Source organism: Sesamum indicum, linkage group LG1, assembly GCF_000512975.1.
Source record: "Sesamum indicum cultivar Zhongzhi No. 13 linkage group LG1, S_indicum_v1.0, whole genome shotgun sequence".
Taxonomy (NCBI): domain Eukaryota; kingdom Viridiplantae; phylum Streptophyta; class Magnoliopsida; order Lamiales; family Pedaliaceae; genus Sesamum; species Sesamum indicum.
In genome coordinates this window covers 6,489,130-6,561,218 of record NC_026145.1, presented here as the reverse complement: position 1 = coordinate 6,561,218, position 72,089 = coordinate 6,489,130, and the positions used below count along the sequence as shown (strand labels likewise).

The following is a 72,089-nucleotide window of genomic DNA, read 5'->3' as shown; positions in this document are numbered from 1 at the left end:
CCCCCTCCTTCGGTAATGGGCTTAGGTTTCTCTACGACCCAATTAAGAGAAAAAGGGCAGGAACGGCCTTGAGGTGGGCGAACAAAGATGTACTTTTTCTTCCAGGGACCAACGTTTGAAGTAAGAGGACCAAGGAACCTACAATCCTTACGAGCAGATAAATAGAAAAAAACCCGCATCTGCTGACCTTTTGGAGGTCGTAAACGAATATAGCGACCACAAATTGTCGAAGCTAGACTCAAAACGATGGACTCGCATGATTATGATAAAAAGGATAATATGACGAATAGAATTAGGAGATAATTGCATGGGACACAACTTAAGATGATGGAGGATGTGGGATACGGATGGTGCTAAAGGTAACCGCAAACCGACTTCAAAATGATGAAGTGAAAAGGAACAGCAACCAGGAGGGGGCTGATGCATACGATCGAAGGGACGAGGTATGATAACTTCATAACTAGAAGGAATGAAAAACCTATCTTTTATGTCTTGAAGATGTTGTCGCACAGTACTTACAATACCCATCCAAGGACTAGGCTCTACCATGGACTGGATGTATGGGCCTCATCAGGGTCAGACTCTTCTATTTAACGGCCCTTATCAGGTCTAATCCTAGGAGCTAATGCATGAATGGGCGTATTTAATGGAGTAGAAGTAGATGCAGATTGGGAACCAATATTAGAAGTTTGAGAAGAAGACATTGTACCTGGAAATGGTTTGAAAACGGTTATGAAGAAAACCCCTGATTGAATGCTCGAAGATGTCGACCTCAGAAAGGCGTAAAAACTAGAAAGTGAAGAATAGTAAGTTTTCAAATTCAAGATGTTTATATATATAAGCAGAAGGCGGGAGAACTCACTAATAGGAGAAAGGCACGTGGACAGGTACTGCCGCACACAAGTCGATGCGCATTAATAGCCTGCCAAGTGTCCTCTCTAGCTTGATAGTCTATCAGATAGATAGAGTAGACTTTTCGACTTCTGCAGTAATTAACTTCACAGCAGAAGTGGGGGAGTAATGATGAGGATTGAATTTCTAAAAGACATAAATGCCCTTGAAGGAGGGTATTAATGACATTTTGCACTTCAACGGTCCTTTTTATTCCATATAGAGCAAGAAATCTCACGGCGTGATTAAGGCAACCAGATCCCGAGAATATAGCTAATTAGGCGACCCAGATGCATGATCCCATATTGGCCGCCTAATTAAGTGGTGGAGAAGGCTCAAGATTAAGACGCGTGGCAGTCGTACAAGGAAAGTCGGGATTGTATAAATATGATCAGAGTTATACTGCGGAAGGTAATTACAAAATTTATGAGAATTCTATCACTAAAAGATTAATCATTCGATCTCACTTTTCTGACTTGAGCGTCGGAGTCTTATAGTCGGGCAACGACCCGACTAGTTTGACGTGTTTTCTGTCCTACAGGTACTTCGTTGGATTGGGAGAAGAAAGTGGACAAATTACTTGCGTATCATCTCCATTTCTAGCCCGATGGTCCAGTACGCCTGTCCTGTTGCGCTGCTTCTATTGGGAGGGATGATGTGCCCAGATTTATCAGGTAACCTGGTATCATCACTATATCTTTCAAAATTAGAAGATATAGAAACGGCCAGGAACAATAGTTGGGAGAGTGTTGTGCTGATATTTTTATTTGTGAATTATGCAATGCCAGCACAAAAGGCAAAGCTGCAATTGTTGCAGGTAAAATTTACTTAATAATACTTACACAATATGTTTTTGTTATGAATATTAATTATTAACATATTTGTATTATTCGAACAGATTAGGGCATGGTCATAGATCACTCCACTTTGCCCTGGACTTGGTGCGAAACGACTATTTATGAGTTAAGTCCAAATGGACAACAATCGTTGGCTCCCAACAGCATCATATGGTGCTACTTGGAATTGCGAGCACATGTTCACCCAAACAGTACGAGCTATTATCCGGGGGATAAGAGACATATTGGATGAGATGCGGGCGGATCAGGTAACTTATTTTAATATTATACATACATTTATAGCGTGAATTAAATGCGAATTAATTTACATCTTTTTATTTATTACAGTTCATCTAGCAGCCGTATGATATGGACTTGGATGTCATTATGACTTACGTCGCTGATTTGAACCCCCAATTGTGGAGATCATCATATCCATTGGTATTCTATGCAATAGTTGAAATGCATCATCCCGAACGGGTTCTTCGCTAATTCAAGATGAGGCATAATATTCCAAAAGCGACGGATACTCGGGATATGAGCCTCCATAAGATCTCCTGTAAAAATCACACGGGCACAGATTGACACCTGCAACACATAAAATACATCACCAGACGACAAAGAAAATATGATACGATTGCGAAGAGGCCACCTATTTCCAATAGAAGAGAAACATAACGAGATTATTGGAGTACTACAATATAACAAGAAATTTCGTGTCCTCATCTAAAGATAAACGTGTGGAAAGCGGGTACCAACCTAGAGAAGCACCTATGTTGCAAGTTGTGTTACGTTGTTACATAATATCACATACTTTATTTTGGATATTTTTTTTTCAAACACAAGGCTCATTATTTTTCTACAATTTTCAGGCAGACGAGGTGAATGCCCTTGAAACTTTGTATCGATCTAGACCACTAAACGCTCCCCGACAACTACTGGTAGCTGTGTATGTGCCAAAAGTAAACGCTCCCCGACAGCCACCGACCACTGTTCGGGAAAAGGATAGAAGACCACAGGGTCTGGATTGTGAGGTTGTTAAGGTATCGAGACCTGAAGAGAGCGATGTCCCTATTGAACGCAATGTCTCCAATCATAATGATAGGGGTATGGCAGTGGTCACCTATAATGCCTTTGATGCTTTACGTTTACTTGATGACATAGATGAGCCTACTAGGGGTCCTAATACATGCAACCCCGTTAGTAGTGATCCATGTTGAATGCCGTTGTATGGAATGTGCGTGGGCTGAATAAACGGGACCATCAACTTGCATTAAAGGACCTTGTTTCGGAATACAGATTACATTTTCTGGGCATTTTAGAAACTCGCGTTCGTATTATGCATATACAGTCTTTTCTGTTACCTCAATGGAAATGATTTGTCGATTATGCTACTGTTGGAAATCGTATATGGCTTGCATGGGATGATAATGTTATTGATGTCTATGTACTCGATTTGGGAGAACAATTTATGCACTATCTTGTGACTACTAGGGCTATCAGTGAATCCATTATTTTTACTTTTGTTTATGGTGCATCTGAGGTGGTTGACCGTCGGGCTCTTTGGAATAATATGGGGACATTGGCTCGCCAGTGTATGGACGTTCCGTGGTTGGTGGGGGGAGATTTCAATGCAGTCCGAGATCTTAATGAGGTATGTGGGCATATCTAGAGATATAAGGATGGCCATGGAAGAATTTAATGCTGGTATTCAGGAGGCCGGATTGATGCCATTGCCTATGCAAAGTGAATGGTACACATGGTATAATTGCAGCTTGAGCCCGCGGAGTTTATGAAAGCGGTTGGATCGGGTTCTCATAAATGATAGATGGTTGGCATGGTTTCCTACTCCATCTTATTACAGCCTTACGCTACAAACTTCTGATCACTCTCCGTTAGTCTAATATGGGGATAGACAGCAGCAACTCGGAGGTATGTTTCGCTTTGATAACTACCTAACCCTTTTGCCTGATTTCATCCCCAGTGTGCAGAATATTTGGCAACATGAGGTGGTTGGCGTGTTTATGTATGCGGTCACACGTAAACTCAAGGCCCTGAAACTTGTATTCCGACAGCAGAGGAGGAATAAGGGGGATTTGACGCTCAATGTCCAATTGGCCAAAGGATTTCTTAAAGAAATGCAAAACCTGTTGAGCTCTGACAGACAGAATGAGCTCCACTTGTGCCTGGAACATTGCTGTCGCCTAGTGTATGCCAAAGCGGCCAAACTTGAACAAATTATGCTGCAACAGAGAGCCAAGATACAGTAGATAAAGGGAGGTGACCAATGCTCCGGTGTTTTCTTCCGCAAGATTGCTTAGAGACGGGTGGTAAGGAGAATCTTGCAGATTAATGATGAGCATGGTACCGTCCACATGGAGCCAGGGGAGATTATCCATAAGTTTGTCTCATACTATTAGAACCTTTGAGGCAATACCAGACGGTGAGTACCGGTGGATATCAGATTTATTAGACCGTGGGTGAGACATGTACTTACAGATGATGAGACTCGCCAATTACTACTGTCCTTCACTCTGGATGATGTGAAGCAGGCAGTGTTTGACATAGCCGAGGACAAGGCTCTCGGACCTGATGGGTTCTCGTTAGGGTTCTTTAAAGCAGCCTGGCCAGTGGTGGGGCAAGATGTAACAAGGGCGGTACTGGATTTCTTTGTCACGGGGAGAATTCTTAAGCAAGTCAACTCCACATTATTGGCTCTGATTCTCAAGGTACACACTCCTATGTCAGTTGGTGATTTTGGACCTATATCATGTTGCAATATTTTATATAAGATTGTTGCTAAACTACTTATCCAACATTTGAGTGTGGTTTTGGACAAGTTAATTAGCCCTTGTCAGGCAGCACTCGTCCTAGGATGAAGCATTGGAGATAATATTATGCTAGCGCAGGACTTATTCACGGGCTACAATCAGGCCGCCTTCCTCCGAGATGCGCTCTGAAAGTGGATATTAGGAAAGCTTATGACACAGTGGAGTGGGACTTCCTCTTAACGGTTTTGCAGCTTTTTTGGTTCCCACCAATGTTCACTAGGTGGATTCAGGAGTGTGTCACGACGGCCTCATTCTCGATATGCCTCAATGGAAAACCCCACCGGTTCTTTGTTGGAGCGAGAGGGCTACGACAAGAGACCTTTTATCGCCTTACCTTTTTGTGCTTGTCATGGAAGTTATGCACTTGGGATTTTTGCAACTGATTGAGCATGACATGCAATTTACCTATCATTGGAAATGTGAGACAACGAGGGTTTTCCAGTTGGGATTTGCAAATGATTTACTACTCTTCTGCAAAGCTGATATTGATTCCATCAAGGTTCTTAAGGAGGGGCTGGACCACTTTGCGAAGTGGTCAGGATTTCGACTGAATGTACAAAAAAGCCACCTCATCATCTCACGATATGCACAAGGGATAAAAGATTAGATGTTAGCGGTTTTGGATTTCCAGGAGGGGTATCTCTCGATGAGGTACTTGGGTCTTCCTTTACTTTCATGTAGATTGTCTTTCTCTGATTGTCAGCCACTTTTATCAAAAATTGATGCGCGTATTAATGGATGGGGGGGAATGTCGTTATCATATGCGGGGAGGGTCCAAATTATTAAATCAGTCCTTATGGATCTCAGTGTTTATTGGACATCCGCATTCATTTTGCCAAAAGGGGTCATTAAAGAGATCGAGAAGCGTCTGAGGGATTTTCTTTGGAAAGGCACGTTAACGAGTTGCTACTTAAAAGTAGCGTGGCAGGAGGTATATAAGCCGAAGGAGGAGGGTGGGCTAAGGCTTAGAGATACTGGTACTCTTAATCGTGCCCTGATATGCAAAAAATTGTGACATCATCTGGTGTGATAGGACTTTTATTTGGGTGGAGTGGCTTTACCATGGGAGGTTACGGGATACCTCTGTTTGGATTGTTATTGATCGTGGGGGTTCGTGGGGCTGGAGGAAGATGCTATGACTACGCAGTGTACTTCGACCTATGGCAGACTACCAGATTGGCGATGGACAGAGCTACTATTTTTGGCAGGATACATGGCACCACCTCGGCCCCCTCATTGATACCTTCCCACATGGACCGGATCTTCTTGAGCTACCGGACGAAGCGAAACTTAGCAGTGTGATCAGGGAGGGGCAATGGCACTGGCCCATCATCATTGACATTGAGTGCTTAGAGATTACACAGGTACTGCCGCCGATCCTTGGAGGGAATGATCGTATCACTTGGCGTTTTGAGAAGGGCCGACCCACAGTACAAGCACTTTACAGACTGTGGAAGCCGCTGGGGACGAGAGTAGCTTGGGCTGCACTACTTTCGGGCTCTTTGAAGATCCCTCGCCACTTATTTATCTTGTGGATGTCAATCCTTGACAAACTGCCCACGACGGTAAACCTTGGCTTTCCCATCTTAGTGACTGTGTGTTATGTGACAAGGGGGCGACGGACACCCACACTCACCTGTTCTTCCGGTGTCGCTTTAGCAGGAGATGCCTTACGGAGGTACGAAGATTGGTTCGATTTATATGGCCTAATCGGGATTGGGGGACAGACATTGAGTGGGCTTCACAAAAATGGAGAGGTAAGCATATCATCAACATAGCGGTTCGGGCCTTACTTGCCTCATGCGTTTACCACATTTGGAGGGAAAGGAACATCCGACGATTTGAGCATGTAGAGAGAACGCCCGTTACACTTGCTATCTTGATCGTGGATGATGCCAGACAGAGGATTCTCAGCATTAATCTTGCCAGTTTTGTTAGTACAAGTGTTTTATATAGATTATGGCGTATCCCTTAGCCTATCAAGGGAGAAATCAACTGATGAACACCTTGTTATACAACTATTTTTACTTAATGAAAATTACGTTTATCCAAAAAAAAAAATTGAAGGATATAGTCAATTGGTGGATAGATTCGAACACGGGTTACATATTATCAAGGAAGTTATAATCTATCAGCCACAACAAATTGCTTCTCCATCCGAAGATGCTCTCAGAACATCCCACAGGCAAAGAAGAAGTTCTAGCCGAATGTCAACTGATTCAGTTGAACGTCATGATGTTGGGGCGGATATAGCTGGTCGTTCTACAATATATACACCTCATGATTATTACGTGCGTCAATCGCCTCAAGATGATTGATTTCAATCGACTCTATATATGTCAAACCAAACACAAGATTATTCTTCACAAGTACATTTTGACCTTAGTCTTGGTATTAATTAGCCATATCCACCAAGATACAATATTTTACTAATTCTATTTCCATCGTTTAGTGCGTATCGTGATAATGTGGAGTCTAATTCTGTAACAACATCAAGTCAGTTCGGTGGTGATGATAATGAGGCGCAAAATGAGCCAATGCAAAATGTGGACGAGGAAATACAAAGACCTCGGTGTCAACTCCACATACACAATTGTGGAACGGGTGGATATTTTTGACATTTAAAATTGTATACTTCATTGTATTTTTTACAATTATACAAGAAATATACACTATTACATTTGTACACTTAATTGTAATTTTTTAAATTAATACAATTTTAATATTATAATTTTTTGGACTTTAATATATTATTGAAAATTAATTTTATATAATTAATTTATAAAAAAATAATTAAAAAATATTTTTTAACTCACGAGGCGCCGCATATTATACTATTTAAAAAATTATATTAATATATTTTTTTTATTTTTTTGTAATAAATAAAATAATTAACTCACGAGGCGCCGCATATCCAGATCAATTGTCCCCAATCTCATCTCTGGTCGTCAATCAACAATAGCGCCGCGTGCTAGCCTGTGTGCTTGGCCCACTAAGTCCCGTCCGCCGCCCGCGTCGTCGATGTCGTCCGTCGCCTGTTGCCTGGAGTTTCACCTCACGTCTTCTGCCGCCGACTCTTGCGTGGAAGACAGCCACCGAACTCCCTTCGTCGCTGGTCACCCGGCAGCCCTGTTCCACGCACCGCCCGTTTCCACGGTGTATGCGCCTCACGTGCCCCCCCCCCCCCCCTCGGGCACTAAAAGTCCAATAACATCAAAAAATTCGGGTTTCACAATTAATTTTCAGAAAAAAATTTACATTGTTTTGGTTTAATTTGGATTGGAAAATTTTCGAATTAATGTTAAATTTATTTTGATTTAATTTAGAAGTGGGATTACTATTAATTACAATTTTTTTCAGCTTAAATTATTTAAAATTTTTGGACTCAAAATTTTTTCTATTTCAATGAAATACTGGAAAATTTTAAAAATTAAGGACAATATACCAATAATACATTCTTAATTCAAAAAATTTATTATTTGAGTTATTATATTTTTTCAGTCTAAATATAAAGTCTAATGAAATCAATTTGGACACAATACTACATTACATTTAATTATTCATTCTGATCTGTAATTATTATTTAAAATATAAAAACAAATCATCAACAAAGAAAATTACTTAACATAAATACTTGTACTATATTTCAATCACAAACAAAATATTATATATATACACATTTTTATATACAAATATATATAAAATAAATATGATTTGACAAAATATTAATTTTTATCCTCAAATCTCAACATTAAACTTACACCACTCATTATAAATTATTTTATATTACCTCAAGATACAAAACTACACATATCATTTATCTCCAATGCATATTTATCTATTTTTTTTTTCTCTTTTTATCTTCAAAGCACCAAAGTGAAACACTCCAATGTCTGTTTTTGTGTTTTTACATCTTATCTGTGTGTTTTTTTTTATTTTTTAACTTTTTAAGTAATATATATATATATATAATATAAAAGAGACATGATTTGATAATAAATAGTGACTTTTATCTCTCAAATTCCAACATCAAATCTATACCACTTATTTTGAAATATTTTAAATTACCTCAATATACAAATCCAAATATACCACCTATTTTTAACACATACTTATCTTTATTTTTTCCTCTCTATCTTTAAAGCACAAAACAAACCATTTAAAATACAAATCCAAACATAAAAAAACACTGTGATATATATATTTTGACATTTCCATTATTTCCATCTGTCACACTTATTATCCAATAAAGTAGACAATATTTTGACTTTTTTCACTTTTTCATCCATTAATTACACTATTGAAGTAAACACAATATTACTTTGATTAATTTATCATATCCTACAAAAAAAATGCATTTGGAGGATTGAATTATCATTAGTTATATGTATTAAGTCACAATAATTTTTATTTTGTCATTTTGATGATTTTTGTCACAATAATACTTAGAAGCCGTCACTTACAATAATTAGTGCGGAAAAATCTTATTAAGCAATCACTACGCATGTGGCTCTCATTTTCTACAGTGATAATTTTATATATAATTTTTATTATAATGAGATAAAAATATTTATTACTTAACATATATTTTTAATAATAAGTTTGAAAGTAATATTTTCTTTTGTTGTAGTATATACGCATGCCCATCCATGTACCGAATTATAACAACAAAAAAGTATTATTTTAATACCCTCTATGTTTTAAAAATTGATGAAAAGAAACCCTTTTATTTTATTAAACGTAGCTTATTTCAAATTCATAAATCTTGAACGTTTTAATTTTCAACTTTCATTTGATTGTAAATATGAAAACTAATTATTTTTATGAATTATTGCTTTTTAATTATTAACTTAATGAAATAATATAGTGATAATATACCGAGGCCCAGTTTAATTTGTGTATAGGGATAATGGATGACACGATGATTATTGAGTTTTACTTTGCAATATTATTTCGATTGGATAAAATTGATACTGTTGTTTACTTTGTATGATAATCCATTTTCAAATATGAACTGATATGAATCCTCTTAATATTGGTATCATTTTTCCAAATTGAGATAAAAGCCCCAAAGAGTTGGGGGAAGAGGACAAGGAATAAGAAATTGGGTGGTGGCGACAGGGAAGAAGAGGGGGGGGGGGGGCTAGAAGAAAGACAACATGTGACATTGTTTCACGGGGTGCCTTTCGCAATGTGGGAAAAAGGGCATTATGTGGCTAGTGGTCTGCAGTAAATTACTACTTCCGCCCTACATCAACAACAATTGAATTCCCACCAACATTCGCACAAGGCGCCGACAAGAATAGCAATACGAAATCCGACAGCATCAACACAAGCAAGTAGGGTGCAGTATAATAGTAGTAAACAAAGAGCAATTTTAGAATGTGAATTTCATTGATAGCGAAAAGCAATTAATGATTTACAAACGGTGCTATGGCAAGAGGATTGTCTTGAGGGAGACACTAGCACGCAGACTATACCAAACTTCACAAGACTCATTCCCCTTATAATAGTCTTAAATTTTTTTTTCCTATTTACAACATTAGATACTGAAAAAGTTGAAAATCGCACCTCAGGAGGGACAAAGTCCCCTATGAGTAAACATAAGTATTTACAAGTGCACAAGACCTACGCCTATAACTCTAAGACTACATAGTCCAGCATCTGACGGCGAAGGTTGTTGGTCAGCCTGATAGAGCGGCTGCATGGAAGAATGTGCATCTAGACTGTCTGTGCGAATGGCCCTTGATATTCACCCCCACTTGACATGGCGACGTCCTCGACGCAAGGGAAGTATGGTAAGCTCCGACAAGAGGTTGAAATGTCTTATGGTCCGTCACTCGCTCCCAGGGTTCTACTCGCAGTTGCATCCCCTCCATTTCACCAAGTGCTCTGTATGACTACGCTTTGTAGTACTCGTAACGCCGTGTTTCAAGATTGCTTCAGCTACCTTCTTCTTCGTTTTTGTCAATTCAAGTTGTGGGTGGCTAGAATGATCACGAGCATCGTCCTCCTAGTCTGCTAAATATTTCTTTAGCTAGCTCACATGAAGAACGTTGTGGATCTTCCACCACGAAGGCAACTCTACTTCGTAGCCATTGTTCCAACACGCTTGATGATAGATAAATGGCTTATATATTTCTGCATCAGAGGATTTCTTCCCGTAGATGCCTTTAACAATCTCGGGTCAAGGACCTTCACCATCACAAAGTCTTCCGCATTGAACTAATGAGGTGCCATATTTTATCTGCATACTTTTCATCTACTTTTGAGCTTTCTTTAGGAAACTTCTGGCTTTGTCAACGTTTTGCTTCTATTCCTAAGATAAACTTCGGGCTAGAGGGGATCTCACGCTTCGCTTCTGAGCTTACGTTCTGCTTCCACTCCTGAGAGAAACATCGAGCAAGAAGATATCTCACACTTTGTGGGGTGTCAAGAGTGTGAGGAAGGAGCAGTTGTTGCCCAGTGACAATTTCAAAAGTGCTCTTGTTGGTGGAATAGCTCTTTTGAGCATTGAAACATAGTTGGGCGATATCCAGGAGCTTCACCTAATCTTTTTTAATACCACAAGCAAAGTATCGAAGGTATTCCTCCAATATGGAAGTGAAGCACTCCATCTGGCTATCAAATTGTGGATGACAGCTAGAGCTCTTACTAAGCTTCCATTCGAGAAGTTTGAACAGCTCGGTCTAGAAGATGCTAGTGAAAAAAGGAATCCTGATCACTAACAATATCTTTTGGTAGGTCCAAATATTTGACAATATACTTGAAAAATAAATGAGTTGTCCCTTCGTCGTAACAAGTTTCGGGGTTGCATTAAATGTGGCATATTTTGATAGTCAGTCTACCATGCACAACTATGATGGAACCTAACTCTCCCTCCTTAGGCAATCCTAAGATATAATCTACAGAAACACTCTCCCACGTCTCTTTGGAATGGGAAATGGTTGCAGCAAACTAGTTTTTTTTTTGTGGTCTACTTGTGTTGGAAAATCAAGCAGGCGCGGACATATGTCTCCACATCATTCTGCACCCGTGGCCAATAGTAGGCCCATGCACTAACGCGTAGATGCGCTCTTCTCTAGTATGTTCCGCCCAAAAAGTGTCATGGCATTTTGAAATTAATGATTTCCTCAGGTTCCTGCTTTTTGGTACATATAAACAGTTTTTCTTGGTCATCAGGAGTTCATCTTCTTACCAAAACTGTAGAGCCTTGCCCTGCTCGATGAGGTGGACCAGGCCCTATGCTGCTAAATCAGAGGTGGCAACCACACTAGAGGAGAGCGCTACTACTGACCCCAAACTTGCCAAATCCACCTTGCAACTTAGTGCGTCTGCCACATGATTGCTAAAGCCTGCCTAGTATTCCAGCACAAAATGAAACTCTGACAGCAATTCCTGCCAACGTGTCTGCCTACTCGTCAACTTCGGTTGAGTCATGAAATGGCTCACAATAGTGTTTTCTGTCCTGACCGCAAATGGAGAGCCCAATAAATAATGATGCCATAGTGTAAGGGAATGAAACTCCTTATCATGCACTGAATAGTGCAGCTATACATCTTTTAGCTTCCTGCTCTGAAGGTATTAAGACCCCTTCTAATGCGAAGTTTAAAGCATTGGTGTCTACCTCAAATGGTTTCGACATATCTAGTAAGGCCAATACAGGGTCTGGCACTATCGCTTCCTTCAAGTTGTCAAAAGCTACTTGGCATTAGGGTGTCTAACTCCAAGTCTCCATCTTCTTAAGTGAGTAAGTCATGGGCCAAGCTATCGTGGAGTAACCCTTCACAAAACGCTTATGAAAAATTCATTAAATCGAGAAATGATCGCAACTCGTGTACATTGCTTGGTGGCTGCCATTACTTGATAGCTTAAACTTTCTTGGGTTCCATTCGAATTCGTTCTCTCTCCATAATGTGCCCCAAGAAACTAATAGTCTCCTGACCAAACGAGCATTTTGACATCTTCATATATAACTCATGTTCGTAAATTCTCGCCAGAACCTGTCGTAGATGCTCTACGTGCTCAGCCAAGGTTCCACTGTAGATAACAATATCATCCAAGTACACCATCACAAACTCTTCAAGAATCATGGTGTACCTGGTTCATTAGAGTGTTGAAGGTTTTCGGAGCGTTCATCAAGCCAACAGTCGTCTTCGCCTCATCGCTCTCCTAGATTCGAACTTGCTAATAACCCAACCTCAAGTATATATTCGTAAAGTATTTCGCCCGACTTAGATGGTTGATACATTCCACCACAAGTGGTATGGGTTATTCATTCTTCATAGTGTTTTTATTTAAATCCCATAGTCGCAACACATATGAAAGGAGCCATCGACATTCTTCTACAAGAGCATCGACGCACCATATGATGACTTAGCGGGCTTGATAATGCTGCTCTCCAATATATCCTTTAGCTACTTGCTAAGCTCCACACCATAATACTGCCTAAGGATGAGTTTGAAATCATCCATCACCACGACATAAATATTGGTCTTGCCCTCGAATAAACCAACTTTGATTAGCACAGATTGGCCGACACTAGCAATAGGTTGTCTGGCCAAGTTAATCGTTTTCACCTGATCAACTCCCTTCTATAGCATGAACCCAAGTCTCTCCACTTTGATGCTCATAAAGTAGTTGTGAGTAGCCCAATATCGGACATGGCACAGATTGGCTTGCCATGAATCTTCACATCAACAGACATTAGCCCTCTTTTCCTAGAAGTTTAGGTTGTGTTTCGTCCTTAGGTTTCTAGTTAGAGGCGGGGCAGCCTTCCTCGTCTGGAGTGGCATTGTTTTATTTGTCGCCACCTGATGGGACAATGTATTGCACCATTGAGATGGCACCCAAGTTGTCCACATCTCCGATTCATTCTCACCACCGTACATGCTCGTGGCTCCACTGGGTTTGCTGGAGATGCCTTGTCAGTAAAGGTTGCCAACACGTTCAACAACTACTTTTTTGGACAGTCCCGATATCAATGTGGACCATCGCATAGAAAGCATCCACTGCTTTTTTATGGTGCCTCCTTCCTATTCTCGTGGGGCTTGTGCCTATTTGAAATGTCCTGTGTACTACTCTGTGTGTGGGGCTTTCAATCTCCCCTTACTTCTTTGGAATAACTCTTGAACGCTTTTGCCCCTCCCAACTTATTCTGTGCAGGGTTATACATCATCTGCTTTTCAGTCTAGTTCTCGATGTTGAAATCTGTCAAGCGTTCGATCGCTACCATAGCCGATCCCAAATCTCTCACCTGTGAAAAGTGTGGCAATTAGATCGGCCCGGGAACGTGCAAGCGAAAACGGTAATTAAAAATAAATATTGATTAAAAATCGAATACAATAAGACCATGGTTCCAAGGGGTGTACCCTTGGAGTTCCCGGACATTCAATATAGTTAATTAAATAAATAATAAAAACTAAAACAAGGCTCATGGTGAAATTAAAACAGAGGAGTACAAGAAACATAAAATCGAAGATTGCCTCTTGTTTGATTTTCTTCGAACCTCTTTTTGTTGATTTGTTCATGCGAGACTCCAACGTAGAAGTCCTTTAAAGACACGTCCACACCACTTTGGAAAATGGGGATCCCTTAATTCCCTTTGCTAGAAGAGAATAAGGGAGAAAACACACCAAGTGTGTTTGGAGAGAGAGGGGGCGGCCGATTGGAGTTGTTCTAGGGTAGAAGGACCCTTTTTGTGTTGTGTAATAATTAATTATTCCAAATTAACTAATTAGAATACACATATACCTTGTATGGATGTGCTAGAATGTGTCTAGGTTTATTCCATTATCCATAAGGCAATATATTCTTTATTCCAAATAAAGAACGATCAACATAGTACTTTTCAAAAGTAAGAATTTCTAGTCAATTATTTTCTTTTGTAGAACCATCCAATGTGCTTAATTTAGGGGGCTTTTGGCTGATTTTACAGGATAAAATACAAGGCCCCAACTAATCTTAATTAAATCCAATTTAATTAAAATCCACCTAATTAAGCTCATCATATATCTAATTCAATTAAATAAGTCTTTATTAATTAATAAGTCCAACTTATTAAATAATAAGAGCAAGCTCAATATAAATTAATCCTATTAATTTATCTTTAGGCTCCTCCATCCAATAGATCTTTCTCATTTATAAGTAATGCAATTACTTATGGAATTAATTCCTCGTCCCTTCTCGATGATTTGTGTGTGACTATTTATGTTCACCTCTCAACTAGACTTGGGCTACTGTCAAACACTATTATTAATTGAATCAAATTTAATTAATAATTTTCGATCAATCCTTGATCAAAATAGCCCGTCACCATGGTTGGCCGTCTAACAACGGTTTATGGCACTAGAGACTAGGCGAATATCCATGTGAACTTTTAGATTCTCGAGTCGATACGGGTACGTTCCTTCCGTCTACCGTCTCTCGACTTTAGTCTAGGGCATGGAATTTGGTGTCGGCTCCTATCCTGGACCAAGCATCTATGCTTAATATTTGAGATAGCATTACGCCAAATTGCTCGACATAGGAACCTCTTTTCCTGTTCGACCAATGACTGTGGCCACAGGTTCATAAAGCGTAAATGCATCTCCAAGTGCATAGGAGATACCTCTGTCATGTATCGACACAGGACAGATCCTCTTCTTAAAACTCACCGTCCTCGCTACATGCTTTGCCTGCACTGGGCAAGGTTTATGATGACCATAGTTGTGACACGATCACCTCTCGCACAAATATAAGACACAGTCATCATATGCATGTGACTGTCGTGATTCCTCAAGCCTGAGGACTATACTCCTGTACTATCGGAGCCGGGGATCCAGTCATACCGACCAAGCCTCCAAGATTTTCTTATGACGATCCTCGCGAGTCAGTTCAGTCGATTCGACACCTAGCCAATTGAACCACTAAGATCACATAGATGTCCCATGTTTGTCGCCGATGAAATGCGGCACTCATTAAATGAATGCAACTCTTAATGCAAGTCTCCATAGGATATCCGATGTCCATTCTCAAGGTACTCGACTTGGAATATTTCAGACCCAACCCTTGGCAGTTGATTTCATGACTGTCATCCAATGCGTAGTCCAACTGCTGTATGGATGTCAAAGTGGTCTGTGGGCTTTGTTGTGATATCCAATAGAAATACAAACATATACAATGAGCACAACACAGGAAATGCCAATAGCGAATATTCATTTTATTCACTAAATAATATTACATGGAATCGAGTTATTACACGGAGGTTGTATGTTCCAACTTCCACAATGCCCGCTTGCCATTATGCTCTCCAGGAAGAACTACTCTTGAATTACTTCCTGAAGAAGGACCCAAATATCTAGTTGCACTTGGTGGACCTGAATTTCAACATATTTGATGCACCACCATAGTTTGGCATCAGCCTTCAAGTACATCATCATAGTCGTCACCTTCATACCCTCATCTTCCACATTTGCAGCAAGGAAGCATTGGTCTATATCACAAAGGAATTTCTTGGCATCATTCGCAACAAGAGCACTATCATAGGTCTTCAATTCAGGAATCTGAAACCTAGCATCAGGATCATGAGCAATAACAGGGATAATGCTCACCGCATGTTGGAGTAGACCAACCTGAATAGACATCAGCTCCTTCTCACGCCACATATCAACAATGCCACCGCCTCCAAAAGCACAGGCCATTTCTTGGACCACTTACCGACATTCCTCCAGTTCGGAATTCAACATTGTGATCTCTTGTTCCATGGAAGGGACCTTCTCTTCCAAATTAATCACCATCTCAGTCAACCAGGAGTTTTCATCTTTGGATTCGTAGCTCGCTCGCTCGGCAACACCGCCTATCTTGGGTTCTCAGCATCTTGGCCCGACATTCTAGCAGTACTTGCATGGGTCACTACAACCCACCGATGCCCCATGGTTTAGGTACCGAGGCTCATATAGCACCTCTCACGAGGCGCCTTCGGCAATGCTGGGAAAGTGACACCGTGTGGCTAGTAGCCTGCAGTAAATACTACTTTCATCCGATAGCAACAACCACAAAATTCCCACCGACACTTGCACAGAGAGCGCCGACAAGAATAGCAACATGAAATTCGACAACAACACAAGTAAGCATGGTGCAGTACGTAAGCATTAAATTTGAGCGCAATTTCAAAATATGGATTTCATTGATAATGGAAAGAAATTAAACATTGTAGAAATGATGCTAGTGCAAAGCGATCGCCTTGAGGGGGACTAATACACATAGACTACACCAAGTTTCACAATACTCGTTCCCCCTATAATATTCTTAAAAATATTTTTCCTATTTACAACACCGGATACTGAAAAGGTTGAAATTCACACTTCAAGAGGCATAAAGTCCCCCATGAGTAAACATAAATATTTATAAGTTACAAGACAAAAAGTTTATGCCTAAAACTCTAAAATTGCGGAGTCCAGCGTCTATTTATGAAGGTTGTTGTTCAACCTGATTGAGCGACCTCATGACCTAATGTGCATCAAGGGTGCCTGAAATGCCAGTGCCCTTGGCACATCGGGAGGGAAGAAGATAGGTGGTGGGAAGGGCCGCAGCGTGGGCAAGAAGACTAGTGGGCGAATTACGTGGGAAAGAAGATGGGAGAGGGGGGGAGAGATTATAAAAAATATTTGTTACTTAACTTCTTAATCTTAACATGATTCTTGGTAACTGTTCTAATATTAAATTTGTATAAAAAATTATATTTTTTTTAATTAGAACGAACTGACAACATTTAGAAAAGTTATATTATTTATTTTGGGTTACTTTTGGAACGGTCTTTGTAATACTCATGCCTAAATTTTGAAACTGTATTTACTTGTATTGGTGATAAATATAGGAATGGTCTTTGGTATAGTTTGTTTGTCAATCTTTGCAATAGTATTAGGCACAGTTATATTTTTTCTTGGAACATTCTTCTATAACTGTTTTAGGAATAGTTAGTCTTATTTAGAAACACATATGTAAAATTATTTTAGTAATGGTATTAGGAATGGTCGTTCTTATTTTGGAGCACGTATTTAAAATTGTATTAGCAATGGTATTAGGAACAATCAGCCACTATTTAGGAACACGTATTTGAAATGGTTTTAGCAATGGTATTTGGAACGGTCAACACACTTTAGGAACACGTGTTTAGAATTGTTTTAGTAATGGTACTATGAACGGTCATTTATTTATAATTTTATAATTTATTTATATTTTATAATTTTTATATTTTTATGTAATAAATTTTAATAAATAAATAAATTTATATAATATAATAAATTGTAATATATAATTAAATTAATTTAATAAATTTTTTAAGTAATTATATTTATGAATTTAATTAATTGAATAAATATGAAATAATAGAATGTAATAAATATTATGAAACATGAATGATTAAGCAAAAAGATTATATTAATATAAAATATTATCTAATTCAAAAAATAAAAAATAATTAAAACCTAATCTCAACACTCCTTATCAGCGGCGTCCATATTATCCTGGTTCGAGGAGGGTTGTCTGGTTCGAGGCTGGGAGGTTTGTAGAATGCGGTGCTAGGGCGCTATTGGAGGCAGTTGGCTGGTACGGTCCCGCAGTCGAGGAGGTGGCCTGCATTTCCCTCATCGTGGCCTGCATTGTCTCGAGCCAGTTCATGCGGTCCTCCATGGCCGGGTTTGGTTATGGCATTGGAGATGTCGATGGCAGTGGCAATGGTGATGTAAAAGTTGGTTGGAGACGTAGACTTCAGAACCAATGTCAAATACTCGGCCCTTGTTCTTGCCCCCGACTGCAGCCAACCACATCTGCTGCTCCGTCATCGCCACCGAAGCCTCCGATTCGGCCAGGGGATTGTGGTCCTTGACCGTGGGCTGAGGCTGACGATCTTCCATCAGCTCCTAGAATGTCTTCTGCAAAACAAAAAAAATATTAGTACTTTTAACCAAGAATTAATTTCTTTAAAAAAATAATATTAATAAAGTACTTACCGCCACCTCAGCCAACCTCAGCCCACTCCAGCTGCCACTCTTTTTTTTTTTTTTTTCTTTTTTTTTTTTTTCTTGTAGCATCTTTCAAATAACTCCATCTGCTTGGGCGGCCGACCGAGCTCTACCCGTGTAGAAGAATAAAATAGTTAGCATCTTATTTATAATAATAAATCTTAAAAAATAATATAATGTATTTACCAACTTCCCCTTGTGCATGCCGATAGAGGAAGATCTGCAGTGGTACACAATCGAGGACACCGTGGAGCCAGATATCGTTGGCCATCCAAAGTGGTTTGACCAGGCTCGACCGGGTGATGGAGAATATTTTTCGAATGTACTTTCTAGCCTATATGTGGAATACCCAAAACATGGACTCATCGTCACAGTCCCACCGGTAGATCATCTATAATAATAAAATTAAACAAAACATTAGTAAAATTCCTTAAATAATTTAGATTATTAGATTATACCAAATTATGATACTGAATATTACCTTCATGCTCTCGAACCATAAATATTGGTGCTCTGGCAGCACCTACCTTAGACATGGCCAAAAGTGGGGAAAGTGTTCCCTCACCACCGCATTGATACGTTCGTGGAACCGACGGTTAGACCTGAAATAATATCAAGAAGTTTTCATAAATAAATTTACCTCGAGTCATCGAGGCTGATGTACAGACGCGCTGATGGTTGGGGGGATAGCTGGTGGTGGCGGTGGTGGTGGTGGAGGCAGCTGCTGGTGTAGTAAACTATTGTATGGCCTCCTCAGCTGCCAGTGCAGCTCTAGATGTTCCAACATCATCTAGAGTCTATGGATGGGATGACAGTCTGACCGTGTCAGGTGGTGGGGTGATAGAAGGACTGTTTTTCCAACCTGAGAAGCATTAGATGGCGTTGCTGGAAGTGAAAGGCCACGACCGCGGCCACAACCACGACCACGTGGTACATGAGGCGTACCATTGGACATGATCCATACAAATTATTGAGAAGTATTAATCTAAATTTTGCAATTATTGACATTAATATGTAAATAAAAAAGAATATACCAATTCTTACACATTGAAAATATTATCATGAAGTTGTGATTATCGTACTCATTAATTATTTAAAAGCGTATAGTTCTCTTGTGCACATATAATAGGTCAAGCATTGTTTTTTAAGCTTTTTTAGCTTATCACTTGAACTTTTTGTTATAGTACTACTTAAATTTATTCAATTTTTTCTATCAACATTGTCTTTTTTGACAGATGAAAATAGATAAATCTAACTAGTTCTACTGGCAAAATTCACTTGATGCACTAAAGAAGCTTAAAGACATACATGATCTGTTTGTACGTGGTTACAAAGGAACTATATTTTTTCAACTAATTAATAATTGTTGAAAATATTATCCTCACTTTGTGGTCATTGTAATGATTATGTAATTGACATTATTGGAAATATTAGCATACAATTATGATTATTGCTATAGTTATGTAAATAATATTATTATTAAAAGTTTTAATTCATCTAAGGTTGTGATATTGATATTGTTATTTAAATAATAATATTATTGAAAATTTAATTAGTCTAAGGTTCTGATATTGATATAGTTATTTAAATAATATTATTATTGAAAATTTAATTAGTCTAAGGTTGTGATTATTGATATAGTTATATAAATAATATTATTTTTGGAAATTTTAATTAATTTAAGATTGTGATTATTGATATTGTTATTTAAATAATATTATTAGAAATTTTAATGAGCAAAATTCTGATTATTGATATTGAAATTTTCAATAATATTGTTATTGAAAATTGAATTAGTCTAAGGTTTCGATTATTGCAATTAATAAATTGCACATCTATACAATAAATTTCACCAAAAATATATATAATACTGAAATTTCACAAATAATTACACTATGCAATAAATTACACAATAATTGCATAAATTACAGAACTACACTATAAATTTCCAAAAATTACACAAATTACACAAAAATCACAGAAATATATTATAATTTCATAAATATATCTTAATTTCAGGAAATTATATTTTAATTTTAGAAAACTATGTTTTAATTTCAAAAAATTACAGTTTAATTTTAGAAAAATATATTTTAATTTCACTGTGATATATATATTTATTATATTTTCATAAACTTTTATAATTTCAGAAAATTATATTGTAATTTTAGAAAAATATACTTTAATTTCAAAAATATTATATTTCAATTTCTGTTAAAAAAAATTCTGCAAATTTTTCTAATTTTAAAAAAGTTAAAATTTCATAAATTTTTCAAAAAAAGTTTCAGAAAATTATTTTTTACAAAAATATTTTCTACACAATATTTTCAGAAAATGGGCGGAAAATTGCCGAAAATATTTTTCAAAAATGATTTCTGAAAATATTTTCAGAAAATGAAGGGGGGGGGGTTGGGGGAAAAATATTTTTAGAAAATAATTTCTGAAAATATTTTCAGAAAAATGGGGGGATCAGAAAAATGGGGGAGGAAAAAGAAAAAAAAAAGGGGGCACTAACTATTAAAAGAGATCTGGGAGGGACGAAGAACGAATAGGCGGCGGTGGGCGGCGGCTCAGAAATTTTGAGAGAGAGAAAGTGAGAGTGAGGGAGGGAAAGAAAAAATCTACTAAGTGTTGTATATATATTAAAATGTTGGAGCGGACTTTGGAATAAACATTTTAAAAAACTGTTCCAGATGTTGTTCCTAAAAATCAAAACTACGTCGTTTCAGTTGATGCACATTGGTCAAGTGTTCGTGGTTTATTTAGACATGATGGTCTTGTTGTTCCTAAAATCGTTCCTAAATAGAAAAACAATCTCCTTTTATCCAAAAATAATGCCGTATTCAGAGGATATTTAGATGAACGTTCCTATTTTAACCAAAATCGTTCCTAATTTTGTGCCAAAATCAATTTCTCTCTATAATTATAAAAATAAAAAATGAAGAAAAAATTGTCTAAGACATGTTAATGATCAGAGAAAAGTAAATCATAAATTAATTAAGGTCATTGAAAACATATAATACTTTGAATTAAATTGATACATGTTTGGAAGATCGTGTATATTTGTACATATAAGATTGTTAGTCTTATATAAATGTAAGTAGCATCTTATACTGTTATACCGAATTGCCTAATCAGACCATTGGATATGATTAAATTGACAAATACTATATTTGGTGAAGTTTTGGACATTTTTGTTATATGGATACTAAGATGTCGTATCTAATACACAATCAGCGAGGTTAATAACAATGCAATTGTCTATCAGACCATGTGATTTTACATCAGATTACTAGATATGTTCACATATGTAAAGCATTATTATGCGTTTTAAGTTTGGAATTAATTAGGGTCCCAAATATTGAAATATCGTAACTTGAAAGTGAACTAAGAATCTTTGGGCATATTTAGGAACGATTTTGGAATTCCTCTAGGAACGATTTTCTTTAAATTCAGCTTAGGAAGTATCAAATGTTTAAAACTCGTTCCAATATTTGATATTTCCTCCATTTTTTATTTGGCGCGAAATTAAATTTTTCAAGAACTGATTTTGGAACAGTCAAAATAAACGGGGGATTCCTATATTTTGAATTTTCCTCTTTTTTTCTATAGGATGTTGTAATGTATTTAGGAACGTTTTTTTTTTACTATTCCTATTGGAAGTTTAATATTTTTCACGAATATTAAGGAACGAATACATTTAGGAACGACTTTTAATTATGACTATTCCTACTAGGAACGATTTTTGAACGGTCTTTTCCTATTCAGGACAGTTCCTAAATAGAATAATTTTTTTTGCAGATATATATAATTAATCATTAATTTATGCAAGGATTATTTAGAGATGTCTGATTACAGAAATGATGAACTGTTAATCATAATTATTGTCTTCTTCAGTCTCGTAATCCTCGTCAGAGCTATCTTCGTCAGACTCGTCATCAGATTCACAATTTTCCAATCGGGATGTACCTGTTCCTTGTTGATTAGCAATAGAAAGCTCAACGACTAATTGTATACCATTTTGGTCATTCCTGTCATAATTATGATTGTCCGTCGCAATTTGTGGAGTAGGTATTGTCTCTTCCTCCTGAAATGTAACTTCAATCCATCGAGAGTCATAATGATTCTTTTGGCTTTTGTTTCGCAGACGGTCATCCAGTCCACTTTGTCTTCATGCTAGGGTACTCCGTGTAGTAGACTTGTACTGTTTGTTGTGCCAGGATGAATGATTCGTTCTTTTAATATACTTTGTTGAAATTTACATCAATGAGGTGATAACGAGGATGTACCTTCACACCTCTCACGAGATCGACCCAATGGCACTTAAACAGAATGATATGCATGTTTAGAATAAGTGGGTAATCCAACTGAATTATCTCCTTAAGAATCCCATAGAAGTCACAGTCCGTGTCTGTACATGATGAGCTTTTAACACATACCACATAGTTCATAGTAGACTTGCCTACACTGTGAAGTTCAGTGTGGAAATTGTAACTATTTAAAAAGTAGTGCGGGAATGTTGTGACTTCAGCTGTAGGACCCTAATAATGCAACTTGAAAAGCTCGTTGTCCGTGTAATTTCAATTTGGATTTTACTTGTGTTGCACATATGAGAGAAACCATATATTGACAAATTATAGTTGTAACACAATTCAAAAGGCACAATTTATAAAACACAACTTACACGATGTTTGAACCAATCCTTAAATTGATTAGCTACTAGCTCCTCAATAATAGGGTCCTTCGAATGGTGATCGTAAAGTTCATTCAAAAAGGACTTGTTCACATACATATCAAAACATAGGTTAAAAGTCCACAATAACAATGTGAATAAACTATAACTGGTATCTTTACACTTACTCGTAGTACGACGTGACTACTTCATAGTTGGTCAATATGTACGTCTCGATTATGTGGTGTTCTAATCCACTGAGGCATCTCTTCTTTGATGCACCACTACCTCGGCTAGAGTAGTTGAAAACAGACTGTTGGATACTAGTGTTGTTCATACAAAGGTCATCATTTTTGCGTTGCATGTTTGGTTTGCGAAGAATTTGCAGCTCAAAGTAGTGAGAAGTGAATAGATCAATTTCTTCTACAAGGTACGCCTCTATAATTGATGCCTTGAGTGTGCTTTGTTTTTCACCTTCATTTTCAAGTCTCAAAAAAATCTAATAACCGAATATTTATTAGAAAACCTAATGACACTAGAACTATTTCAAAAAACTAGAATAACTCATGTACTAATTACCTTTCAAATGGATAAATCCACCTATATTGCACAGGCCCTCCCACGTGCACTTCATATTACAGGTGAATAATTAGGTACTCCATTGAGTCAAAGAAAGCTGACGGAAATATTTTCTCAAGGTTGCACAAGATGGTTGTGACATTAGCTTCTAGTTCTTGTACCTTGTTTCTATCAAAAGTCGTCGAATATAAAATCTGGAATAGAAGACTGACCTTTGTTAATGCACTCCACACAGGCTTAGGAAGCATTTCACGGAAGGCAATCGAGATCAACTACTACATGAATACGTGACAATCATGACTCTTCATGCCTTGAAGCCTCAGCTCCATGTCGACACAACCGGCCAAATTAGATGTGCAACCATCAGGAAACTTCAAATGACTAATCCATTCACATATCATCCTCGTTTGCTCATTGGTCAGGGTTTATACAGCTTCGGGCATCATGTTTGGCCTCATTTCATCCACCTCAAGATCCAGCCAATTACATATAATCTTCAGGTCCTTCCGTGCATTCAAATTATTCTTCATTTTTCCCTTTATATCCATCATGGTATTGAATATATTGTTAAACACATTCTTCTCAATGTGCATGACATCAAGATTGTGTTCTATCAGATGCTTGGACCAGTACTCGAGCTCCCAGAAGATGCTTTTTCTTTGTCCACTTATGCTCGCTACTGTACCCGTTCGGGAGTGGCAACGGTACTTCAACCGCAGGACCAAACTCTTCAACCAAATCACGAATCTATTCTCCCCTTAATCTTGATCATGCAACCTTCTTTTCTACTCGATTCTTAGTGAATGCTTTCTTGTTCCTACGGTACGGATGGTTCGAAGGGAGGAACTGTCTGTGGCAGTCAAAGTAGCACGCCTTCCTACCATTCTGCAGTTAGAATGCATGTGTGCTATCCATACAAGCTGGACACCCCATAACACCAGCGGAACTCCATCCAAACGCTATCTTATAAGTAGGTAGGTCGTTCACAGTCCACATCAACGCGGCGTGCATTGTGAATATCTCATTCTTTGCATTGTTGCGCATCAGTACATCGACATGGCACAAATTCTTCAACTCCTCGATCATCGGCTCCAGTAAAAATCAAGGAGACATTTCAGATTGGAAGGACCGGGGATCACCATTGTCAGGAACATATAGTAAGAACTCATGCACATTTTCGATGAGGGATTATATAGTGTAAGTATAACGAGCCAACATGAGTATGAACAATTGTACTGCCTGGTGCGAGCCCATCCATGCACTATCCCAGTCTAACATTATGATGCACTGCTGCAAAATCCGGATATGTTCGGTCAAAATGCCTTCATGCCTCTACATCAAGCGGATGGCACATGGATCCCTCCTCTGTCTGATGGTTGGCATGCCACGTCATTTGCTCGCTAATGGCTTTTGAAGCATACAACCTCTACAGGCGAGGATAATCGGCAGGTACCTAAGAATGGCATATGGGGTCTTCTTGCGGTTAGGATTTCACACCCTGGTCGGCTTGTACCTAACTTCTCCACAAAATTTGCAGTAATCCAGATCAATATCATCTTTTTAATATAACATGCAACCATTCTTACACGCATCAATCTTCTCAATAGGTAAACCCAAGTCTCTTATTAACTGATTTGTACTATAGTAATCCATGGGAAGGGTGTGATTACGGGGCAATATATGATCAACACACTGGGATATTCGATCATATATATGCTGAGAAATATGGCCCTCGATCTTGATATTCACCAACTCAGCTACAGTCCCTAATTGAGATTGGGTGAAACCATCTTACAACGGCTGCTCGATAGCACGTACTACATCGTGAAATCGATCTGTTCAGTCCAGACACATAATCATAGGGGCCCCCACTGTAATATGAACTAGACCTTATACCATTATCAGGCACACTATCCTGGTTATAATTAGAAGACCAAATAGTCGGTCCCTAGCATAAAAAAATCTGCATCCAATCCATCTGTGCCGCATCACCCCAGTGCGTACTAGTACCCTCCACAACATGAGAAATGAAAGTTTGCTCCTCCTGCAAAGGGGCAGCAGTGATGGCCTCAAAATACTCGTGCACCCTCTCCTCACCATGAGAAGTCCAATCATAATACTCCGGCATAAAACCTTTCATATACAAGTCAAAATTTACCTTGTCCATGGTTTTGAAAACTTCATTTTTACACTTCCGACAAGGACACTTAATTTTCTCACCATCTATATATGCATGTCCAGATTTGGCCCATTATATAAATGTAGCAACACCATCCCCAAACTCTAAAGTAAGACCCATCTTTCTCGGCAGGTTCTTCTCATTCATCCATCTCCCCGACTGTCTTAATATGATGATGAGTCCTACACACACACACACACATATATTATTATAACATTAAATTTAATTGATAAAATTACTACAAATATAATCAATTGATAAATAAAGGATTAAAGTTGTAACCTGATCAAAATAACATCAAATATCAATGAAAATTCGAGAGAGATTGACGAACAAGAGTATAACAATATTAGTGGGACAGTGAGAGATAAAAAAAATTAGAGAGATTGAGGAAATAGAGAGAAAATAAGAAGAATGGAAGAAGATAGTGAGATTAAATAGAAAGAGAGAAACACATATATATATATATAGAAAACTTTGAAATAGGTACTGGAACACATATTTAGCCATTAAAAAGTAGCCGTTATTTCATATTTTGAAATGGTTATTGTACCGAATTTAGGAATGGCTATTTTGACCGTTGAATTATAGCTGTTGTACTTTATTTTGGAACAGTCTTAGTAATATATATTACTAAAACAACAAAGTTCCAACTTGTACCGGATTTTGGAACGGTAATTGTAACACATTCCGTCTTATGTAAACTCATAATTAGGAAGGATTTTTCGCATAATTGCTTATGTGCGTACTCAAACCGTTTCAAATTGTACCTCATTTTGGATTACATTTATTAACTGTCATTTGTTTGACATCCATTGCCACACATATAGGAATGGTCATTGCAAGACCCTCCGTAATTCTAATAATGTGCTCCAAATAGAGATTCAACTATTTACCATTACTATGTTGGAACGGTCTTTGCAATTGAGTTTGTAACTATTTTGTTGGAACACATATTGGAACGTTGTGGCCGTTCCAAAATTATAACCCATACAAAGCGGGGATCATGACGTCATGTACCAAGTTCCATTCCTAATATGTTCCAAAACCCATTCCAATATGGAATGAATTTCGGAACGGTTGTCTTATTCGTGCCAGATCCCCCCTTCTTTTGTAGTGGTATTGCATGTGATGCTTTTTCAACAAAAAATTTGATGAAAAAATAATTATAGATAGCAAGTGCAAAATTTCGTAAAGTTTAAATAGTAAGTTGACATAAAAAAAAAAAAAAAAGTTTAGATGCCAAATGTAAAAACGGTCATAGTTCGAATAACAAAATATAATTAACCTTTCTTTTTTTTTTCTTGCAAAATGAATTTAACATTTTATAAAAAACAAAAATGAAAATTTTATATTCAAAATAGTTCTTATAGCAATTTATTAAACTACTAAAAATACCCTTCTTTTAAACCACTTCCCAACTCTCCCATTCTCCACCCATCATCACACGTCTAATGACAACTAAATTTAGAATACATCAAAAATCCATAATCTTTGATACACTATATTTGATATCAATATAACTCAATTATCTAACACTTGATATTTATAACTTATTTAAATACATAAAATATGATATTCTTCTACATTTTTGAAAGTTAATCTAAAATTTAATAAATTTTTTCACAAATATCCACTTTCACTCGGGTTGAAACAAAGACAATTATTACCCTTTTACTTTCTTCTTTTCTCTCTTTATTTATTTACTATGGAAGTAGACTATCGTTCAAAGTTTGGGTCAAAACAAATGCAAATCCTGAAGGGGCGACCTGCAAAAAAGGTATTAGCACTCCGATGCTCAAGTTAGTATTGAATTTGAGATTGAATAAAGCCAAAAAGTAAACAAGTTTGATAGAACATTAGGATATGGTCAATAAAATTGATGAAAAGAGCAAGAACACGAGATAATATGTTTGGGGAGTGCTCGAATAATGTTTAGAAAATGCTTAGAGAGTAATAAAGATGTCCCCCGTATAGAGGAGTAAACCTATATTTATAGAGGGAGTGCCCCCGTATTAAGGAGGTGTATCCCACTCTCGAGAATCTTGCCAAAGTTAGTTTGGATAAGGGATAAATCATCCTTATCCATAGTTAGCAGTGCTTTAGTACGAGTCATCTTTGTCTTCGGAAACCCCTCACTTGTGAGGAGTCCCAACTACCAAGAAATCCCTCCTTACTCAAGTGGGAACCCTAGGGTTGATGTGGTTTGAGGTGGTTGCTGACACCTATGACAATTGGATGCCACGGTGGAGTGTGGGCCTTTTGGATCAATTGTTTGTAGGGATTTATTGTTCTGCAAGATAATGTTAAATAATAAAGACATGTATGGTCTTACAGGGAGCAAAATTACTGTGCCTCCTTGGAGAAATGCTTATTTGAGGGGGCCCTACTTGAAGCAAGATTTAGGAACCTTGTCGGAGGAAGAACAAAGTGTCCTTTGAAAATCAGGCTTAGATACTTGCACGGGACAGAGCTTACAAATCCATCAGAGAAGGACCTAAGTGTCTGCCCGACGAAAGGTTGGGGTACCTCTACGGAGGAGGTCCTTGTGCTTGTGTGGAAGATAGGGTTTTTATTGAGAAGGTGTTTGCCCTAGGGCAGGGCTTTAATCTAAAAAGTTTGAGAAGGGTGTCTCCCTTGTGAAATCCCTACAAGAAGGCACATGTTAACACATTGAATGTGGTAAAATAAATCTCCAAGATTATTAAGTTAAAATATTAAAAATACTCCCAGATAGAAGCTTGAATGTGAAGATTTATTTATTGAGGGCGATGCCTGCCTAGCGGCAACGCTTATTTCGTGAAGAATGTCTGTCTACGAGCAGGGCTTTATTGTGAGGAGGATGCCTGCTTGGGGGTAGGGCTTTATTTTCTAAAGAGGATGTCTGCCTGTGGACAGGGTTTATTCTGAGAAAGCGTTTTTTGGAGTAGGTCCTCATCCTCTTATTCCTTGCGTTTTTCACCAACAACTTCATTCTTGTACTCCATACCCTCCTCCAAGTTAATGTATTATTCCACTAGTGCTAGGAGATTGTAAAAATTGAGAGTGGGCCACTTAATTAAGGATTTGAAGAAATCCCCATCTTGTAATCCCTGCATAAAAGCACAAATTAGTGTATTCGATGTAGCAGTAGGTACCTCTAGGGCTGGTAAGTTAAAATATTGAAGATACTCCCTTAGTGACTCTCCTTCTTTTTGTTGTAAAGAAAAAAAGCTCATGATTATATTTGGCATCGTTTACTACTGGCAAATTGATGGAGAAAGAGAGAACAAAATTCTTCGAATGACCGGATGAATCCCGAGGGCAGTTGATTGAACCATTGTTGGGCCGAAAGTAGGAAGGTGGTTACGAACACATGACACTTGACCCCAACGATGTAACGATAGAGAAGGAAAACATTCTCAAAGCAGGAGAGGTGCTCCTGTGGACCCGTGGTTTTATCGTACTCCGACAGATTGGGCTCCTTTCAGTTGAGGGGGAATTCATTTGCCAGGATTTCTCCGCTGAAGAGGGTGCGCTGCTGCTCCTCCGAAGGCACTCTCACGACCTAGTACTGGATGTCCTAGAGGCTTTTCTGTAGGCATTCCATACGTGCGAGCCACCGAGGAGGACCGTCCTACTAGGCTTGCGAGGGGGTCCCTGGCCTGCTGGAATTGCAGGGTAGGGGGTAGCCTTTCACTTTCGTATTTTGGGATGTCCATATTGGATAGGGTATCCGCGCGAGCTAGGACTAGTGTCTCCATTTGCTCCCTTATGGCCACCGCGATCATCTGCTGTATAGTCCATAGGAGTCCTGGGAGGAGCTCTTTCGAAAAGGTACTGCAACATGGAGGTTCAGTCAGTAGATCAACAAGCCTGGGAGGTCCTGGACTTTCGTCCCACTAGCGGGGGCCAAGGGTGCCCCTGGTATGACCTACAGAGCCTGGGCACTACCACTTGCTACCAATTGTTTCCACGGCCTTCTTCTTGTTCAGTGCACTGCTGGGTGTTTTCATTACTACTCACGTCTTTAACTCTGTTCCACAGACGATGCCACTTGATGCGTGCAAAAAATGCACTGGTCCAATGGACATGGACTATCGTTCAATGCTTGGCTGAAACGAATGCAAATTCTAAAAGGGGACCTGTAAAAAAGGTATTAGCACTCCGACATCTAAGTTAGTATTGAATTTGAAATTGAATAAAGTCAAAAAGTAAACAAGTTTGAGAAAAGAAAAAATTGAGATATGGTGAATAAGAGTGATGACACGTGATAGTATACTAGTCCAGTGCTCGAAAAATGTTTAGAGAATGCTTAGAAAGCAAGAGAGATGGTTTAGAGAATAAGAGAGATGTCTCCCATATAGAAGACTAAACATGTATTTATAGAGGGAGTGCCGCCGTCTACAGGAGTGCCCCCGACAATCTTGCGAAAGTTGGTTGAGATGGTTGGGATAAGGGATAAATCATCATTATCCGTAGCTAGGAGTGTTTTAGTATGAGTCCTCTTTGTCTTGAGAAACCCCTCAAGTCAAAAAGTAAACAAGTTTGAGAAAAGAAAAAATTGAGATATGGTGAATAAGAGTGATGACACGTGATAGTATACTAGTCCAGTGCTCGAAAAATGTTTAGAGAATGCTTAGAAAGCAAGAGAGATGGTTTAGAGAATAAGAGAGATGTCTCCCATATAGAAGACTAAACATGTATTTATAGAGGGAGTGCCGCCGTCTACAGGAGTGCCCCCGACAATCTTGCGAAAGTTGGTTGAGATGGTTGGGATAAGGGATAAATCATCATTATCCGTAGCTAGGAGTGTTTTAGTATGAGTCCTCTTTGTCTTGAGAAACTCCTCGCCTGCAAGGAGTCCTAGCCACTAGGGAGTCCCTCCTTACTCACGTGAGACTCTTAGTGTTGATGTGGTCAGAAGTGGTTGCTGACACTTAGGCCAACTGGATGCCACGATGGAGTATAGTATACCAATTTGTGATATTATAATACCTAATATATTTAATTTTTCTTTCACTATTGCAAGCAAAAGGAAAAGATTGAATATTTTTGTTAACAATTTTTATATTTTTATTTTTTAAAATATTTAATTTTATATATCTCGAATTACATATTTATTTGAATTATATATACATATATTTGATCTTTTATTTTTAATTTTGTTTTACTGAATGTTATGTATTAAAATTGATCAAAATACATAATTTAGACATATTAATTAATGTATATTAATATTTTTGTTATATTTTTTTAATTGTTCACACATTAAGTGTGCATGTACGGCTAATATATATAGGCAAAATAGTACTTTTAGTCTCATAAGTCAGGCTCATATTATTTTTGATCCTTTTTATTATGGGATTAGCACTTTTAGTCCCATAACTTACAAAAATTAGCATTTTTTAGTCCTAATGCAATTTTCCATCTATAATCACATGCCTAGCACGTTGCCATTGAGTATTTTTCATTGGAGGAAAAATTTGCCCTTTTTTCAATAGTAGCATATGAGTGCTTCATTTGACCTACTTGATTCGCTTACGGAATGCATGATTTTTTGTGTTGCTTCTACTTGGCTTCAATTTGTAGAAATATAGGAATCATACGATTTATTTTTTGTGAGAGAAGAGAGAAATGGATATGTTATTTACCCTAATTTCCTTCAAAATTTATTTGATCCCTTCAAATGTAGTTATATTTTTCTCCAAAAATGGTCCCAAGCCGGAAACAGACTAATTTTCTCTCTAGCAAAAAATACTTAATGATCACATGTTAAGCACGTACTCTACACCATTAAATTGTGGACAAAAAAGTGAATAAGGACCAAAAATACTAATTTTTGTATGTTACGGGATTAAAAGTGCTAATCTCATAATGAATGAGACCAAAAGTGAGGATTAAATTCAATTTTGGTCCTCTAACTATAGCCAAATTCCATTTTAGTCCTTTAACTTGTTAGGGTTTGGATTTGGTCCTTATGTATTTCAATTGCTCAATTTTGGGACTTTTTTTGGCCGAAAAATTACAAACCGCCGGAAATTTCCACGTGGAGCCCATGTGGACATTTAAATTAGGGCTGAGATAAAATTGTTAGCTGACTTGGCAATTTTTTGAATTTAAAAAAAAAATGACATGGCCACTTTTTCGCCCCTCTTTTCGCCGCACCTTCTCTCTAAATTTCCGATGAATCACCGGCACCACCGATATCAGTCGACTCCCCATCATCAGGCGAATATTTCCCCTCCATCAATTTGAAGTTTCATCGCGATTTGACGTTGGGCTCAAGAGGTGACCGACGCGACTTTCCACTGTTAATACGCCGTCGTTCGAGCGAATCACCATTGCGCACCACCACCGTTGGATTCCTCTCATCAAGGGGAGTCGAACGACACCTCTCCCAGCCATTTTCATCAACTCCTCGACGAGATCCATTCTTTTGAAGTTTCGCGACGCCGCCACCTTTGAACCGTCGTCAATATGCCGTCGTCCGAATGAATGACCGTTGCGCACCACCACCGTTGGATTCCTCTCATCAAGGTGAGTCAAACGATACCTCTCCCAGCCATTTTCATCAACTCCTCGACGAGATCAGTTCTTTTAAAGTTTTGCAACGCCGCCACCTTTGAACCGTCGGATCTCCACCGTCCGAACGAATCACCCTCGCGAACCACCACCGTTGGACTCCCTTCGCCAAGGCGTTTTGAACGAGACCTCACCCATCAATTTTCATCAGATTTTTTACGAGATCACAAGAGTCAGAGTCTTTGACCGCCGTCGTCCTTCGCGCCGCCAGCACAGCAAGAGGCCTACCTTTTCCCTCTTTTTCCACATCACATTTAATATGCCATGTCATTCTTTTTTTTTTTAAATTCAAAAAATTGCCAAGTCAGCTAAAATTAACCAGTTATGTCTCAGCCCTAATTTAAATGTCCACGTGGAAATTTCCGGCTGGTTGGGTAATTTTTTTCGATGAAACAAGTCCTAAAATTGAGCAATTGAAATACATAGAGGACCAAATCCAAACCCTAACAAGTTAAAGGACTAAAATTGGATTTGGCTATAGTTAGAGGACTAAAATTGCATTTAATCCCCAAAAGTGAAATAGGCCCAACTCATGGGACCAAAATGTTATTTTCCTTATATATATATACATATATATTGTATTTTTCTTTTTATAAGTACAAAAGTAAACATAAAAATATTAAATGATGGGCAAAATTAAAAATTTATGCAATTTTTTTTCCTTACATCATTCATTTTCCATTCAAATTCTAATGGAAGTGGGTCGGGTATAAATCAAAAATTTTTGGAGAAGCTGTAAGTATAGTATCAAAATCTTTTTGAGGAAAAATGTAGTTTAGTATTTTTAGGATAGGTTTAAGTGTAATTAAACCTATACCTATATGTATGTATATATATCCATGTACGTGAAACCAAATATGGAAACCAAACAAACGCCACACATCTTTACTCCGCTTCTTCCACCTTATAATCCTTCGCTCGTTTCAAGTAGTAAATATTAAATGATTTCAAGAGTCCATATATTCTCTTTTCACCATAAATATATTATCTCTATATATACATATACACAGCGTTTCACCAGCCAGCGGATGCCGGAGTAGCAGCAACGCCTACTAGTAGCGCAGGCCGCAGTTCAACCGCAGACTTGTCAATACAGATTGACCGCCGCATTGTCCCAATCCGACCTCAATCCCTCATGGAGCTACCGGAGATGGAATCCATGGCTTCCGGGATTGGAGTTTCGGTCCCGGTGCTCCGCTTCCTCATATGCTTCGCCGCCACCATTCCGGTTAGCTTTATGCACCGGTTTGTGCCTGGTGGGACGGCAGGGCGCCACCTCTTCGCCGCTGTGACTGGCGCCTTTCTGTCGTATCTGTCGTTTGGATTCTCGTCGAATTTGCATTTCATTACGCCCATGCTTTTAGGATACGCCTCGATGGTGTTTTGCCGAAAGTACTGCGGGATCATTGCTTTCATCCTTGGCTTCGGCTACCTCATTGGATGGTGCGTTTGTTTCGCGTTCTTACTTTGTGTCGATTCTCTGTCCTTTGGCTTCAAGGGTGTTAATTTTGGGGTTTTATGTTATCTGAATTGTGTGCGTTCTCTACCGATGCTGTGCTTGAGTTTTTAGGCGAGACCCTTTTGTTTCTAATGTTGATAGTGTGTTAGTATGCTTGTCAGCGAAAGAGAGGAAAGAAAAGAAATTGATGGCTAGACTGCATTTTGATTTTCAATTACTAAGGCTACTCAGATTCATTTTCTTTAACTTACCAGGATGATGACTACCATTTTCACATGCGAACATTGAGAATAATTATATTCGATTATGCAAATGCATGTGGTTTTACATTTGCTCGAACATTTTCTTTGCATGGGTGTGTCTCTGAATTCTGATGGATCTTATTATTTATGAGTAATTAAAGCATAATGGGTTGTGTTCTTCAGCTTTTTACCCTGCTCTTTTTTGTCCTGTGAGGTGCAATTTAAACAATTTAGTCTTGAGTATTGCTTTGCATGCACATGAATTGTGTGAAACTGCACTTTTGGCAACCGTAGAAGGCTGAAAGTGATGAGAACAATAATGTTTATTCACCACTGAGATGTAGGAAACTAATACATTGTACCCAGTTTTATAAATCAGATTATTTTACAGAGTTGATGTCTATGACTTTGACTTGGCTCTGCATAATAGTTATAATTATAGGTTAATGGCTAAGGGTTCGAAAGGGGCTAACTGCAAGATGGGGAATACAAATGCTAACTGGATGCATCTTGAATGCACCTGAGTTATAGTTTCGGATGTTTAGGAACACTGTGAAGCATGTGCTCACTTAAATTCAAAATTCTGTTGAATCTAAATTCATTTATTCCTCAACAAATGAAATATGATGCTCATTTGACCTGTTTATCCATGATTCTCATACAAGTTCAAGCAGTCTTAGGTACAAGAAATAACTTTAATTGGTGTAAGACCTACTTCAAATACAAGCAATGACATTCCTGTGTCTAGACATCCGCAATGATGGTGCCAAGCAATATGTGGTTAGATCTATTCTTCATTTTGTTTTAAGCCTAAACATGTTATGTTCAGTTTGGGTTAATATAGCCAATAACATTGCCCAAACATGTATTGTTCAGTTTGGCTTCATAGAACCAATAAAATTTAATCCACCACTGTAGCACTGGTGTGATGGGTACAAGGTCACATTTTTGCTAGTGGATGGTGCTCAATCCCTTGACTACTTGACTACCATCTGCAGCGATATTTTTAGGCTTAAGGAGAGGAAAGGGGTGAGGTTCCTGTATTTGTTTTAGGAACATTCTAGTATCTTAGCACGAAAGGTTTGAATGAGTCAGTTCAAACTCAAAACTGACAAATTTACAAGCTCGAGCTTGCCTTTAACATCTGATTTTAAATTTTGAGCCTGATTTCTCGATCGTATGTGTTAAAGTTTGAGCTTGAAGTAGAAGAATCAATCTCCATTTTTGCTGATTAGATTGTTTAAAATTGAGCCTAATTTTAAACATGAGGACTCATCCAACAGATTCATGATTCTAGTATCTACAGAAAATATCGCTAGACATCCATCAATCAAGATCCAAAATATTCCATGAGATTGAACCTTATAGACAACAAGGTATCCAATCAAAGATCAACTGATTGAAAAGTCAATAAAAGGTTCACAGAACTGCTAAAGGGCTATGAATCGCTAAGTGAAAATTCTGATTGCATGAACAAATGATTTTGCCACAAAATAAGGGGAAAGAGCAAAGCAAGAACTATGCTAATTAACTGTGTAATTCTCAAGTGTACTCGAAGTATTTGCATTGTCACTCATTATAATGGACAAAATGCAATTTGTGTAATGAGTAGAAAATGGATTCTGTGTCGTTTTAGGATTTTTTATACATTTTTTAATTCCTTAAAATTTGGTGGCTGTAACTGAGCAAAACCCTATTGATTATTTCTCAGTGACATCGATTTTCTTCTCTTGCCTTCTTGACAGAGATTTGGATTAGTTGTTTGCTAGATGGTGTGTGCCCCCAAATCTTTTTATTTGTTAAAAAGAAAATCATACGCCATACTGATTGTGCACATGGAGATTGTATCATTGTCATAGAAAGTTTCTTAAACTTTTGACTATTTGTGTGCCTGTGTAGCCATGTATACTACATGAGTGGCGATGCATGGAAGGAAGGAGGTATAGATGCTACAGGTTAGCACCATTGCCACCTTCTTCATTGATGTATTAGGGTTTCATCTTTTCCCTTGATGATGCTTATCTGCTGTTACTGGAGTTCTGCCTAGGCGACAGACATACAAATTCTGTCAAGCACAAAGTTGGTTTCTATATGCATGGATAGAGGCATGTTGTAGGTACTTTGTGTGCTAATGTACATGCGTTAGCTTCATCCAATACACTATTAATGATTTTGATGTGCTAACTGTTTACATTTTTGCTGTTTCGAATTCACAGGGGCTCTTATGGTGATAACACTGAAAATCATATCATGCGTCATTAATTACAATGATGGACTGCTAAAAGAGGAAGATTTGAGCGAGGCTCAAAAGAAATACCGGTTGCTCAAGATACCATCATTACTTGAGTACTTTGGTTATTGTCTTTGTTGCGGAAGTCACTTTGCAGGTCCGGTGTATGAAATGAATGACTATCTAGTATGGACTGAGAGGAAAGGGGTATGGTATTTATGTTCGCACATTTATTATATCATGCTATTGTTGCTATTCTCTCAGCTTCAAACGTTACATGCGACAGATGTGGCAACGCACAAAACAGGGACTTTCCCCCTCTCCTTATGTGGCAACATTGAGGGCTCTTCTGCAAGCTGCTGTCTGTATGGGCTTGTATCTGTATCTCGGGCCTCGTTTCCCACTTTCCCGATTTGCAGAACCAGTATACCAAGACTATGGCTTCTGGAAACGATTAAGCTACCAGTACATGTCTGGCTTCACTGCTCGTTGGAAATATTATTTCATATGGTCTATGTCAGAAGCTTCTGTTATTATTTCTGGCCTGGGTTTCAGTGGTTGGACAGATTCTAATCCACCCAAACCACGATGGGACCGTGCCAAAAATGTTGATATATTAGGTGTTGAGTTGGCAAAGAGTTCTGTGCAGTTACCACTTGTATGGAATATCCAAGTCAGCACCTGGCTTAGACACTGTATGTTAACTTTCCTTAAAAAACTCATACTCTTCTGGCCCACAGGATAACTAACTTATAAGCCTGTTGAAAATTGAATGCATTTCACCTAACTGAATGAGTTTTGTATTTAAATATGGAATATGGTGAGTACTGGGTTCTGAGTTAAAATTTACTCAGTTGACTGGATTTTAGAAAGTAATTTTATATGCTATTTGCAATTGCTTTCCATTTCAGTTTTTAATAAGCCATTTTCTTCTTGTTTTCTGTAACTACAAGACTGACATTATTAACATGAAGTACATAATGTACCATAACATTAAAAATAAAACGAAAATTGTTGTCAGATACAACTCAAAGTGTTACTATTTTGCTGGCTCTTTTAATTGGCTTGCAATGTAACTATTAAATTCACTCTGTAGGTCGTGGGAGTTTTGCTATCTATTTGGGAGTTGCCTATGCTATAGCTGTAAAGATGATAAATCATCTAAGGGATATATGATATTTCTCTAATTATTGCTGTTTCTGTTTAGATGTCTATGAGAGACTGGTTCAGAAAGGTAAGAAACCAGGCTTCGTACAGTTGCTGGCTACTCAAACCGTGAGTGCAGTATGGCATGTAAGTATAAACCTGTCCTTCTTTCCACCAAGTTTTTGACATGCCTGTGTTCTGCTTTCCGGTGTTTAATATCACTGTCTGGCACAGTTACTCCCTGAAAGTCAATCATCAAATACTTCATGACAGAAATACTTGTTTGCACTTGTATACATTTTGGATATAATATATGAGGGATGTCATGGTAGGAAACTGATGTTGGGTTGATAATGAGTTTGTAAGATGGGTAAGAATGTTTTGAGTTCTAAGATCATGCATGTTATGGCCTGTATATGTTTGTGCCGTAAAAATTTACATGAAACATAATCTCTGAACTAATGCACTGACTCAGTTCTGTTGATAAAAGTTAACCAGATGTATTATTACTAAACAAATCTTTATAAGCTTTTATATGAGATTCACAATTTCACATGCTTTTAGTATATCACAAATCTTTATAAGCTTTTATATGAGATTCACAATTTCACATGCTTTTAGTATATCACATGTATGGTATCTCATGAAAAAAGTTGCTAAAGAAGAAGAAAAGAGACTAAACCATGGGTCACCAACGTCATCATATTCTCCTTCAAGAGTCGAACTGTCAAGATATCGTTGCACTTAGAAGTCAACAAATTGCTGCGCCTGCCCTTTACATTGCACGTTTTGATGGTCGTCATAGGAAGACCTATCTGAAAATTAATACTTACAGTTCCTACCCAACCCAAGCCAATTGTTCGTCTTATTTCCTTTATAGGACTGGCTCTGCGCCTACAACCTTTTTATGCTGGTTGTGTATTTCATAGTTCACATCTGCTCTTACTAGTGTGAATTTTATCAATTCTTCTGTTTATTATTCATTACTTATATCAAAAAATGCAAGCAACCTTCCTATGATATTTGTAAATGAGCAAATTACCCCATATAAAAGAAAAGATTAGCAATTTACCCTCGTGTATTTTTAAAATGCAACAATTTGCACCCCTGTGTTTTTTAAAATGAAGCAATTTACTTCCTTATAAAATGAAGCAATGTAAATTGCTTAACTAACGTAAGGGGTAAATTGCTTCTTTCTTTTCATAGGGGTTAATCTGCTTATTTGCAATATCACAGGGTTAAACCCCTTCTCATATATATATATATATATATGTTTGATTTATTATAAGAGAAATTTGGTTGATCTTAATCTAAATCATTTTAGTTCGGGCTTTAAGTATGTTGATTCTGCAGTCCATGTTCATTCTATATATATAATAGGATAACTCTTGCATTATAATTTGTGGAATTTGATTGAGATATTTACCTGAGAATATATGCTGACACAAGTATATGTGCCTGCGATGCATATATTTTTGGGTAAATCGTCTCTTTACTTTCGGATTTGTATGGGTGACAGAACAAAGATTAGCATTATAACTACTGATTTAGGATGGTTTCACTGTTCTGCAGGGATTATATCCTGGGTACATCATATTTTTTGTTCAGTCTGCTACTATGATTGCTGGTTCAAGAGGTAACAATTGCAAATAATGTCACTTTTGGAGTTGGCTAATCATTTCTTGATGGACTTCCTCTTGACTTTCTTTTGGTCCACGAGCAGTTCTTTACCGATGGCAGCAAGCTAGCCAAACAGATTCACTGAAGAAGCTGCTCGTATTTATAAACTTTGCTTACACACTTCTGGTTCTAAACTACTCCTCTGTTGGTTTCATGGTTAGTTCTTTTCTCCACATTAATGTGTGGCATTGGAACATCAAAAACAATATGTAGCTAAGACGACACGGTTCTATTCTGTACACAGGTATTAAGCCTGCAAGAAACACTAGCTGCATATGAAAGTGTATACTACATTGGAACCATTCTTCCAATCGGCTTAATCCTGCTAGGCAAAGTCATTGTGCCAGCAAGGCCAGCCAGATCAAAAGCTCAGAAGGACCAGTGAAATTTCAAATTGCATCTCAGGGCTTCAGTTCAGGAGCTTGGAATGAGATAAGTGAAAGAGTAGATTCTGATATTTTTTTTTCTGCAACTCTTTGTTTCTTTATACCTTGTAAAGATTTTTAACGTTTAACTCTTTTTCCACAATTTAAACAATAGTTTTGTTCCATCTAATCCAACCAAGATTATTATCTTCATAATCATGTAGCATAAAAGCCCGATTCATCTTAGTTGATTATGCAAGAAAAAGAACTACACGATACAGAGTCCTTTGAGCTGTTAATGTTTTCTCACCAAAGCGATGCCATGTCGGCCTGAAGTCAACATAAATGCAGACACCTATCCTACATATGGCTCACTTTAGCTACCAGACACATGTTTGGCTACTCTGATTAAGCTGGTTAACAATGGAGTACACATCTAAAGCACATATATATCATTGGAAACCTTTAAATTTTTTTCATGTTGTTTCACTAATATGATTAGTCTAAAAATGAGTAGGCTTTTTTGCTAGAGATCATGAACCCGGAGAACGTTGTGGAGCTTTCTTATAGACTGTACAGTTATTTCGAAGTGATTATTTAGGCATTGATCATTGAACTTAGTATATCTTTTAACTATCATTTTCTTTTATTACCATGAGATAGGATTGGCAGAAATAGTAAAACAAACCAAAATAAGTCAGCAGGGACAACTAAGTGCCAAATTGAAGTAACTGCATTAGCTCATGATTATCATAATCAATGATGTTTTGCTTGTAAGAGTTCATTTCCTCATCTATGACACATAAACTGAATAGTTAGCCTCTACATTTCACAATTTGGACCCCAGTCATATAACATCTGATCATTAGATCCATAATACCGGTAAGACATTGATATGTAAAAATATGCAGATGTTAACAACAATTTAGATTTTTTTTAAGGAGGATCAATGTTGGTTCCCAATTCACGCTGATCTAATTTTACCAAAAAATTGTCTTGATTATCCAAAAATTTCATGTACAGTGTAGGATATACCATAGTAATTACAGGTTAACATAAGTATCTCCATGGCATTTTGAACATTTGTACCAGCTTGAAGTTATTGCAGATGCTGACTGGAGGCACATATTTTTGGGTGTGGATGATTTGACCCCAACAAAGAGCTGTCCATTTTTGTTGCACTTATAAATGTGCTATTTTTTCCCTCAATGAGAGATGGGATTCTGGCTTGGTGTGTACCATTACTACCAACAGAGACCCCTCCTGTCCTTGCTTGGAGGCAATGACAACTTCATTTAATGCACACATCATTGATTTCTCTTTTTCATTCCCTCCCACATTTCCCCTTTTCTTTCTTTCTTTCTTTTTTTTAATCCTTTTAATGAGTTTCTTTTATTTTACATATAGAGTTAGTTAATCACACTTAAACCTCCTTTAAACTTTTTCACAGAAGAATTTTAAATTTATACTTACAACCTCTCTAAAAATTCTCAATTTACACTTGATCTTGTTCTATTTGTATATTTATAATATCACATAGGACTAAATTGCATTTTTTCCTATATATATACAAGATGTAAAAACATAAATCATGATAGATACAAAATCTACAGTACGCTGAAGCGACATGGTGCATATTATTTGATGTTTACACATGAGATGCATAAAAAAAAAAAAACCCTTTTCTTATGTAGTATTTTAACCAATTTCAAGAAAATCGATCATTTTCTCAGACTCAGCACCAAAAAGACCGGTTTTCACCACCTAGCTAATTTCTTGTTTCTCAACTACTTATATATAATTGATGGATCCAATTATTAAGTATCGACATTTGACTTAATTCTAAAATAATATAAGTTTCGAAAATCATAAATACTAACCACAAAACACATCAAAATGATGTGAAGCAAACAAAAAGGGAGATGCTCTTTATTGTGATTTGGACATTGATGATGAAAATATGAAGTATGTGAAGGTCCTCTTCCTGTTATTGAAGGTTTTGTGTGCAGTGTCATCATAGGTTTGTACTGTATAGTGAAAGGACAAGAAATGATGATGTTTTATTAACCAGTGATGAAAGGATTGCTTTCCTTAGTTTCTTGTCCAAATAATGTCCATACAATCATTGAAGGAATACAAACGTTGGTTGGGAGTCAGTCGCCATAATAAATTTGTCCCCTTTGTATTTGTAATTTAAATTATATTCTTATAATTCCAAAAAATATATATTAATATTATTATTGTAATATCAAAATATGATAGAAAATCTCATTATAGTTGTTGGAGTAGAAGTACGAGATTTTCAAAGTCTTCGCTTCGAGTAATACTAAGCTTGTTAGTATGTAGGCATATTGTTATAGCAGTTTTCTTATATTAGAGGGTGTTCGGCTAAATTTATTTGTGTTATATTTGAATGGATGAATTGGAATTGAAAAAGGACAGTTTGAAAAATAGAAGAAATTAAATACTCTACATTAAAAGTATTTAAAATTATCAATATTTCACAAAATATAATTATAAATCAGAGCGGAAGTATTTAAAACCTTTCATTATGATACAGAATTATCCATACAAATCTACAAAATTTGTCACTGGGAATTTAAAATTCCCATTGTTCCAAATATGACCTTAAAGAAGTTTATAAGAACATACATATTATAATGTTGTTAGAGTTTAAAGTACTAAATGTTAGAGTACATTACGTCGTGTTTTTTTTAGATTTGATACAATTATAAATACTTTTTCGTTATATGAGAAATTGTCAATAGCCCTTGATAAGTAACTTAATTATATAACTCTTGCCTGTAAGTGAAAATCTCAATAAAATACGTTGTTGGACGAACGTCATTATAAAAAAATGCAAAAATACGATATTGGGCGGATATTATTACAAAAAAAAAATACGTAAAATTATAATTCAGGGTCCAAAATAGCATTTTTGATAGTTCGATATAAAATTTTGTTAACCTGACAAAATGAGTCAATTATTAGACGGGCATTATTATTTAGGGATTAGTAATTTTTCAAACAACGACAAGTATTTATAATCATATCATACCTTATATATACGACATAATTTTGCTTAGATTCTATAAACATTTTGAGTACTAGAGATATAAATAGCAATAATAAAGACTATGGTGTGCTCACAAAAAAAGTAAAAAAAAAAAAAAAAAAAGAAAAGGACAATGTGAATTAAATGTAAGTAGACAAGTAGGCAATGATTCCAAGAACTTGTACTTTTCAATATTGCTTTTTTGCCCCCTTTTTCTCCAGGTATACATACACATGTGATGGGAATAATGGGGGAAGGTGATGGGTTGGATAAATGAGTAGAGACCATAATTTTGTGCCCACACACATAAGGGTGAATAATTATTTTTTGATGAAAAAAGTTAGTAATTTACTAACTGTTATTGTTGATAATTATATATTTTTTTATTTTGTGAAAAAAAAAATCATGCAATAATTACTGCATCAAGAGCAGGATTATTACCAAAACTTCAATTAATTAAAAAGAAAATTCAGACCATAGAACTTTTTGGGTATTTGCAATAATTTTTACTTTTGTAGTAAAAGTAAAATAGTAGAGAAAGTTGTACGTCAAGCAATAGTAAAAGTTAAAATTGTTTGAAAACAAAAGCTAAACGTCAAAAATAAAAAAGTTGGAGTTTTGAAAAAAATAACTTAATAGTTATAATTTTATCACGTTGCAGAAGTTGGTAAGGAGTTGTTTGTAACTTTTAGATTTTAAATAGTTCATTTAAGCAGTTTAGAAGGAGAGATTATAAAATAAAAATATTTTTTTCAACTTATATTCAGCAATGAACTGACAAGTACTTGATAGCAATATATCATACTCCATGCTGAAATGACTAAAATATTCCCCCAAAGGCAAAATATTAATCTGAGACATGATCCGTGTCTTTCCTACTCAAGTCGGGTCATGCTTTATCGCACCCAAACTAACTTATATAAATACGCCAAATTATTTTATTTAATGGTTCGACATTTATTATTTTAAGATCCGCATTAAATATATTCTTTTGATCTCACGAACTAATTTAAGCATCATAGAGTCTTAGTTGGGAATTTCCTAACAAGCCTAATCATCTCCTTTTCTGCTCATGTTCCCAACTAGATATGGATACTCTCAGAGGGACTGGCCTCAGCCTTCAACCAAAGTCGGTACTTATTTTAGACATTTGCTAATAACCTTTTGTTGTTCTTTAAGATTCATTACGAATGTAAAATATTTCTTGAGCTCCTTATATTATAAGAGTTAATTACACTTAGACTCCATTCGAAAATGCAAAATCAAAGAAGTTTTGAAATCATACTAACACCCCCTCTGAAAAATGTGTTTACCCTGATCCCTTTTGTTAAGATTTGGACGAAAAATGTGATCTTAGAACAAAAAAAAAAAAGAAAGATTAAGTTTTAATTTTGTCCATTTAACATTTTCAAGTATATTTTTGTACTTATATAACTGGATCAAAGTAATATACACATATATATGGAGTATTATATGGGAATATTAAAAAAGGTAAAATTGAAGATTTAAATATTCTTTTGATAACGTCAGCATTTTCAATCCAAATTCTAACGAAAGATGATAAAAAATAAATACTAAATTTTTGGAGGGTATGTAAGTAAAATTCTAGAACTTTTTGAAGAAAAATATAATTTCATCTTTTTAGAGAGGTCTAAGTGTAATAAAACCTAAAAGTAATATACCACATCAAATGAATTATAATGTGATGCTACAAGAATGAATAATTATGTGATGAAAAGTCAAGGCAAAAAAAATCTTGATCACGGATTGGTACTGCCTATAAATATCCTAAAGGTCAAGTGGTAGAAATTTATGCCTTCATTTTTCAACAAAACACGTGAAATATTATTCTTACACAAATGAACAAAGCAAAGTTTTGTGTAGTTAATGTGGGTAAGGAAGAGAATCCAAGTAAAGAATCCAACATTGAAAACAGCCAAAAGGGTCAAACATTTTTATGGATTTGATGTTGTAATTATGGTTCTATTGAGTTGATAATTCAAAATTTCATTTTTTTTTTTTATCAAAAGGATATATATAGGGTTAAAATTATACTTAAATCCCCTTTTAAAAAAATAAAATTATATTTTTTTCAAAAAAAAATTTAAAATTATAATTGCACTCCTTTTGAGAATTCTTCCTTCACATCTGATATCCTTTCGTTTGGGTTTGGACAAAAAATGCTACACTAATAAAAAAAATTACATAAATTTTTAATTTTGTCTCTCATTTTACATTTTCATGTATAGTTTTGTACTTATAAAGAAAAATTGTAATATACAATAAAACCTCTATAACTTAATAAACTCTCTAAAATAATAAAATCTTCCGGTCCCGACTTGGGCCTTTGTAAAAAATCATCAAATTCGATAAGATAATAAGATAATAATTTTTCAAAAAATTCCTTTATAAATATTAGGTCCCATTAAAACTCTTAACTAATAATTCATGAATATTACAATTATAAATATTATGGTAATTTGCTAAAATGTAAGTCTGTAATGCTTTACGCATTTGATCATTCATGAATGATTTTGCGATGCCTTTTAGATGAGAAGACATGGTTGGGTGTTATGAATCATTTTATTTTAAATATTGAGATTTATATAGTATATGTTTCATTCATCATGCATGAATATATTTAATTGGCTATAATAGTTATTTAAGTGCAACGAATTAATGTAAACATGTATATTTAAGTAATTCCAATGGATTGAATATCTGTCTATGAATATAATAGTTAATTGTATACAATGAATTGATATTATATATGAATATATTTAATTAATTACAAAGAATTGATTAATGTATGAATATAATCAATGAAACATATATAAAGTCATTTATTTTCAATACATATGTACTCAATTTGCTTAATTTAAAAAGTCTCTCTTTTAATTAATAAAAATATTAATTTATCGATAAATTAATATCTTCCTAAATTAATAAAATTTCATGGTTCCAAGGTTATTAATTTATAGAGGTTTTACTGTATATGTATATATATCTAGTGAGCTTAACATCATTACAAGTTTTTCCTTACAAGTACAAAATTATTACATGAAAAAAATTATTAAATGAGGGGTACAATTGAAAATTTATGTAACTTTTTTGTTAGCGTCAGCATTTTTCATCTATACCCTAACGAAATGGGTCAGGTACAAAAAATTAATTTTTAAATGGGTTGTAAGTATAATTTTAAAATTATTTTAAAAAAATATAATTTCGTACTTTTAAAAGAAATTTAAGTATAATTAACCCTATATATATTGACGTTGTCATACCAAGTCAATGGGTATACAAGGTATAATTTTCTCAAAATATCAAGAATGGATGATTTGCAACAGAATGAGCAAGGGTGTCGACAGGCCGATCAGATTTGAATTTAAGAAAGTCTGAAATGAATAGAAAACTAATTTAGTAACAACTTGTTATAGTGTGCTGATAAGTGTTGAAGAACTTCTAATGCTCAAATTAACAACTTCCCTAGATCAAAATTAAGTAAAATAAATGAGTAGACATACAAAGAAAGATCAAAAAGTCGTACAAGGTATGCTGATAAGTGTTGAAGAATGTCTCAAGAACTTGTTATAGTGTCTTCCCATGATTTATTCTCCTTAACCTATCAAGTCTCCTATTTATAGGACAAGTAAGAGAAAACCTAAGAAGATATTGAGCATGATCCACATATCACATGCTTGTAAGGTATGTTCGCTACCGTAAGTATGAATAGGTCCAGTTATATGCCTCATTAGCCAGCGACAACACGGGTGAAGTGTTGGCGCCACATTAGCCGTTGGTGGATGCTTTAGGAGGAGTTTGTTACTTGTTCTATCCACCTCAGCTTCTCAACGTAATTTTTCAACCGATTGCTCTACCTACCTGTTAATTATCGAGTGTTGATGCGTCTATTTGATGTGCACACTTAGTTTTGACGTGTCTACTGAATTATATGTAAACTGTAGATAAATTGAGTTGATCCTAAATCATTATCTAGCAATAGCTGAGCCGAGCTTTGGGCTTCAACCTTGGACTTTAAGCACCCTAGCTTCCTTGTTTCATTACAATGGGCTTGGTTATCTTCCTTATGCATACTTGAGCTTCCATTCTTTACTTATGGCTCTTTTATCCAAGTCATCACTAGGCTTCAACCACGCTAGACCCTTAGGATGGACTCAATTTTTTTAAATAAATTGATCATCATGGCATCAATTATTATTATTATATGATTATTAATCCCCATGAATATGACCAGTCCTCATCATAATATATATATATAAAGAAAGAGAGAAAGAAAGAGAAAGGAGAGAGAGAGAGAGAGACACTACCAAACACTACCACATACAACAAAAAAGAAAAGAAAAGAAAACCAACAACCCAACCAAAGACATATTCCCCAACCATCCCATTCTTCCTCCCCACTCCCTCTTTGTACATGTTTTTATATATAAATTCTCTATATAACCATCATTATCATATTCTTTGGTGAGAATTCCCCCAAAAATGTCTTGATACACTGATTTTGCGACAAGAAAACTTGTTTTTTCTTAGTCACAAGGACTCAAACTATATGAACATATACTCAACTTTGTTCTTTCTCTTCCTACTTAAACTATCTTCATCACCTTCTGGCCTTCCTACAAATATTCTACATTATCCATTGCCCATTTGATCTTCCCTAACTACAAAACAACTCTCTCACAAACTCACCATCATGAATAAAAACGCCATTTTCAGCATGAAAACTAAGCTTAGAGGAATTCCTCCGCCGGTAAAAGCCGCCGGAGGCAGCTGTTCCGAGGCGGCTTCAGGGTTGGAAATCAGGCCTGGAGGAATGCTAGTTCAGAAGAGAACATCAGATGCCAATCACAACTCCAATCCCAAGATCAAAGTCAGAGTGAAATACGGCTCATCTCATCATGAAATCGCCCTTAGTCCTGAAGCAACTTTTGGTATATGTATATATATTTTTTCTCATCAAACTTTGCTGCATAAATTGTTGTTTCTGTTGATGGGATTTGATGTTACGGCGCAGGGGAACTGAAGAAGCTGCTTGCCGGGCCGACGGGCTTGCGGCCGCAGGATCAGAAGCTGGTGTTCAAGGACAAGGAGAGGGATTCAAGAGCTTTTCTTGACGTTTGCGGCGTGAAGGATGGATCAAAAATTGTGCTGCTTGAAGATGATCTGAGCATAGAACGACGGTTTCTTGAATCACGAAGGACTGCGAAAATGGAGACGGCGTCGAAAGAGATAGCTGCAGTTAGATTTGAAGTCGACAGGCTTGCTAAACAGGTGAATTTTCATAGCGTATATGATTTGGAGAGGCTTGCAGGTGTGGTTGTAATGGTTGTTGACATTGATAGGTGATGAATGTTGAGATGGAAATCAATGGAGGCAAGAAAGTTGTGGAGGCAGTTTTGTTGAACTTGATAGAGCTGTTGATGATAGAGCTTATAAAGCTGGATGGGGTTGCAGCTGATGGAGATGTGAAATTGGAGAGAAGAATGCAGGTAGCTACTTTCTTTAGTTTTCTTTCTAGGCCAAATTATACTTTTAGCCTCGTAAGATAAGAGTTCGACAATTTTATTTGTTTATTTTATAAATTTTTTAAAATAATTCTAAAATTAGATATATTTAGTCCCATAAATTCTCTAAAATAACGGATTATGTTGGGTTTTTCCAAATTTTGGGATTATTTTGAAATTTTCATAAAGTAAAGGATTAGAATGTTGAACTCCTTATTCTATGGGACTAAGAGTGTAATTTTGCCTAATTACATTGATAGCCACTGGAATTTTAGATACATGGATAATTACATTTACACTCACTAACCTAGTTATATGGTCTGGTCTGTCTGTTTATACAGATTATTTATGTCTTTTAGATAATTATACATACACTATTAAGAATGTCAATATCATTTACGCAAATCACCCATTCTTTTTATAAAATTACACATACATCCCCCAAAAATATCGACATTAGCACACAAACTTTCCTACTTTTTGGTTCTTAAAGGTGATTCTGTAATTATGCAAAAGATAAGGTAATTTATACAAACAAACATAAATTAGGGATTGTAAATGTAATTATCCCTTGTATATATTATGAAAGAGCTCGTCCGTTTGAAAAATTGATGCTGCACCGTCACCTCTATATTCATGAATACTTGGTTTCAGGAGAATCACAATAATTCTCTAAAAATTGAAGGACTTTTTTGTAATATTTATAAACTCTAGTGACGTCTGTATTTTTTTATAAACTCTCATCAAAAGAACGGCAAAGATTAATGGAGCGTTGGTGTAATTTTGTATAAATGGTTTTCTAGTAATACATAAGAAAAAATACAATTTACTCATCTGAAATATGAGAAATGAATAAAAAAATCCTCTATAAAACATAAAATAGCAAATTACTCCCCGTATTTTGAAACACTGGGAGGTAATTTGCTAATTTCTTTTTTTATAGGGACTCATTTCATATATTACAAGGAGATACACTGTATTTAACCCGTAATACATGTGAACTTTAAAGGTGTCTGTGTAACTGTCCAAGAGTTCGTACATCGCTAAATTTTTCGATTTTCTTGAATGATATGAATTGTTTGAAGGTGAAAAGGGTGCAGAAGTACATAGAAACTCTTGATGTGCTGAAGCTGAGAAACTCAGGCCTACGCAAAGCGGCATTGCAGCACAAGATTTTCACAGGGCAGATGCCAACAACACATGAAAACCAGCAAGAAGTGCAGAGGAAGCAGCTGGGGAATTTGGGTGGGAGGGCAAATCCAGGGGCAGTGATTGTAACAACAAAGTGGCAAACGTTCTAATTTTTGATCTGTACATAGAAAAATCACATCCTTGTTTATAAATTGCAGTTCAGATCTTCTATTACAATCTAGGTTTTTTGTTTGCAGTACGATGATTTTCGTTTCGATGCAATTAACAACAATATAATTATTAGGTAGATTACAATAAATTTGACATAATTACAAATACTCCTCGTTATTTGAAAAAGATTTTAATGGTCGTCTAACAACCAGATCAATCCATTAGTCTCCTTTAGATTTCCGTTCATTTTCTAGGATGAACTGACCAAAATGTCATTATAAACTATGAATATAATTTACTTATCTTTTTCAAAAGAAAAAGTTAAATTATTTTTTTTTATAATTTTTTCAATTTTTCCATTCACCTTCTCTATTTTTTACAATTTTTCAATTTTTTTAAAAAATAAAAATACGACAAAAACAAAATTGATAATTCTAAGGCTTCATCCAAGAATTATATAATTTTTTTCAAATATCATGAGTATTAATAACTTTTCAAATAACAAGAATGTATTCGTAATTATGTCAAATTTAAGAGAAGTTGATTAATTTACCTTAATTATTATCCAATCCCATCAAATTCTTTTGTTATTTATTTGTTGTGAAGCTGCATAAAAATTAAAAAAATAAGTGAGTCGCCAAGATAAAAAAAAAAATTAATCTTTTTTGGCATTTATATATTTACTAATTAACTAATTAAAGCAAAATGATAAAGAAATAGATGTTTGACTTTTGAGCACTCAATTTGTCTTTATTATGTAGTTTAATCATGATTACAAGGAGTTGGAGCCCACTTGTTTTGATTGATAGCTGGAAAAACAAAGGCAAGATTTTTGGGAAGAATATGGGCCAGATTATACAAATTATTGGTGACATACAGATGTCATAATTTTTAGTATAAATTAAAGGATAATTATATCCTCTTTTTATGAGATTTAGTATAATTATACATAAATTTTTTATAGTTTAAAAAATTATGTATAGCACTTCTAAGATTTATTTCTGTTTAATAAATAAGTCCCTCCGTTAGTTAAAAAGTATTGAATTTACTGATATTAACAAAAAAAATTAAAAAAAAACTATATTAACCCCTAGTCGACTTATATTTGTCTCATTGCAGGTCAAATAAATCATGTTTATAGTCAAATTACACTCATACATCTTCACGCGTTAATGCATGTTAAGAGGTATATTTTCATTACTTTTGGTGGCAACTGTTGGATTGCTTGTATAGCTTGATTTGCAGGGCTAGTTGGAACCAATCATTCGAGTGTAGTGGCAGAAACTTTTTGACACACTGGATTATTGTCTCCAACTTTGTTTCCCATCTTAGCTCGTCTCACTTTTGTAAGGGAATAGTACTTCTTTTTTACAGTTTTTTTAGAAATGATACGGAGTCAGTACTCCCCGTTGTAAATTTGCTCGCTTTCTAATCTTAATACAGAACGGTCGGGGACTCCGAAAAGCTCCTCTTACTCCCGGGTGGTTTAGTTAAAAACAAATTAAGTGAATTTTGACTAATGGATAGATTTATTTGTTAGACGGAAGTAAATTTCAAAAATACTAGAAGTAATTATCCAAACCACAAAGGGTCTATATATAATAACACCAAATCTAAAAGAAGGGATATAATTATCCCTAAATCAAAGTGATTAGGTGGATTAGTATAATGCAATTTTATCAAAATGATATTTTGCATTGAAACTGCAAAATTCTTATTCAAATTTAGATTTTATTTTACTGAATTAATTACATAGATAGTATAGACTTGTTATGTGATTATTTTTTTTTATTTATACATTTTTACGAGACGGAGTGAAATTCACCCAATGAATTAAATCACATTATGCTATATTGATTTAAACCATTTCGATTTGGAAAATGAGTTGAAAAAAAGGATTTTAAATGATTTTGTATAGAAAAATTTTAAAAATATAAAATATAATTCAAACTAATAATTAAATGATAAAAAAAAGATAATATAAAATGTTCAAATAAATCTAAAAAGATGTATTTAGGATTTTAAATCGCTAACTTTAAATTTGTCAATTAGAAGACAATGATAAGCTATTTGGTAAAGACCGTTTTTACTTCTTGGAGAAGTCTTCATATGATATATCTCATGTTTACCTGCATATGTCTGCCCTTTCTTCTGCAAAAGCTTTGGTATTTCTTTGCCACAGTGGGCCTCTCTTTATGGTATTTCTCTTAAGTACTTGTTGTTAAGTTTTTGGGATAATTACACTTTTCTTATCTGAGATTTGATGTAATTATACAAAAAAAATTTATAATTTAAAAAATTATGTCTAGCACTCTAAGGTTTGCTTCGGTAACTCGGTAACTCCAGTAACTTGGAAAATTGATTACATTTAGTCCTCCGATGGATTAGATTTATAATTTGCATCGGAAAAGTGATATGGCTGGACACCTAGATGCATTTTTATTGATTTATAATCTATGTGGCTAAAATCATGAGGTGGAAGACAAGTTAGCCATCTTTTGGAGGGAAGAAAGGTGACTTTCCCTCCAAAACACTTTTCCTAACCAACAAAATATATTTTCTTCTCTCCATGCTTGCACAAACCCATTTCTCTCCTTTATCTCTCGGCTCCAATATATTCTTCCATGGAAGGACCAATTTGTTGTTACTGCCGAAAGAAAGCAATGGTTTAGACTTCTTTGACTAATCAAAATTCAAGAAGGAAGTTTCATTCCTATCAAGATTACAAGGTAATAAGCTCACTTTTTCCCTAATCAAATTTTTTTTAATTTTTTTTGAATTTTTTAAATGAATTTAGTTTTATAGAGAGAAGGGTCTGCCCAGTCAGTATACAAGCCACGTAATGCAAGCCACGTACTCTCCCATGTGGCATGACACGTGGTTAATTGGCCGAAAATTGGACCAACTAATTTACACGTTGGCAAGTTTCAGGTAAATTTAAAATTTTGGCCAAAAAAAAAATAGAAAACCCTCAAACAGACTAAATTTAATCAATTTTGCAAGTTACTGGAGCTAATAAAAAATGGGCATACTTATAGGATTAAAACTAAAATTGGATATACTTAACGGACTAAAAAAATATTTTTCCCGGAATTACAGTTCCCTCAATAGAATGGAGTTTCCTTACTTAAATGGAAATAATGCAAGAATATGGGTCAGAAAGTGCACAAGATACTTCCAAATGATACCAATACTTCAACTCTACTGGGAGATACAAAGGCATCAATTATGTTATCCTGTTTGAGTTCTAAAGTTAGAAGGGTGTGACTTTGTTCTGGGATGTGACTGGCTTAGTGCTAATACTCCAGTGGAGTTCGACTTCGACCAGGAGAAGGTTACCATTAACCAATCAGGGAGAAAGTTGATTATAAAGGCTCTTCTGAACAAGACAGACCTCAAGGTTATCTCAGCCCACTCATTGAGCAAACTCTTGAGAAGAGGAACTTATGGGATTTGTGGTAAATTTCTATCAGCTAGCAAGAAGAGGAACCAAGAGGAAATGGACCCAACATACTCCAACAATTTGAAGATGTTTTCCAAGAAACCCACACTTTACCTCCTGAGAGAGCTATTAAACATAGCATTGAATCATACAAGATGTCATTCCTAAGAAACAACATCCTTATAGGTATGCTTATGGACAAAAAACTGAGGTTGAGAACATAGTCAGAGGAGTATTGAATAGCGGGGTCATTAGAACCAGCTAAAGCTCCTTTGCATCACCAGTATTGCTGGTAAAAGATGGGGGGTGGAGACTATGCATTGACTAAGGTATTTCAATAAACTCACTATCAAACATAACTTCCATATACATATTATAGATGAGCTATTTGATGAATTGCATGGTGCAAGTACTTTTCAAATATATATTCGAGATTTGGTTACTTCCAAATCAGAATGAGAAATGAAGACATACCAAAAACTAGTTTCATCACCCACAGTTGTCACTATGAATTTCTGGATATGCCTTTTGGGTTATGTAATACACCTTCCACTTTTCAAGTACTAATGAATAAACCTTACCTCAGGGAATTTGTAGTATTCTTTGATGATATACTAATATACAACAAGGATTGGGGTACACACTTACAACATCTAAGAAAGGTACTTGAACTGCTAAGGGAACACAAACTCTATGCCAAGATGAGTAAGTGTTCGTTTGCTCAGTTGTAAGTAGATTATATTGAGCACGTAATCTTAGAAAAAGGGTAACTACAAATCCCCAAAAGGTGGAGTGTATGAGAGGATTCCATGGACTCACTGGGTACTACAAAAATTTTATAAAGGGGTATAGTCTCTTTAGTAAACTAATACGGTAGAAAAAATATGATTGGGGATTTTCCTATTGGAGCTAGGAAAGCTCTAGAATTTAGAGGGAGAAGACTGATTTTCTTTGAAGATATTGCTTGCTTATTTCCATGGCTATAGTACTAATTTAAACATCTCAGTACAATTTGTTTCCTAAGAATAAGGATCGACCAACACTTGGCATTCATCAAACCCTTTAATAATATTTGCTAAATAGACAGTAGTACTAATATATATATATAAATGTATACATATATATATATATATATTTGTGGGTTAATGCCTAATGCATAACCTAATATGACATGTTGGGCTACTATATGCAGTATATATATTTTCTATCATTGTCAAACCCTTCAAATTGGCCTTGTCCTCAAGGCCAAGAGTTTGGGTAACATCCAAAAAGAACCATATACCAAAAGAATTGTAGCAACTGCCCAATTGATTCCTTCAAGTCCAACATCTTGGTACCCAAGTCCAAGCCCCTCCCCCCCTCCAAAAAAAAAGTGTTTGGATATGCTATGTTGTAGTACGACACAAAAAGTAGGAAATTATGGAAAGCCACCATCTGTAGCAGTTGCAATTAAAGGAGAAGCAAGGGCCTTGAATGAGGAGGTTTGGTAGAACCCATAGCTGGGATAGAGGGAATGAGGTAAGGAAAGTGGCAAAGTGCATGAGGCCGGGTGAAAGCAGCGGTCAACAGTGAAGAGAGAGGTGCAATCATATTGCCGTTTCAATGAAGAAACGAGAAACCCGACGGTTTCAAAGAGAAGGCCTGCGGTGAAGAGGGCTTTTTTGGTGTCCTTTTTCGCAACCAACAATGTGGGCTCCTCCCTAAGTCGGTGGTCAAAAGCTCTACCGTGATCAAAGACAATGGTTTGGCGTGAGTTCATGTTAGACCCCCTGATGGAGAACTGGGTGCATACGATACGACAATGCTCCACCAAAGAACGGATGACGAATTCCTTACCACAATCAAAGATGACAGAGTTGGGGTCTCCTTTGCATTCTACCATTTGCTCCAAAGAGAAACAACACTACAAGAGAGGGTAGAGTAACCTAGCGCAATGTGTATTGTGGCCGCAATGAAGGAGAGGCGAATGGCAACGGAAGGGTGGTGGTTAGTTGTTGTGGTTGATGTTTGTTGGAGAAGGTTGATATGGGATACAAGGAGAGATGGGTTGGCTGGAATTAATGTGGCTTTGGGAATATGTTGCTGCAACTAGGGGGAAGGAGACTGGTGGGAGGGATGGTGTGGCTGTATGTTCTGGGTTTGGGATAGGGGGTCGACCAATAATGGAGGGGCTGGTGACGGTAGGGGGGGATGGTGTTTTGTCGGTTGAAGGAAAAACGAGGGAAATTTTGTGACGTACTTCTTCAATGGCCGCCATGACTGATGCAAAGCAAGCATAGACAACCAATTTGGAGTTGTGTAAAGCTATGTGAGGGACGTGACAGAATGGTGGAGGGGGTTGAGAGTGTGAGCTGCCATGGCGGAGGTGAAATCGAAATAAAAGCACCAAATGATACGGTATAAAAAATATAATTGGGAATTTTCTTATTTGAGCTAGGAAAGAGCTCCAGAAACTAGAGGGAGAAAACTAATCTTCTTTGAAGATATTGCTTGCCCATTGCCATGGCTACAACACTAATTTATAAACATCTCAGTACAATTTGTTTCCTTAGAATGAGTATCGACAAACACTTAGCATTCATCTAAACCCTTCAGTAATATTTGCTAAATATATAATAGTACATATATATATATATATATTTCTGTGGGTCAATGCCTAATGCATAACCTAATATTGTATGTGGGCTATTATATGTAGTATATATATGTCCTATCATAAACCTTTAACTTTCTTGCTCAAGAAGGATACCGAAACCTGGAATCTAGAGGTTGATGATTCATTTACACAATTGAAGAGAGTCATGGTCAGTGCACCTGTCCTAGCACTACTAGATTTTTCAACGTTTTGTGGTTGAAACAGATGCAAGTGGAAGGATAGGTGTTGTGTTAATGCAGGGAGGTAAGCCTCTTGCTTACCTTAGTATGGCCCTAGCAAAAAAAAGCATGAGACTGTCTGCTTATGAAAAGGAATTCCTTGCATTATTGCTTGCTGTTACTTAGTGGAGACATTAGTTATTAAGGAATCATTTCATTATTAGAACTGATCAAAGGAGTTTGAAACACATACTTGATCAAAGAGTTGATTCCATGTTGCAGTAGAAATGGGTTACAAAATCGTTGGGCCTTAGCTTTGAGGTTCAATACAAGAATGGGAATGAGAACATAGCTGCAAATGCACTATCTAGGGTGGAACATGACAGGGTAGAGGCCCAAACCAATGCCATTACTACTTAGGTACCTTTGTGGGTGCAAGAGCTACAAGTTAGCTATGCTGGGAACACCCTATTTCAAACAATCATTCAAGCAAAAGCAGTAGATGCTCAATCTTTTCCTGATTATAGCTATAATTCAATCCCTAATCAAGCTTGATCATATATATATCCATGGACTTTATTGAAAGATTACCTAGTTCAGAGGGGAAGGATTCCATCTTGGTGGTTGTTGATAGACTAACAAAATATTCTCACTTCATACCCCTCAAACATCCCTCACTCCAGTCTCTGTTCCTAAGGTGTTCTTTGATAACATCTAAAAATTACATGATCTTCCTATCAGCATTGTAACTGATATGGACAAGGTGTTTACTAGCAACTTGTAGAAGGAACTGTTCACCTTATCTTGTATATCTTTGGACATGTCATCAGCTTACCACCCCCAGGGTGATGATCAGACAGAATGAGTTAACTAATGCTTGAAAAACTACTTGCGATGTATGTGTCACCAGAAACCAAAAAAGTGGGCTCAATCGTTGACCCTGACTAAATTTTGGTTTAATACTAACTTTCACACTAGTCTGAAGGCTACCCTTCCAAGCCTTTGTATGGATATCCTCCTCACCAGTTATCCACTGACCTTTATTTACAGAATCATCACAGTGATGTAGAAGAATTGATGCAGTAGAGAATGACACGAGGACACATGGCTGACGAAGAACTGAAGACAAAGACGTGCCATTTGCAGTTGTGGTTGAAAAGTTCAGCTTTTGAAGAAAGGTCAACCGCGAGTTTAGAGGATTACTTTTGTGTTTGATTGGGAAGAGTTATTTTCTGTAACTTTTTGTTCAATTCTTGCTGGATATTAATGGACTTGTAAAACATATTCGGGTTTATGAAAATTTTATTCCATTTTCTGAAATTTCTCTCATCTTTCAATTCTGTTTTTCCTATCTACTTTTTTCTACGTTGATATTGTTACAAATCCCTTCATGGAACCCACAACTCCGCCAGCTGTGTTGATCCGCCCAACAATGCGTTTAGTTTGAGGAGCCAGGGCCGTCCATGTCCACACGGTTTCACACCACCACCGCCTAAACCACCATCTGCAGGTCAAGAATGCGCCGTAGACGGAAGAGCCACTATTCTGATGTGAAAGAAGAAGCATGAAAGTAAAGATACTAAGAGAGTAGAAAATCCAATTACTCTTTGACGATCAAAGATGTTTTCATTGATGATTTCTTGTTTGCTTTTATGTCTTTGGATGGAAATCAATATTTGTTTATTGTGGAAAAAATATATTATTTTGACTATTTCAGTAATATTTACTCTAAAATTTTATAATTGAATGGAATATTTTACAAGATTTTAAAATACTTTATAAAATAACATTATTTAATTAATTCAAATAATTTACTATTGAAATAATCTTTTAAAATTATTTGAATAGAACATCCAAAAAAAATTCTTAACCCGTTATTAAAGTGCCTAAAATTATTTATCAAATATACAATTATTATTTAAAACACAAGGAAAAAATCTGTACGTAATTGGTCAAACAAATATGATTACAAGAATATACACAATTCGATTCGCCTACAAACAAAATAATATATATATATATATACAAATTTAAATATATATAAAAGAGACATGATTTGATAATGAACAATGAACTTTGTCTTTCAAGATACAAATATATATACAATAATATATATAATTCAACACCTACAAACTAAACAGTACATATATATATGTATATATACAATTATAAATTCATCCAAAAGAGACATAATTTGACAATGAACAGTGAGTTTTATCTTCCAAAATACAAGACCAAATATGCAATACCTATTTTATATTATTTTAAATTATCTCCAAAAATAATGAATATATATTAGTTCTAACACATATTTATTTATCTCTATTTTTCTATCTCTACCTTTGCAAAACATAACAAAATACTTCAAAAATAAAGCCAAACATGTTTCTCAAATATAATAAGTTTTACTTACAATGCAAATCTCTTTAAACAAAAAAACAGAAAAATCAAATTTTACTACACATTTTTACACATTATTCCTCAATACACAGACACACACACCCCCTAGGCCTCTACTCAAGAACATGGATAACAAGATCACAAATGAGGCGGAACACACCATCCATCCATCCATCCAAACCTTAGACTGCCTTCTCAGAATCTCATTCTCCCTCTCTTTTGTCTTCTTGCTGCCTTCGACACAACCTCAACCTCTATCATCTCTTTAAGAACCCTGGAACTCCCGAAAAATTTCAAGATCGAACTCAAAATGCTCACCCTCGAAAAAAAAAATGAAATGCAAAATTCAAAGAAAAGAAAAATGCAAGACATAGAACGGGGAAAAAATAGAGTTGGACCAAAATGTTACCTGAAAGTTTTGAAAAAGTATAAGAAGCTACCGTGAAAATACTGACTCGGGAGAAATAAAAGAGTATTTTCTTAATTTCACACCATAAAATAAAGACACAATAAACTTTTCGCGGCCTTATCCGATGGCCCTTCATGCCTCCATCTTTTATTTGTCCCACCGAGGTGGGCTGGCCAAGTGGGGTGCAACAATTATAAAGCCTCGACTCCAATCGTATGAAGTAAACAATAGTCTTAACCTGATCCAGAGATGTAAATAGGATATTTATATTTCTATTTTGAATTATATATAATAAAAAATAAAGAGTTAGTAGTGAAAAGTTTACTCAGCCTAATTATATTTGGTGACAAAAAAGTAATTCCCATATTTACTTATGGTATTAGTCAATTTTGGAACATAACTGACAATTTTACGTTTGTATTAAAAGAAGTGATTGTTATCCAAACAAATACAATAAATTTAATAATAAATTCGAAATTCGAAATTCTCAAAACCATCAATCTTAACATAAAATCATGTTGTTTATCAAATCTCAATAAGTTCTAGCTATTTACAATGCAAATTCTCACACAACCTCTACCATCTCTTTAGGAACCTTCAATTTCCAGAAAACTTCAAGATCGAACTCAAAATACTCACCTAAGAAAAAAAGAAATGCGAAATTAAAAAAAAAAAAAACCGTGAGACAAAACGAGCAAAAAATAGAGTTAGGCCAAAACCTTACCTGAAAGTTTTGGAAAAGTATAAGAAGCTACCGTGGAAGTATTTACTTACGTATATTCATCAAACAAGATAGGGAAAAAGACAAAATCATTGTTTTAATTTCACACTATAATAAAGATACAGTAGACTTTTTGGGGGATTTTATTTAAAAAATGCCAAAAAAAAGAAAAATCAGTAAAGTAATGCCATTTTAAATTTGTTAGTAAAGTAAGCGGCACCGCGGTCTCTGACCGCGGTGCCTGATTTTTTTTTAAAAAAAAAATAAACTTTCTGTGTCACCGCGGTGCCTAACCGCGGTGACACAGAAAAACTATATTTTAATTGCCACCACGGTCAGTGACCGCGGTGGCAATGATACGAAAACAGGATTTTTAGCCACCGCGGTCACTGACCGCGGTGGCAATGTTTTTATAAAAAAAAAATTATTTTTATAGCCACCGTGGTTAGTAACCGCTGTGGCACTGACATTGCCCGGATTGTACATTGCCCGGGCTGACACCGCGCTAACAAAGCGCGGTGTCAGTCAATTTTTTCTTTTTTTCAGTATCTGGCACCGCGCTGTGTTACCGCGGTGTCAATCAATTCTTCTGCATTATCGTCTTTGGCACCGCGGTTACTTACCGCGGTTTTATTGCCTATATAAGTCGGATGCTATTCTCACATTCATACACACTGAAAAATCAGCCTGCACTCTCAAATCAGCCGCTTGTAAAAATTATCCTTCAGTTTCTTATTCCTTACACTCTCAAATCAGCCTTCGAAAATTCATACACCACCATCTCGCAATTCCTGTAAAATTTCTGCACTTGTTATTTGAAGATTTACAATTGAAAAAACGTAAGTTATTTATTAAATTTTTGTGTTATTTGTTCTTTTTTTAAATATCTTATTATAGTATGAAAAAAATATATATTGATGTGTATTTTATTTTGTTCTGAAGATATGGCGGATCAAAACACTGTTGATATTGTTATATATTTTGGAGGTCAACAAATCAATTCGAATGGTTCTGTAAGTTATGATCGACCTCCACTCGGATTCATGCAAATTTCTCGTAGTACTACATTTGCTGAGTTAGAGTTCATTTTGTATGAAGAGATTGGTATGGATAGGAATAATTTTAAATTGCATATATTGTTTAAATACATAACTTTTAATTTTGGCCAAAGGAATGAGATGTTGTTGGCAATTAAGAAGGATCGTGATATGCAATTCTTTTTAAATCCGATGAATGGATATGTATCGATTGATATTTTTGTCGAAGCGGAGAAAGTTCTGCAAAATGCTGTACCAGATGACTCAGCTGTTGGTGATTGGGGAACGTATATGTCTATGATAACCCAAGATTTGCCGAGTTTACCAGTAGTAACTCAAGAAATGGGGCGGTTTGGTCTTAATGAAGATTATGCAGGTCCCTCATCATATGTAGGCCCCTCATCATATGCAGGTCCATCATCGTATGCAGGCCCCTCATCATGGTCAGGTCCATCGTCGTATGCAGGCCCATCATCATATGCAGGGACAAATGCATATTCTGGCTCATCGGATTATGCTGGTTCATCTGAATACAATGATGAAGATGACAAGCTTGAAGCTGATAGCTTGTTGAACACTGAGCAAGCTGACTCAGAACCAGATGAGGTCGAATTAGAAGACCAGATTGAACAGAATAATGACGATGATGGTGATGTAAGTATACCTGTTATGATGGAAGTTCTTGGTGAGAATGCACAAGAGCATTTTGATTTGAACGTGCCTGCCGTGCCCGACAGAATGAACCTATATCCAGAAGTTCCATTTTTCAGCACAACACACCCAGAAGTCCCTGCAGACTCGATGATATCCCTACTAGCAGGTGGGGCAATTTTTACGACTCAAACACCGGAGAGCTCGCCCTCGGAATGTTGTTTAAAAGTAAGGACCATTTGAAAGGAAGTGTACAAGATTACTTGGTTCGATTTGCACGACGAGAATACCGAGTGGTGGAGAGCAACAAAAAATTATAGAAAGTCGCCTGCAGATACGAAGCACAGACTGGGTGCTGTTGGATGCTGAGGGCCATATTCAAATCCAACATGGGATTATTTAAAGTTACCAGGTATGTCGGACCACATACATGTCTGATGAATGAGATTTCTATTGATCACGGTAACTTAGGAAAGAGCATGATCGCAACACATCTGCTGGGTATGGTTCGTCAAGACCCATCTTGTGATATAAAACATGTCCAGCAGATTGTGAAAGATAAATTTGGTTTTGAAGTCCCATATCATAAGGCCTGGTTTGCTTTGAAAGCCGCTAGAGAACAAGTGTACGGCACTTGGGAGAGTTCTGTTCAGAAACTACCCAAATATATGGCGGCATTGCAAAAATGGAATCCTGGAGCCGTTGTGGAGTGGATGCATTTGGAAACAGACAGCCCGGGCAGGTACATGTTGAAATATGTTTTCCGGGCATTTAGACCATGCATTGTGCATAATCCAGCGTTGCGAGCTCGTCGAGGCCCGGGTAGACAAGTATCTACTAGAATACCGAATAAAATGGATAGACCACAAGTACGTGCTCGCCAACAATATCAGGCCCGTCAAGCTCATGGATGATAATATCTTGTTAAATGCAACTTTCAGAAATTTGACTATACCCAACTTTGTAATTGCAAATATTGTCAAATTTTTATAGAAATTTCAATTTTATATTTATGATATGTAATTGCAAATGATAATCATATTTTATATGAGGATTGCAAATTGCAAATGATAATCATATAATATGTAATTGCAAATTTTATATTTAATAATCAAATTTAATATTTAATAATCATATTTTATATTCAATCATCATATTTTATAATCATATACACGTAGAGGCATTTATATAATATATATTTATATATTATACACGTTATATTATATTTATACATATTATATATTTAACAATCATATAGACGTATATATATATATATATATTTATATACACGTATTTTAATTTTCATATTTAATTATTTAATGATATATATTTTATATTTAATTATACTTTATATTTAGTTATCATACTTTATATTAAATTGAATGTAAATTGCTCTTGTGGAAAATAAATAAAATCACATTAAATAAAATAGAAGTTTTATAGACATCTCAATTTACATATGCAATATTCTTATGATTTCCGTATGTAATACACAAATCTAATAATGCCCTCCAGTGCCACAACGTGGACGTCTTCTGTTTCTTCGAGAAGGATTGTCATCTCTTTGGCTACCGGGTGTGTTCGCATCGGTGTTTTCGAATGGAACCGGTGATGCATCATATTGTCTTCGAATTTCCGGGTTCATATTATGTGTAAATGTAGAATCAAATGATGGCATGTATGGAGCATTTGGAGTGTAAACAGTCGATGGACCTGTTTCCGGATAACAGCTCGACGGACCAGCCTCCGTGCAAACAGTAGATGGCCCGACCTCGGCATAAACGCTCGACGGACCAGCCTCTCCGAATGCGTTGCCACGAGCTGTTTCAGCCGGTCTAACTCGAACATTTGGATACCGTGAACTAGAAAAGTTCATAATTTCACGCCCGATCGTACGCGCTCTTGCTCGAGTATCTCTTAATGACTGTTGATCATCTCCGGAATTTTCACAATCAATCACTAGCTGCTCCATTCTATTGTACTGGTAAACAAAATAAAATGATCAGTATAATCGACAAACTAAATTAAATGAATATTAAAAAATATAAGGTGCTTACCACATATTCCCAATCACGGGTGTTAGTTGGTCGATAGCCCGGCGTGTTCGTAGACAATATGCTATGTGAATTTTGAACTCGAGTAATTTGATGATACCAGTTCATGTAGTCAGGAACGGTATCAAGACCACCTTGAATAACGGGTCCTTCCACCCTCAGTGATTGCACATCGTTCCATTTCGCAATATAGTCTGCGTGAAACGTAGCCCAATTCATGTCTTGACGTCCCCGCCTGTCTATTGTGTGTAAACGACGCTCACTGATTAATGGGTTTGGGGGGATGTTTTGCACAAAGCCAAATTGACGGAGAACCCTCTCCGGGTGCTGCATCTCCACGATCGAATAATTGATCAATGGACAGCGTATATGCCACGGTGTGCGCGTTGCATAAAAGGGCAATGAATCAAGATCGAGTGTTATGTCATCATAAGGAGTCCAAATAAACTACAATACAAAATATAGCGCCAGTCAATATATTTGAACAAATGCATCAGAAATACATACAAAATATAGCGCCAGTCAATATATTTGAACAAATGCATCAGAAATACACTAAACGTAAAAAAAAAAAACCACAACAAGATACCTCATTTAATTGCATACGATCCAAAACATTCCTTATTATACGAAGAGCGTTGTGTGCCGTATGAGTACGGGATATATGATAAGACCACCTAAAATCAAAATTAAGAAAAATAAGTGAAATCAAAATTATTTATAACTGTATAAATAAATAAAAATATTCATACCGTGCAGCATATGGAGGATTAGGCAGAACATTGTCAGGGTCTATAATGGTCGGCATCAGTGTCGAAGATTCACTCGAGGGAATGGGGGCAAGTGGTATGATGCGAGACCATGCCCATATCTGTAATAATTGCATGGCACCGCCAATATTATTTTTCCCTCGTTGTGATGCTGTACATAGCTCCCGGTAGAGATATGCCAACACTGCAGAACCCCAATTTGATACATACTGCTCGTGTATGTTTTCCATATGCCGCAGATATAATAATGACACGGTGTTCCTCGTAGCATCAGGACACAACACTCCACCAAGAATGCACATGGCACATATACGTGCCTCCTGTAACACAGCCTCAAACGGGCTATCATCATCACTTGTATTTTCTAATAAACGTTCATATAACACTGACAATTTTATTCTGGACCATCTAAATGCATCTTCATTGGGCATGAAACCCAACCATTGATGACAATAATTTTGCCACCGTTGAGTACTACACCTTGTATCTATCCCGGTAATAAGATTACCTTCCACCAGGAGTGCCCACAGGATGGCGATATCTTGCAGTGTTATAGTAGCTTCACCCACCGAAAAATGGAAAGTATGTGTCTCCGGGCGCCATCTCTCTACCAAAGCAGTGATCAAGTGGGTGTCAATTTCAACATGCCCACATTGCAAAACACCAAGAAACCCCATATTTTGGAGTACTTGTAAAACACGAATATGACGTGGTGCTAGTTGTAGAACGCGAAAAAAAGCAATTTCACCACGTCGTACTGATAAAGTTGTATCCGAATTTTCGGACACATCTTCTGTTCGATGATTTAATTGCCCGTATAAAACACTGGTATCAATAGGGCCAAAATTCGATATTTTCGCTCTAAATTTTTTTAAAGACAAAGATGTAATAATTGTGCAAAAACAAGAACAAGATGAAGGAGGAGAAATTGTTGAAGGAGGAGGAATTGTTGAAGAAGGAGGAATTGCCGAGGATATGCTGGAAGATGAGCAAATGTTGAAGGAGCAAATGTGAGAAAATGTTGAAGGAAATGTTGAAGGAGCATGGTGAAGGAGGATTGCAGCTCACACTTAAATAGTGTGAGCTGCAATCCAATGTTCATATTCACGGGCACACTGTAGAAGTGTGCCCGTGAATATGTAACTGAGGCACCGCGCTTACCGAGCGCGGTGCCTCAGCCTGCAGCCTGCAATTGCAGGCTGCAGGTTTGACTGCCTTTTTTTTTATATTTTAGTGAAGAACCGCTATCTGGGATAGCGGTTCTTCACTGTTTTCGTTTTTTTTTTATAAAATATCATGCCACCGCGGTCACTGACCGCGGTGGCAATTAAAATATCATTTTTCTGTGGCACCGCGGTGTGTGACCGCGGTGCCACAGAAATTTTATTTTATTTTTTTAAAAAAAATGAGGCACCGCGGTCACAGACTGCGGTGTTGCTTACTTTATTAAAACTTTTAAAATGGCATTACTTTACTAATTTTTCTTTTTTTTGGCATTTTTTAAATAAAATCCCCGACTTTTTGCGGCCTTATCTGACGGTCTTTTGCCTCCATTTTTTATCAAGCCCCTGAGGTGGGTTGGCCAATTAGGGTGCAACAATGATAAAACTCAGGCACCATTATATGAACGTAACGTTAGTTTCAGTTTGATTTTAAAAATATAAATAGTGTCTTAATATTTTTATTTTGAATTATTTTATATTGAAAATGGGAAAGGGTTTGGGTGCAAGGACAATCATGAAAAAATAAATTTTATAATTTTATTTTTTTTATCACAAATTTTTATTATAATTGACAAGTAAACAAAAATTAATTTGTATTGCAAATAAAATATTTAATTGGTTTTTGCAGAGTGTAGCATGGACCAGACAGCATCGAATCCCACCTCCAGCACAAATACTTCACTCGCTGTAAATTTCAGACTTCTCCTTCCTCGGAACAGAGCCTTCAAAATTGTCATCGGCTCTGCTTCTGTTCTTTCTCTCTCTAAATTCTTGTCGGAATATCGCAACATTTATCCTGCTTCCTCACTTAATTTATTTTATTAAGAAGGTTTAAAACATCAGGTTAACTTTTCTGTCTAAGAAAGAGAAGGATGGCGTCAGGTGGCGGCGGCGGGGGCGGCGCGGCGTGGCAGCCTCAGGAGGAGGGACTCCGGGAGATCTGTGGGCTGCTGGAGAAGCAGATGGCTCCCACCTCCGATGACAAGTCGATGATTTGGCAGAGGCTCCAGCAGTACTCTCAGTTCCCCGATTTCAACAATTATCTCGCATTCATTTTTGCTCAGGCGGAGGTTGGTTTTGTTTCTGTACCTTGGTTATGGAACTTGTTTTTGATTTAGTGGTGACTAAAGTTCGAATTTTGCTTATGGTTGATTGTAGTTTTTCGGTGCTATTTAATCTATGCTGTGATCAAGTGTGAGGGAAGTGTTGTAAAGCATGGTGGAAAAAGCAAATCTTGTAAATCTGTCAGTTAGGTTTTAGGAGGACGCATTGGTTAGGCCAATGTTGAATGAAGTTGGCTGTTTTACTTATTAATTGATATTTTCTAGTTTTACTGATGTGTGTAAGCTATGTTGTGCATGCAGATTAATAATGAGAGGGAAACTCAGTGGTTTTTGGTTTATTTTAACTAAATGCCCCTCCATATATGGAGCAAGTTCTGTTGCCACATTAAAAGGAAATATGCAGAAAGTTGATTGAAATACTAAGAGATGGAGGGCGAATTATATGGCAATAGAAACTGGAAATATCGATACAAGCTGTGCTTTGAGTTCTTATTGAAATTCAAATGCTTCATAGGCAATGTGGCGTAAGGTTTGATTGCACTAGTAGGTGATTGGATAGTGTAGCTTGACTTGGTTGCATTTCTGCAGCCATTTGGAAATTCTGATATTGAGATTGGAAGCTAATTTATTTAGCCTTGTATATTGCTGTGGGATTGACAAGATCTTGCTAGAACATTATATAATTTAAGTTGCCTTTGGAGTAGAAACTCTGTAATGAGTTAATCAATTTCTGTGTGAATGTGATATAACAGGGCATTTCGGTGGAGGTTAGGCAAGCAGCAGGGTTGCTTCTTAAAAACAACATCAGAAGTGCATTCAAAACCACGCCGCCTGTGAACCAACAATATATAAAGTCAGAGTTGTTACCGTGTATGGGCGCAGCAGATAGGCAAATCAGGTCTACAGCTGGGACCATTATTAGTACTTTTGTTCAGATTGGGGGAATTATAGGATGGCCTGAATTGTTACATGCTCTTGTGAAGTGTTTAGATAGTAATGATATCAATCTCATGGAGGGTGCTATGGATGCTTTGTCTAAGGTACACATTTCTTGCTTTTATGGGTTATGCATGATTCACAACATCTCGGAACCTGGTGATTCTTTCTTTGTGGTTTTCAAATTGGCTTTCTATTGAACAAGCTCTTCATGCACAGTTCTGGATTATCTGAACAAAGTAATGTTAGTATTATGCACCTCTGTAGTCCCCGTATGATGCAATCTGACTTAACCAAGATCTTTTGGATGCAGTTTTATGCTCTAGTCATCTTGGATTGGTAATAGTGAGAGTCGAGTATAGTCCTTCTCCTTCAAACATAAAGCTGTTCCTGAGATTAATCATTAATCTTTCTACTTAAATTATTCTTATTCAGGAAAAAGAGAATGTCGAGCTGTATATGTAGTTTCTATAATACGCTATCCTACTTTAATCATTTGGACATAAATTATATCTTCATTTTCCTTCATTTGGGGGCTTTAACCTAGTCATTCATTTAGTCTTCCTGAGAAAAGAAATGTGAAGCCAGTGTGCTGTTTACAACTGAAGGCTCGTAATGTGTCTGTCAATGCAGATTTGTGAAGATGTGCCCCAAGTGCTTGATTCTGATATTCCTGGATTATCAGAACGGCCCATTAATGCTTTTCTTCCAAGATTCCTCCAGGTTCTTATGATCTCCTTTTTTAGCCCCTCTCTTCCCTACCTGCCTTCAACCCGGTACCCGGAAGCAATGAAATATTTTTGACTTACATCTCATCTTCTCTTTAATTTTGTCTGATAACAGCTTTTCCAGTCGCCGAATACTACACTAAGAAAGCTTTCATTGAGTTCAGTTAATGAGTACATTATGTTAATGCCTGCGGTGAGTGCAACTCAATTAGGCTTGGAATTGTTGCTCTCTCATCTCTCGTCTTGGCTACCTTTTCATATGTCACAAAACTTTATTTTGATGAATATGCAGGTTCTTTATATGTCCATGGATAAATATTTGCAAGGTTTATTTGTTCTTGCGAATGACCCTGCTCCAGAGGTGCGGAGGCTGGTAAGGGAACTCTTTTAGTTATCATCTTGAATTGGTTAAAAAAGTTGAAAGCTATTGTTTTTGGATCCGTGCTAAAGGAAATAGAAACAGTTTTATATAAATTATATGTTAGTTCTCTATCTTTTCGGTGGATTGATTGCCAGACTATTGGGTTTTCTCTTATTTCTTATACTATTGTGGGTGACGTTAAATTTTAAATAAATCCGGTGTGTTTTCTGTACTGTTTCACATTGTCCGAGCAAAATTGGGTTAGCGGATGTGATTCATGTGAATGCTATAATATGTAGTCATCTCTTTGTTTTCCTTGGTCTCTGGTTTGCAACTGGTGTTATTCATAATGAATCACATATTTTCGAGCTTATAAATTTTTCAACACCTCTTTGGTGGCTTTTCTAACTTGTAATTCAGTTATATCATAGGGTAAATTACAACTACCTCCCTTGAGGTTTGGCATAATTACAAATACCTCTCGTGGTTTGAAAAATTACAAATATTCCCCTCAAATGGAAAATAATTATATAGTCCCTAGATGGTGAAGTGGACATTACTACTTTATCTTTGTTAATTCTTTTTTTAAAATAAAAAAATTATTCAAAAAATGTAAAAAGAATGGAGGATGGTAAAATAAATAATCTATAGGGAATATTAGTCCATAAAAATATTTTCTGAAAATTGTAAAATATATAAGATTATAATTTATAATCCGAAAGGGCATTTTAGTTAGTTCACCGCAAAAATTGAATGGGAACCTAATGGAGGCTAACGGAATGGGCTCGTTGTGAGACAACGCTAAAATCAGAGGGTATTTATAATTTCTCAAGTAACGAGGAGGTATTTGTTATTATGCCAAACCTCAGGGAGGTGGTTGTAATTGACCCTGTATTAAAATGATTTAATTGGGTTCACTTATTTTTACTTGCTGTTTTTCTGAACAGGTATGTGCTGCATTTGTTCAGCTGATTGAAGTTCGTTCTGCTGTCTTGGAGGTGGGTATTTCCTTGTCACCTTTACATTTTTGAATTGTATAGCGTTAAAAATCACTAGTGTTTACATCTTTTCGGATACTGTTAAGCCAGCTGATTTTGACTATTATTATACTGATCTATAATGTTTCAAAAGTTTTTTTGCTGCTATTTCTGATAACATTTTAATTTGATACTGCAGCCACATGTAAGGAATGTAATTGAATATATGTTGCTAGTGAACAAGGACTCAAGTGACGAGGTGGCTCTAGAAGCGTGTGAATTTTGGTACATTATTTGCTCTCAAGACTATATTTATCTCTATATCAGTACTCATCATTAAGGGATTATGTGGCTGCAGCTGTTTAAAAATCCTGTGCCATGTTTTAGCCTTGAGTTTTTCTTTACCGTTATTAAAGAAGGGATAAACTACATTTTTGAACTTGAGTTTTTATGATTTGTAATGATCATGGGGATGCCATCACTATTAGCAGCAGATCTTGTTCTTTCTGGAACTTAATGCTCAGTTCAATGTTCTGTTATCTTAAATGGAACTTTGGGAAAAACTGAATTTCTGCTGTATGCTTTCAATGGCCTACATTTACAGTCTATTGTTGTGTTCATTTCTCTGTTGTATCTTTTTCCTCCCCGCTTAGATAGCTAATCTTTTTAAAGTTTTTCTATCTGGTGTCTGAACTTTAGTTTTCGATCATGCAAGTGATGAAGATGCTTTCTTTTAGGATAAGAAAGAAAAAATTTAAAGAAAAAGTCCATCAAAGCAATTAGGTTCCCTGTTCCCTCAATCCCAAGACTGCAAGTAAATAGACACCCCACCACACATTTAAGAAAGCAAATTTTAAATTCATAGGTTGAGACTTAAGAGTTCCAAAAGTTGTTACATTTAATGCCGATGGATCCCTATGACATAATACTGCTAAAAGTTTACTATTTGTTAGCATGTCCAGAAGTTGGTACTTTTATCTTGCAAATAAATGCAGGGATTTCAGTTCATCTGTTGCCCATTTATTTGCTACTTTTATCTTAATATGTTGTTTATTGCTTTCTGTCAGCCATTTCTTTCGACTCTGGAATTATGAGCTCTCTTATTGAACTTAAGTATCCTCTCTTTGCTTGACAGGTCTGCTTACTGTGAAGCTGAACTGCCTCCTGAAAACCTGAGAGAATTTTTACCGCGTCTTTTACCAGTATGTTGCATACCATGGATTAGTTACTCTATCCAATTGGTTGCTATGCCAATTGCTTATGTAATAATGTATTTACGTACTTCAATAGATTTTGCTATCAAACATGGCTTATGCTGATGATGATGAATCTCTTCTGGAAGCTGAGGTACTTTTGATTCATTTCTGACTCATTCTTATTTGAGTGATATATTGTCTCTTATTCATTATGTCATTTTCTTTGCAGGAGGATGGATCTCTTCCGGATCGAGATCAGGTTCTATTGCAATTCTTGCCTATTGGGTTGGTATACTATACTGATATAAACTATGTTCCTTATAGCAATTATTATGGTGTAGGATTTGAAGCCTCGTTTTCATTCATCACGTTTTCATGGGTCAGAGGATGTAGAAGACGAGGTATATAAATTATTTTGTCCTTGATTCTCGGGAGCTGGTTGGACTGGAATGGATGATCTCATATTTATTCCATCTGCACAATAAATAGATTTTCAGTGTTGCATTTTGCTTCACGATTTTAAATTAGTATTATTCTCAAGTCTTTAGCATAACATTTTTGATGTAGCTTCTCCACTTTTGTGATTGCAGGATGATGACATTGTAAATGTTTGGAATTTACGTAAGTGCAGTGCAGCTGCTCTAGATTTGCTCTCCAATGTATTTGGAGATGAGATTTTGCCCACCTTGATGCCCATTGTTCAGGTGGTTAAGTTGAATGGTCATTGCGTCTATTAGTTTCTCCTCTTTGCTTCTGCTCTGCCTTCCTGATTCATGATTGTATATTGTCTTTTTGATCCTGACTGGAATTTGCTGGTTGAAGATTGGTTGATAAAATTTGGATGTTTTTTTTCTCTATGAAATTCCAATCAGAGTTTGCCAGATATGGTCCTGTTAATTAGTGGGTATATATTGGAGGCTGCAAATACTGTTGCATTGCCCTGATGTTCTGAGAAACAAATGGCAATTTCAATTGCACTTGTGGGCTTTGATTTGTTATTCTTCCATCTCAGACAGAAATTTGGAATTGATGGTGTATGATATATATAAAGAACTAATTTTGACTATGGAAGAGTAGGACCCTTGCAAATCAGAGATTATGTTGTGGTTTGTGCTATTTGATGTGTATATTGAAGACACTCTCTGTCAATTTCTTTATGTCACTAATGTGGCTTTTTCAATTTTTAGTCATTTACTCATCTACTGCATAATAATTTTCAAGAATTTGAAATGGCTTAGTATCTGTCAGTAAATGAAGACTCGAAATACACTGATTACTTATTTTACTTTCTAACTACAGACATAGGTGGACTGATTGCATCAGATGCATTTTTTCATATCCTATATTGATTGAAAAAAGGCCAAAAAAAGGTCATAGTCTGTAGGCTAACGATGACGCTGGTGAAGAATATAGTGTGCCATGATGAACATGGAAAGATAGATACTTCTGTTTTGTTCTATTCCAATTTATGTTCACCATTCTCTGATTTATTCTTCGTAGATAAGGTTTTCAAGCTTAGCATTGATGTTTTGATTTCCTTTGCAGGCAAAGTTGTCCGCTACAGGTGATGAAGCTTGGAAAGACAGGGAAGCTGCAGTTTTAGCTCTTGGTGCAATAGGCGAGGGTTGCATTAATGGTCTCTATCCACATCTCTCAGAGGTAATTTTTAGTAATACTGGACAAATGTAATTTTATGCTACATCTTAGAGTAGCAGAAATGAATATGACAAATGAAATGAGCTATAAA

The 72,089-nt window shown here is 36.3% G+C and overlaps 3 protein-coding genes across 3 annotated transcripts in view; all 3 read left to right on the top strand.

The window, feature by feature from the left end:
- On the top strand, positions 33,461–39,860 carry LOC105157436 (lysophospholipid acyltransferase 1). Its single transcript, XM_011073847.2, has 8 exons — positions 33,461–33,998; positions 36,156–36,211; positions 36,473–36,693; positions 36,773–37,181; positions 37,694–37,779; positions 39,205–39,268; positions 39,356–39,468; positions 39,557–39,860. Exons 1-8 carry the CDS (start codon positions 33,691–33,693, stop codon positions 39,695–39,697), a joined length of 1,398 nt encoding a protein of 465 aa, XP_011072149.1. The 5' UTR covers positions 33,461–33,690; the 3' UTR covers positions 39,698–39,860.
- LOC105158741 (BAG family molecular chaperone regulator 1) lies at positions 47,036–49,626 on the top strand. Its single transcript, XM_011075581.2, has 4 exons — positions 47,036–47,684; positions 47,768–48,024; positions 48,096–48,242; positions 49,343–49,626. Exons 1-4 carry the CDS (start codon positions 47,447–47,449, stop codon positions 49,556–49,558), a joined length of 858 nt encoding a protein of 285 aa, XP_011073883.1. The 5' UTR covers positions 47,036–47,446; the 3' UTR covers positions 49,559–49,626.
- The window catches only part of LOC105157426 (transportin-1), a 16,778-nt gene continuing 10,445 nt past the window's right edge, over positions 65,757–72,089 (top strand). Inside the window, exons 1-13 of the mRNA XM_011073839.2 lie at positions 65,757–66,150; positions 66,897–67,184; positions 67,714–67,803; positions 67,924–68,001; positions 68,101–68,181; positions 69,117–69,167; positions 69,346–69,431; positions 70,282–70,348; positions 70,437–70,493; positions 70,572–70,601; positions 70,684–70,743; positions 70,933–71,046; positions 71,888–72,001. Coding sequence (XP_011072141.1) covers positions 65,953–66,150; positions 66,897–67,184; positions 67,714–67,803; positions 67,924–68,001; positions 68,101–68,181; positions 69,117–69,167; positions 69,346–69,431; positions 70,282–70,348; positions 70,437–70,493; positions 70,572–70,601; positions 70,684–70,743; positions 70,933–71,046; positions 71,888–72,001 — 1,314 coding nt within the window. The 5' untranslated portion in view covers positions 65,757–65,952. The remainder of the gene's footprint in view (positions 66,151–66,896; positions 67,185–67,713; positions 67,804–67,923; positions 68,002–68,100; positions 68,182–69,116; positions 69,168–69,345; positions 69,432–70,281; positions 70,349–70,436; positions 70,494–70,571; positions 70,602–70,683; positions 70,744–70,932; positions 71,047–71,887; positions 72,002–72,089) is intronic.

What these genes read in the sequence shown, in the direction of transcription:
- LOC105157436 (XM_011073847.2), top strand. Translation starts at nt 33,691, where the DNA reads ATGGAGCTACCGGAGATGGAATCCATGGCTTCCGGGATTGGAGTTTCG. An exon ending in TTCGGCTACCTCATTGGATG is followed by an intron (nt 33,999 to 36,155) that starts GTGCGTTTGTTT and finishes GTGCCTGTGTAG; the next exon opens with CCATGTATACTACATGAGTG. An exon ending in ACTCCTCTGTTGGTTTCATG is followed by an intron (nt 39,469 to 39,556) that starts GTTAGTTCTTTT and finishes TTCTGTACACAG; the next exon opens with GTATTAAGCCTGCAAGAAAC.
- LOC105158741 (XM_011075581.2), top strand. Translation starts at nt 47,447, where the DNA reads ATGAATAAAAACGCCATTTTCAGCATGAAAACTAAGCTTAGAGGAATT. An exon ending in TAGTCCTGAAGCAACTTTTG is followed by an intron (nt 47,685 to 47,767) that starts GTATATGTATAT and finishes GTTACGGCGCAG; the next exon opens with GGGAACTGAAGAAGCTGCTT. An exon ending in AATTGGAGAGAAGAATGCAG is followed by an intron (nt 48,243 to 49,342) that starts GTAGCTACTTTC and finishes AATTGTTTGAAG; the next exon opens with GTGAAAAGGGTGCAGAAGTA.